Below are 71774 nucleotides of genomic sequence, written 5' to 3' on the forward strand. Positions count from 1 at the left end.
GCGGGTACACGTTCAGGGCATATTTGTGTGGAATTCTGCATTGGTACGTTCCAGTGAGACAGGGAGGTTATGGAGTGTAGCGGTTCAGGGCAAATTTGTGTGGAGTTCTGCATTGGTACGTTCCATTGAGGCAGGGAGGTTATGGTGGGCTACAGGTTCAGGGCATATTTGTGTGGAGTTCTGCGTTGGTACGTTCCAGTGAGACAAGGAGGTTATGGGCGGGTACACGTTCAGGGCATATTTACGTGGTGTTCTGCAGTGGTACGTTCCAGAGAGACTGGGAGGTTATGGAGGGGTACAGGTTCAGGGCATATTTGAGTGTAGTTCTGCATTGGTACGTTCCAGTGAGACAGGGTCGTTATGGAGGGATACAGGTTCAGGGCATATCTGAATGGAGTTCGATATTGGTACGTTCCAGTGAGACAAGGAGATTATGGGCGGGTACACGTAAAGGGCATATTTGTGTGGAATTCTGCATTCGTACGTTCCAATGAGACAGGGAGGTTATGGAGGGGTACATGTTCAGGGCATATTTGCGTGTAGTTCTGCATTGGTACGTTCCAGTGAGACAGGGAGGTTATGAAGGGGTGCAGGTTCAGGGCAAATTTGTGTGGAGATCTGCATTGGTGCGTTCCAGTGAGACAAGGAGATTATGGGCGGGTACACGTAAAGGGCATATTTGTGTGGAATTCTGCATTGGTACGTTCCAGTGAGACAGGGAGGTTATGGAGGGTACCGGTTCAGTGCATATTTGTGTGGAATTCTGCATTGGTACGTTCCAGTGTGACAGGGAGGTTATGGAGAGGTACAGGTTCAGGGCATATTTGTGTGGAGTTCTGCATTGGTACGTTCCAGTGAGACAGGGAGGTTATGGAGGGTTACAGGTTCAGGGCACATTTCTGTGGAGTTCTGCATTCGTACGTTCCAATGAGACAGGGAGGTTATGGAGGGGTACATGTTCAGGGCATATTTGCGTGTAGTTCTGCATTGGTACGTTCCAGTGAGACAGGGAGGTTATGGAGGGTACAGGTTCAGGGCATATTTGTGTGGAGTTCTGCAGTGGTACGGTCCAGTGAGACAGGGAGGTTATGGTCGGGTACAGGTTCAGGGCATATTTGTGTGGAGTTCTGCATTGGTACTTTCCAGTGAGACAGGGAGGTTATGGAGGGGTACAGGTTCAGGGCAAATTTGTGTGGCGTTCTGCATTGGTGCGTTCCAGTGAGACAAGGAGGTTATGGGCGGGTACACGTTCAGGGCATATTTGTGTGGAATTCTGCATTGGTACGTTCCAGTGAGACAGGGAAGTTATGGAGTGTAGCGGTTCAGGGCAAATTTGTGTGGAGTTCTGCATTGGTACTTTCCAGTGAGGCAGGGAGTTTATGGAGGGGTACAGGTTCAGGGCATATTTGTGTGGAGTTCTGCGTTGGTACGTTCCAGTGAGACAAGCAGGATATGGGCGGGTACACGTTCAGGGCATATTTACGTGGTGTTCTGCAGTGGTACGTTCCAGAGAGACTGGGAGGTTATGGACGGGTACAGGTTCAGGGCATATTTGAGTGTAGTTCTGCATTGGTACGTTCCAGTGAGACAGGGACGTTATGGAGGATTACAGATTCAGCGCATATTTGTGTGGAGTTCTGCAGTGGTACGGTCCATTGAGACAGGGAGGTTATGGTCGGGTACAGGTTCAGGGCATATTTGTGTGGTGTTCTGCAATGGTACGTTCCAGTGAGACAGGGAGGTTATGCACGGTACAGGATCAGGGCATATTTGAGTGGAGTTCGGCATTCGTGCTTTCCAGTGAGACAGGGAGGTTATGGAGGGGTACAGGTTCAGGGCATATTTGTCTGGAGTTCTGCATTGGTACGTTCCAGTGAGACAGGGAGGTTATGGAGTGTAGCGGTTCAGGGCAAATTTGTGTGGAGTTCTGCATTGGTGCGTTCCAGTGAGACAAGGAGGTTATGGGCGGGTACACGTTCAGGGCATATTTGTGTGGAATTCTGCATTGGTACGTTCCAGTGAGACAGGGAGATTATGCACGGTACAGGATCAGGGCATATTTGAGTGGAGTTCTGCATTGGTACGTTCCAGTGAGTCAGGGAGGTTACTGAGGTGTACAGGTTCAGGGCAAATTTGTGTGGCGTTCTGCATTGGTGTGTTCCAGTTCGACAAGGAGGTTAGGGGCGGGTACACGTTCAGGGCATATTTGTGTGGAATTCTGCATTGGTACGTTCCAGTGAGACAGGGAGGTTATGGAGTGTAGCGGTTCAGGGCAAATTTGTGTGGAGTTCTGCATTGGTACGTTCCATTGAGGCAGGGAGGTTATGGTGGGCTACAGGTTCAGGGCATATTTGTGTGGAGTTCTGCGTTGGTACGTTCCAGTGAGACAAGGAGGTTATGGGCGGGTACACGTTCAGGGCATATTTACGTGGTGTTCTGCAGTGGTACGTTCCAGAGAGACTGGGAGGTTATGGAGGGGTACAGGTTCAGGGCATATTTGAGTGTAGTTCTGCATTGGTACGTTCCAGTGAGACAGGGTCGTTATGGAGGGATACAGGTTCAGGGCATATCTGAATGGAGTTCGATATTGGTACGTTCCAGTGAGACAAGGAGATTATGGGCGGGTACACGTAAAGGGCATATTTGTGTGGAATTCTGCATTCGTACGTTCCAATGAGACAGGGAGGTTATGGAGGGGTACATGTTCAGGGCATATTTGCGTGTAGTTCTGCATTGGTACGTTCCAGTGAGACAGGGAGGTTATGGAGGGTACAGGTTCAGGGCATATTTGTGTGGAGTTCTGCATTGGTACTTTCCAGTGAGACAGGGAGGTTATGGAGGGGTACAGGTTCAGGGCAAATTTGTGTGGCGTTCTGCATTGGTGCGTTCCAGTGAGACAAGGAGGTTATGGGCGGGTACACGTTCAGGGCATATTTGTGTGGAATTCTGCATTGGTACGTTCCAGTGTGACAGGGAGGTTATGGAGAGGTACAGGTTCAGGGCATATTTGTGTGGAGTTCGGCATTGTACGTTCCAGTGAGACAGGGAGGTTATGGAGGGTTACAGGTTCAGGGCACATTTGTGTGGAGTTCTGCATTGGTACGTTCCAATGAGACAGGGAGGTTATGGAGGGGTACATGTTCAGGGCATATTTGTGTGTAGTTCTGCATTGGTACGTTCCAGTGAGACAGGGAGGTTATGGAGGGTACAGGTTCAGGGCATATTTGTGTGGAGTTCTGCAGTGGTACGGTCCAGTGAGACAGGGAGGTTATGGTCGGGTACAGGTTCAGGGCATATTTGTGTGGAGTTCTGCATTGGTACTTTCCAGTGAGACAAGGAGGTTATGGAGGGTACCGGTTCATGGCATATTTGTGTGGAGTTCTGCAGTGGGACGATCCAATGAGACAGGGAGGTTATGGACGGGTACAGGTTCAGGGCATATTTGTGTGGAGTTCTGCATTGGTACGTTCCAGTGAGACAGGGAGGTTATGGAGGGGTACAGGTTCAGGGCAAATTTGTGTGGAGTTCTGCATTGGTGCGTTCCATTGAGACAAGGAGGTTATGGGCGGGTACACGTTCAGGGCATATTTGTGTGGTATTCTGCATTGGTACGTTCCAGTGAGACAGGGAGGTTATGGAGGGGTATAGGTTCAGGGCATATTTGTGTGTAGTTCTGCATTGGTACGTTCCAGTGTGACAGGGAGCTTATGGAGGGTACAGGTTCAGGGCATATTTGTGTGGAGTTCTGCATTGGTACGTTACAGTGAGACAAGAGGTTATGCACGGTACAGGATCAGGGCATATTTGAGTGGAGTTCTGCATTGGTCCGTTCCATTGAGACAGGGAGGTTATGAAGGGGTACAGTTTCAGGGCAAATTTGTGTGGAGATCTGCATTGGTGCGTTCCAGTGAGACAAGGAGAATATGGGCGGGTACACGTAAAGGGCATATTTGTGTGGAATTCTGCATTGGTACGTTCCAGTGAGACAGGGAGGTTATGGTGGGTACCGGTTCAGTGCATATTTGTGCGGAGTTCTGCATTGGTACGTTCCAGTGTGACAGGGAGGTTATGGAGAGGTACAGGTTCAGGGCATATTTGTGTGGAATTCTGCATTGGTACGTTCCAGTGAGACAGGGAGGTTATGGAGGGTTACAGGTTCAGGGCACATTTCTGTGGAGTTCTGCATTCGTACGTTCCAATGAGACAGGGAGGTTATGGAGGGGTACATGTTCAGGGCATATTTGCGTGTAGTTCTGCATTGGTACGTTCCAGTGAGACAGGGAGGTTATGGAGGGTACAGGTTCAGGGCATATTTGTGTGGAGTTCTGCAGTGGTACGGTCCAGTGAGACAGGGAGGTTATGGTCGGGTACAGGTTCAGGGCATATTTGTGTGGAGTTCTGCATTGGTACTTTCCAGTGAGACAGGGAGGTTATGGAGGGGTACAGGTTCAGGGCAAATTTGTGTGGCGTTCTGCATTGGTGCGTTCCAGTGAGACAAGGAGGTTATGGGCGGGTACACGTTCAGGGCATATTTGTGTGGAATTCTGCATTGGTACGTTCCAGTGAGACAGGGACGTTATGGAGTGTAGCGGTTCAGGGCAAATTTGTGTGGAGTTCTGCATTGGTACTTTACAGTGAGGCACGGAGTTTATGGAGGGGTACAGGTTCAGGGCATATTTGTGTGGATTTCTGCGTTGGTACGTTCCAGTGAGACAAGCAGGATATTGGCGGGTACACGTTCAGGGCATATTTACGTGGTGTTCTGCATTGGTACGTTCCAGAGAGACTGGGAGGTTATGGACGGGTACAGGTTCAGGGCATATTTGAGTGTAGTTCTGCATTGGTACGTTCCAGTGAGACAGGGACGTTATGGAGGTTTACAGATTCAGCGCATATTTGTGTGGAGTTCTGCAGTGGTACGGTCCATTGAGACAGGGAGGTTATGGTCGGGTACAGGTTCAGGGCATATTTGTGTGGTGTTCTGCAATGGTACGTTCCAGTGAGACAGGGAGGTTATGCACGGTACAGGATCAGGGCATATTTGAGTGGAGTTCGGCATTCGTGATTTCCAGTGAGACAGGGAGGTTATGGAGGGGTACAGTTTCAGGGCATATTTGTGTGGAGTTCTGCATTGGTACGTTCCAGTGAGACAGGGAGGTTATGGAGTGTAGCGGTTCAGGGCAAATTTGTGTGGAGTTCTGCATTGGTGCGTTCCAGTGAGACAAGGAGGTTATGGGCGGGTACACGTTCAGGGCATATTTGTGTGGAATTCTGCATTGGTACGTTTCAGTGAGACAGGGAGATTATGCACGGTACAGGATCAGGGCATATTTGAGTGGAGTTCTGCATTGGTACGTTCCAGTGAGACAGGGAGGTTATTGAGGTGTACAGGTTCAGGGCAAATTTGTGTGGCGTTCTGCATTGGTGTGATCCAGTTCGACAAGGAGGTTAGGGGCGGGTACACGTTCAGGGCATATTTGTGTGGAAATCTGCATTGGTACGTTCCAGTGGGACAGGGAGGTTATGGAGTGTAGCGGTTCAGGGCAAATTTGTGTGGAGTTCTGCATTGGTACGTTCCATTGAGGCAGGGAGGTTATGGAGGGCTACAGGTTCAGGGCATATTTGTGTGGAGTTCTGCGTTGGTACGTTCCAGTGAGACAAGGAGGTTATGGGCGGGTACACGTTCAGGGCATATTTACGTGGTGTTCTGCAGTGGTACGTTCCAGAGAGACTGGGAGGTTATGGAGGGGTACAGGTTCAGGGCATATTTGAGTGTAGTTCTGCATTGGTACGTTCCAGTGAGACAGGGTCGTTATGGAGGGATACAGGTTCAGGGCATATCTGAATGGAGTTCGACATTGGTACGTTCCAGTGAGACAGGGAGGTTATGGAGGGGTACAGGTTCAGGGCACATTTGTGTGGAGTTCTGCATTGGTACGTTCCACTGAGACAGGGAGGTTATGGAGGGTACAGGTTCAGCGCATATTTGTGCGGAGTTCTGCATTGGTACGTTCCAGTGTGACAGGGAGGTTATGGAGGGTACAGGTTCAGCGCATATTTGTGCGGAGTTCTGCATTGGTACGTTCCAGTGTGACAGGGAGGTTATGGAGGGGTACATGTTCAGGGCATATTTGCGTGTAGTTCTGCATTGGTACGTTCCAGTGAGACAGGGAGGTTATGGAGGGTACAGGTTCAGGGCATATTTGTGTGGAGTTCTGCAGTGGTACGGTCCAGTGAGACAGGGAGGTTATGGTCGGGTACAGGTTCAGGGCATATTTGTGTGGAGTTCTGCATTGGTACTTTCCAGTGAGACAGGGAGGTTATGGAGGGGTACAGGTTCAGGGCAAATTTGTGTGGCGTTCTGCATTGGTGCGTTCCAGTGAGACAAGGAGGTTATGGGCGGGTACACGTTCAGGGCATATTTGTGTGGAATTCTGCATTGGTACGTTCCAGTGAGACAGGGAAGTTATGGAGTGTAGCGGTTCAGGGCAAATTTGTGTGGAGTTCTGCATTGGTACTTTCCAGTGAGGCAGGGAGTTTATGGAGGGGTACAGGTTCAGGGCATATTTGTGTGGAGTTCTGCGTTGGTACGTTCCAGTGAGACAAGCAGGATATGGGCGGGTACACGTTCAGGGCATATTTACGTGGTGTTCTGCAGTGGTACGTTCCAGAGAGACTGGGAGGTTATGGACGGGTACAGGTTCAGGGCATATTTGAGTGTAGTTCTGCATTGGTACGTTCCAGTGAGACAGGGACGTTATGGAGGATTACAGATTCAGCGCATATTTGTGTGGAGTTCTGCAGTGGTACGGTCCATTGAGACAGGGAGGTTATGGTCGGGTACAGGTTCAGGGCATATTTGTGTGGTGTTCTGCAATGGTACGTTCCAGTGAGACAGGGAGGTTATGCACGGTACAGGATCAGGGCATATTTGAGTGGAGTTCGGCATTCGTGCTTTCCAGTGAGACAGGGAGGTTATGGAGGGGTACAGGTTCAGGGCATATTTGTCTGGAGTTCTGCATTGGTACGTTCCAGTGAGACAGGGAGGTTACTGAGGTGTACAGGTTCAGGGCAAATTTGTGTGGCGTTCTGCATTGGTGTGTTCCAGTTCGACAAGGAGGTTAGGGGCGGGTACACGTTCAGGGCATATTTGTGTGGAATTCTGCATTGGTACGTTCCAGTGAGACAGGGAGGTTATGGAGTGTAGCGGTTCAGGGCAAATTTGTGTGGAGTTCTGCATTGGTACGTTCCATTGAGGCAGGGAGGTTATGGTGGGCTACAGGTTCAGGGCATATTTGTGTGGAGTTCTGCGTTGGTACGTTCCAGTGAGACAAGGAGGTTATGGGCGGGTACACGTTCAGGGCATATTTACGTGGTGTTCTGCAGTGGTACGTTCCAGAGAGACTGGGAGGTTATGGAGGGGTACAGGTTCAGGGCATATTTGAGTGTAGTTCTGCATTGGTACGTTCCAGTGAGACAGGGTCGTTATGGAGGGATACAGGTTCAGGGCATATCTGAATGGAGTTCGATATTGGTACGTTCCAGTGAGACAAGGAGATTATGGGCGGGTACACGTAAAGGGCATATTTGTGTGGAATTCTGCATTCGTACGTTCCAATGAGACAGGGAGGTTATGGAGGGGTACATGTTCAGGGCATATTTGCGTGTAGTTCTGCATTGGTACGTTCCAGTGAGACAGGGAGGTTATGGAGGGTACAGGTTCAGGGCATATTTGTGTGGAGTTCTGCATTGGTACTTTCCAGTGAGACAGGGAGGTTATGGAGGGGTACAGGTTCAGGGCAAATTTGTGTGGCGTTCTGCATTGGTGCGTTCCAGTGAGACAAGGAGGTTATGGGCGGGTACACGTTCAGGGCATATTTGTGTGGAATTCTGCATTGGTACGTTCCAGTGTGACAGGGAGGTTATGGAGAGGTACAGGTTCAGGGCATATTTGTGTGGAGTTCGGCATTGTACGTTCCAGTGAGACAGGGAGGTTATGGAGGGTTACAGGTTCAGGGCACATTTGTGTGGAGTTCTGCATTGGTACGTTCCAATGAGACAGGGAGGTTATGGAGGGGTACATGTTCAGGGCATATTTGTGTGTAGTTCTGCATTGGTACGTTCCAGTGAGACAGGGAGGTTATGGAGGGTACAGGTTCAGGGCATATTTGTGTGGAGTTCTGCAGTGGTACGGTCCAGTGAGACAGGGAGGTTATGGTCGGGTACAGGTTCAGGGCATATTTGTGTGGAGTTCTGCATTGGTACTTTCCAGTGAGACAAGGAGGTTATGGAGGGTACCGGTTCATGGCATATTTGTGTGGAGTTCTGCAGTGGGACGATCCAATGAGACAGGGAGGTTATGGACGGGTACAGGTTCAGGGCATATTTGTGTGGAGTTCTGCATTGGTACGTTCCAGTGAGACAGGGAGGTTATGGAGGGGTACAGGTTCAGGGCAAATTTGTGTGGAGTTCTGCATTGGTGCGTTCCATTGAGACAAGGAGGTTATGGGCGGGTACACGTTCAGGGCATATTTGTGTGGTATTCTGCATTGGTACGTTCCAGTGAGACAGGGAGGTTATGGAGGGGTATAGGTTCAGGGCATATTTGTGTGTAGTTCTGCATTGGTACGTTCCAGTGTGACAGGGAGCTTATGGAGGGTACAGGTTCAGGGCATATTTGTGTGGAGTTCTGCATTGGTACGTTACAGTGAGACAAGAGGTTATGCACGGTACAGGATCAGGGCATATTTGAGTGGAGTTCTGCATTGGTCCGTTCCATTGAGACAGGGAGGTTATGAAGGGGTACAGTTTCAGGGCAAATTTGTGTGGAGATCTGCATTGGTGCGTTCCAGTGAGACAAGGAGAATATGGGCGGGTACACGTAAAGGGCATATTTGTGTGGAATTCTGCATTGGTACGTTCCAGTGAGACAGGGAGGTTATGGTGGGTACCGGTTCAGTGCATATTTGTGCGGAGTTCTGCATTGGTACGTTCCAGTGTGACAGGGAGGTTATGGAGAGGTACAGGTTCAGGGCATATTTGTGTGGAATTCTGCATTGGTACGTTCCAGTGAGACAGGGAGGTTATGGAGGGTTACAGGTTCAGGGCACATTTCTGTGGAGTTCTGCATTCGTACGTTCCAATGAGACAGGGAGGTTATGGAGGGGTACATGTTCAGGGCATATTTGCGTGTAGTTCTGCATTGGTACGTTCCAGTGAGACAGGGAGGTTATGGAGGGTACAGGTTCAGGGCATATTTGTGTGGAGTTCTGCAGTGGTACGGTCCAGTGAGACAGGGAGGTTATGGTCGGGTACAGGTTCAGGGCATATTTGTGTGGAGTTCTGCATTGGTACTTTCCAGTGAGACAGGGAGGTTATGGAGGGGTACAGGTTCAGGGCAAATTTGTGTGGCGTTCTGCATTGGTGCGTTCCAGTGAGACAAGGAGGTTATGGGCGGGTACACGTTCAGGGCATATTTGTGTGGAATTCTGCATTGGTACGTTCCAGTGAGACAGGGACGTTATGGAGTGTAGCGGTTCAGGGCAAATTTGTGTGGAGTTCTGCATTGGTACTTTACAGTGAGGCACGGAGTTTATGGAGGGGTACAGGTTCAGGGCATATTTGTGTGGATTTCTGCGTTGGTACGTTCCAGTGAGACAAGCAGGATATTGGCGGGTACACGTTCAGGGCATATTTACGTGGTGTTCTGCAGTGGTACGTTCCAGAGAGACTGGGAGGTTATGGACGGGTACAGGTTCAGGGCATATTTGAGTGTAGTTCTGCATTGGTACGTTCCAGTGAGACAGGGACGTTATGGAGGTTTACAGATTCAGCGCATATTTGTGTGGAGTTCTGCAGTGGTACGGTCCATTGAGACAGGGAGGTTATGGTCGGGTACAGGTTCAGGGCATATTTGTGTGGTGTTCTGCAATGGTACGTTCCAGTGAGACAGGGAGGTTATGCACGGTACAGGATCAGGGCATATTTGAGTGGAGTTCGGCATTCGTGATTTCCAGTGAGACAGGGAGGTTATGGAGGGGTACAGTTTCAGGGCATATTTGTGTGGAGTTCTGCATTGGTACGTTCCAGTGAGACAGGGAGGTTATGGAGTGTAGCGGTTCAGGGCAAATTTGTGTGGAGTTCTGCATTGGTGCGTTCCAGTGAGACAAGGAGGTTATGGGCGGGTACACGTTCAGGGCATATTTGTGTGGAATTCTGCATTGGTACGTTTCAGTGAGACAGGGAGATTATGCACGGTACAGGATCAGGGCATATTTGAGTGGAGTTCTGCATTGGTACGTTCCAGTGAGACAGGGAGGTTATTGAGGTGTACAGGTTCAGGGCAAATTTGTGTGGCGTTCTGCATTGGTGTGATCCAGTTCGACAAGGAGGTTAGGGGCGGGTACACGTTCAGGGCATATTTGTGTGGAAATCTGCATTGGTACGTTCCAGTGGGACAGGGAGGTTATGGAGTGTAGCGGTTCAGGGCAAATTTGTGTGGAGTTCTGCATTGGTACGTTCCATTGAGGCAGGGAGGTTATGGAGGGCTACAGGTTCAGGGCATATTTGTGTGGAGTTCTGCGTTGGTACGTTCCAGTGAGACAAGGAGGTTATGGGCGGGTACACGTTCAGGGCATATTTACGTGGTGTTCTGCAGTGGTACGTTCCAGAGAGACTGGGAGGTTATGGAGGGGTACAGGTTCAGGGCATATTTGAGTGTAGTTCTGCATTGGTACGTTCCAGTGAGACAGGGTCGTTATGGAGGGATACAGGTTCAGGGCATATCTGAATGGAGTTCGACATTGGTACGTTCCAGTGAGACAGGGAGGTTATGGAGGGGTACAGGTTCAGGGCACATTTGTGTGGAGTTCTGCATTGGTACGTTCCACTGAGACAGGGAGGTTATGGAGGGTACAGGTTCAGCGCATATTTGTGCGGAGTTCTGCATTGGTACGTTCCAGTGTGACAGGGAGGTTATGGAGAGGTACAGGTTCAGGGCATATTTGTGTGGAGTTCGGCATTGTACGTTCCAGTGAGCCAGGGAGGTTATGGAGGGTTACAGGTTCAGGGCACATTTGTGTGGAGTTCTGCATTGGTACGTTCCAATGAGACAGGGAGGTTATGGAGGGGTACATGTTCAGGGCATATTTGTGTGTAGTTCTGCATTGGTACGTTCCAGTGAGACAGGGAGGTTATGGAGGGTACAGGTTCAGGGCATATTTGTGTGGAGTTCTGCAGTGGTACGGTCCAGTGAGACAGGGAGGTTATGGTCGGGTACAGGTTCAGGGCATATTTGTGTGGAGTTCTGCATTGGTACTTTCCAGTGAGACAGGGAGGTTATGGAGGGTACCGGTTCATGGCATATTTGTGTGGAGTTCTGCAGTGGGACGATCCAATGAGACAGGGAGGTTATGGACGGGTACAGGTTCAGGGCATATTTGTGTGGAGTTCTGCATTGGTACGTTCCAGTGAGACAGGGAGTTTATGGAGGGGTACAGGTTCAGGGCAAATTTGTGTGGAGTTCTGCATTGGTGCGTTCCAGTGAGACAAGGAGGTTATGGGCGGGTACACGTTCAGGGCATATTTGTGTGGTATTCTGCATTGGTACGTTCCAGTGAGACAGGGAGGTTATGGAGGGGTATAGGTTCAGGGCATATTTGTGTGTAGTTCTGCATTGGTACGTTCCAGTGCGACAGGGAGCTTATGGAGGGTACAGGTTCAGGGCATATTTGTGTGGAGTTCTGCATTGGTACGTTACAGTGAGACAAGAGGTTATGCACGGTACAGGATCAGGGCATATTTGTGTGGAGTTCTGCATTGGTACGTTCCAGTGAGACAGGGAGGTTATGGAGGAGTACAGGTTCAGAGCAAATTTGTGTGGAGTTCTGCATTGGTGCGCTCCAGTGAGACAAGGAGGTTATGGAGGGGTACAGGTTCAGGGCATATTTGTGTGGAGTTCTGAAGTGGTACGTTCCAGTGAGACAGGGAGGTTATGGTCGGGTACAGGTTCAGTGCATATTTGTGCGGAGTTCTGCATTGGTACTTTCCAGTGAGACAAGGAGGTTATGAGCGGGTACACGTTCAGGGCATTTTTTTGTGGAATTCTGCATTGATACGTTCCAGTGAGACAGGGAGGTTATGGAGGGTACCGGTTCAGGGCAAATTTGTGTGGAGTTCTGCATTGGTACGTTCCAGTGAGACAGGGAGTTTATGGAGGGGTACAGGTTCAGGGCAAATTTGTGTGGAGTTCTACATTGGTGCGTTCCAGTGAGACAAGGAGGTTATGGGCGGGTACACGTTCAGGGCATATTTGTGTGGTATTCTGCATTGGTACGTTCCAGTGAGACAGGGAGGTTATGGAGGGGTATAGGTTCAGGGCATATTTGTGTGTAGTTCTGCATTGGTACGTTCCAGTGTGACAGGGAGCTTATGGAGTGTACAGGTTCAGGGCATATTTGTGTGGAGTTCTGCATTGGTACGTTACAGTGAGACAAGTGGTTATGCACGGTACAGGATCAGGGCATATTTGAGTGGAGTTCTGCATTGGTCCGTTCCATTGAGACAGGGAGGTTATGAAGGGGTACAGTTTCAGGGCAAATTTGTGTGGAGATCTGCATTGGTGCGTTCCAGTGAGACAAGGAGAATATGGGCGGGTACACGTAAAGGGCATATTTGTGTGGAATTCTGCATTGGTACGTTCCAGTGAGACAGGGAGGTTATGGAGGGTACCGGTTCAGTGCATATTTGTGCGGAGTTCTGCATTGGTACGTTCCAGTGTGACAGGGAGGTTATGGAGAGGTACAGGTTCAGGGCATATTTGTGTGGAATTCTGCATTGGTACGTTCCAGTGAGACAGGGAGGTTATGGAGGGTTACAGGTTCAGGGCACATTTCTGTGGAGTTCTGCATTCGTACGTTCCAATGAGACAGGGAGGTTATGGAGGGGTACATGTTCAGGGCATATTTGCGTGTAGTTCTGCATTGGTACGTTCCAGTGAGACAGGGAGGTTATGGAGGGTACAGGTTCAGGGCATATTTGTGTGGAGTTCTGCAGTGGTACGGTCCAGTGAGACAGGGAGGTTATGGTCGGGTACAGGTTCAGGGCATATTTGTGTGGAGTTCTGCATTGGTACTTTCCAGTGAGACAGGGAGGTTATGGAGGGGTACAGGTTCAGGGCAAATTTGTGTGGCGTTCTGCATTGGTGCGTTCCAGTGAGACAAGGAGGTTATGGGCGGGTACACGTTCAGGGCATATTTGTGTGGAATTCTGCATTGGTACGTTCCAGTGAGACAGGGACGTTATGGAGTGTAGCGGTTCAGTGCAAATTTGTGTGGAGTTCTGCATTGGTACTTTCCAGTGAGGCAGGGAGTTTATGGAGGGGTACAGGTTCAGGGCATATTTGTGTGGAGTTCTGCGTTGGTACGTTCCAGTGAGACAAGCAGGATATGGGCGGGTACACGTTCAGGGCATATTTACGTGGTGTTCTGCAGTGGTACGTTCCAGAGAGACTGGGAGGTTATGGACGGGTACAGGTTCAGGGCATATTTGAGTGTAGTTCTGCATTGGTACGTTCCAGTGAGACAGGGACGTTATGGAGGTTTACAGATTCAGCGCATATTTGTGTGGAGTTCTGCAGTGGTACGGTCCATTGAGACACGAGGTTATGGTCGGGTACAGGTTCAGGGCATATTTGTGTGGTGTTCTGCAATGGTACGTTCCAGTGAGACAGGGAGGTTATGCACGGTACAGGATCAGGGCATATTTGAGTGGAGTTCGGCATTCGTGCTTTCCAGTGAGACAGGGAGGTTATGGAGGGGTACAGGTTCAGGGCATATTTGTGTGGAGTTCTGCATTGGTACGTTCCAGTGAGACAGGGAGGTTATGGAGTGTAGCGGTTCAGGGCAAATTTGTGTGGAGTTCTGCATTGGTGCGTTCCAGTGAGACAAGGAGGTTATGGGCGGGTACACGTTCAGGGCATATTTGTGTGGAATTCTGCATTGGTACGTTCCAGTGAGACAGGGAGATTATGCACGGTACAGGATCAGGGCATATTTGAGTGGAGTTCTGCATTGGTACGTTCCAGTGAGACAGGGAGGTTATTGAGGTGTACAGGTTCAGGGCAAATTTGTGTGGCGTTCTGCATTGGTGTGTTCCAGTTCGACAAGGAGGTTAGGGGCGGGTACACGTTCAGGGCATATTTGTGTGGATTTCTGCATTGGTACGTTCCAGTGAGACAGGGAGGTTATGGAGTGTAGCGGTTCAGGGCAAATTTGTGTGGAGTTCTGCATTGGTACGTTCCATTGAGGCAGGGAGGTTATGGAGGGCTACAGGTTCAGGGCATATTTGTGTGGAGTTCTGCGTTGGTACGTTCCAGTGAGACAAGGAGGTTATGGGCGGGTACACGTTCAGGGCATATTTACGTGGTGTTCTGCAGTGGTACGTTCCAGAGAGACTGGGAGGTTATGGAGGGGTACAGGTTCAGGGCATATCTGAATGGAGTTCGACATTGGTACGTTCCAGTGAGACAGGGAGGTTATGGAGGGGTACAGGTTCAGGGCACATTTGTGTGGAGTTCTGCATTGGTACGTTCCACTGAGACAGGGAGGATATGGAGGGTACAGGTTCAGCGCATATTTGTGTGGAGTTCTGCAGTGGTACGGTCCAGTGAGACAGGGAGATTATGGTCGGGTACAGGCTCAGGGCATATATGTGTGGAGTTCTGCATTGGTACGTTCCAGTGAGACTGGGAGGTTATGGAAGGGTACAGTTTCAGGGCATATTTGTGTGGTGTTCTGCAATGGTATGTTCCAGTGAGACAAGGAGGTTATGGGCGGGAACACGTTCAGGGCATATTTGTGTGGCGTTCTGCAATGGTGCGTTCCGGTGTGACATGGAGGTTATGGAGGGGTACAGTTTCATGGCATATTTGAGTGTAGTTCTGCATTTGTACGTTCCAGTGAGACAGGGAGGTTATGGAGGGTACAGGTTCAGGGCATATTTGTGTGATGTTCTGCATTGGCACGTTCCAGTCAGATTGGGAGGTTATGGAGGGGTACAGGTTCAGGGCATATTTGTGTGTAGTTCTGCATTGGTACGTTCCAGTGAGACAGGGAGGTTATGGAGGGTACAGGTTCAGGGCATATTTGTGTGGAGTTCTGCAGTGGTACGTTCCAGTGAGACAGGGAGTTTATGGAGGGGTACAGGTTCAGGGCATATTTGTGTGTAGTTCTGCATTGGTACGTTCCAGTGTGACAGGGAGCTTATGGAGGGTACAGGTTCAGGGCATATTTGTGTGGAGTTCTGCATTGGTGCGTTACAGTGAGACAAGAGGTTATGCACGGTACAGGATCAGGGCATATTTGAGTGGAGTTCTGCATTGCTACGTTCCATTGAGACAGGGAGGTTATGAAGGGGTGCAGGTTCAGGGCAAATTTGTGTGGAGATCTGCATTGGTGCGTTCCAGTGAGACAAGGAGATTATGGGCGGGTACACGTAAAGGGCATATTTGTGAGGAATTCTGCATTGGTACGTTCCAGTGAGACAGGGAGGTTATGGAGGGTACCGGTTCAGTGCATATTTGTGCGGAGTTCTGCATTGGTACGTTCCAGTGTGACAGGGAGGTTATGGAGAGGTACAGGTTCAGGGCATATTTGTGTGGAGTTCTGCATTGGTACGTTCCAGTGAGACAGGGAGGTTATGGAGGGTTACAGGTTCAGGGCACATTTCTGTGGAGTTCTGCATTCGTACGTTCCAATGAGACAGGGAGGTTATGGAGGGGTACATGTTCAGGGCATATTTGCGTGTAGTTCTGCATTGGTACGTTCCAGTGAGACAGGGAGGTTATGGAGGGTACAGGTTCAGGGCATATTTGTGCGGAGTTCTGCAGTGGTACGGTCCAGTGAGACAGGGAGGTTATGGTCGGGTACAGGTTCAGGGCATATTTGTGTGGAGTTCTGCATTGGTACTTTCCAGTGAGACAGGGAGGTTATGGAGGGGTACAGGTTCAGGGCAAATTTGTGTGGCGTTCTGCATTGGTGCGTTCCAGTGAGACAAGGAGGTTATGGGCGGGTACACGTTCAGGGCATATTTGTGTGGAATTCTGCATTGGTACGTTCCAGTGAGACAGGGAAGTTATGGAGTGTAGCGGTTCAGGGCAAATTTGTGTGGAGTTCTGCATTGGTACTTTCCAGTGAGGCAGGGAGTTTATGGAGGGGTACAGGTTCAGGGCATATTTGTGTGGAGTTCTGCGTTGGTACGTTCCAGTGAGACAAGCAGGATATGGGCGGGTACACGTTCAGGGCATATTTACGTGGTGTTCTGCAGTGGTACGTTCCAGAGAGACTGGGAGGTTATGGACGGGTACAGGTTCAGGGCATATTTGAGTGTAGTTCTGCATTGGTACGTTCCAGTGAGACAAGGACGTTATGGAGGATTACAGATTCAGCGCATATTTGTGTGGAGTTCTGCAGTGGTACGGTCCACTGAGACAGGGAGGTTATGGTCGGGTACAGGTTCAGGGCATATTTGTGTGGTGTTCTGCAATGGTACGTTCCAGTGAGACAGGGAGGTTATGCACGGTACAGGATCAGGGCATATTTGAGTGGAGTTCGGCATTCGTGCTTTCCAGTGAGACAGGGAGGTTATGGAGGGGTACAGGTTCAGGGCATATTTGTCTGGAGTTCTGCATTGGTACGTTCCAGTGAGACAGGGAGGTTATGGAGTGTAGCGGTTCAGGGCAAATTTGTGTGGAGTTCTGCATTGGTGCGTTCCAGTGAGACAAGGAGGTTATGGGCGGGTACACGTTCAGGGCATATTTGTGTGGAATTCTGCATTGGTACGTTCCAGTGAGACAGGGAGATTATGCACGGTACAGGATCAGGGCATATTTGAGTGGAGTTCTGCATTGGTACGTTCCAGTGAGACAGGGAGGTTACTGAGGTGTACAGGTTCAGGGCAAATTTGTGTGGCGTTCTGCATTGGTGTGTTCCAGTTCGACAAGGAGGTTAGGGGCGGGTACACGTTCAGGGCATATTTGTGTGGAATTCTGCATTGGTACGTTCCAGTGAGACAGGGAGGTTATGGAGTGTAGCGGTTCAGGGCAAATTTGTGTGGAGTTCTGCATTGGTACGTTCCATTGAGGCAGGGAGGTTATGGAGGGCTACAGGTTCAGGGCATATTTGTGTGGAGTTCTGCGTTGGTACGTTCCAGTGAGACAAGGAGGTTATGGGCGGGTACACTTTCAGGGCATATTTACGTGGTGTTCTGCAGTGGTACGTTCCAGAGAGACTGGGAGGTTATGGAGGGGTACAGGTTCAGGGCATATTTGAGTGTAGTTCTGCATTGGTACGTTCCAGTGAGACAGGGTCGTTATGGAGGGATACAGGTTCAGGGCATATCTGAATGGAGTTCGACATTGGTACGTTCCAGTGAGACAGGGAGGTTATGGAGGGGTACAGGTTCAGGGCACATTTGTGTGGAGTTCTGCATTGGTACGTTCCACTGAGACAGGAAGGATATGGAGGGTACAGGTTCAGCGCATATTTGTGTGGAGTTCTGCAGTGGTACGGTCCAGTGAAGCAGGGAGATTATGGTCGGGTACAGGCTCAGGGCATATATGTGTGGAGTTCTGCATTGGTACGTTCCAGTGAGACTGGGAGGTTATGGAAGGGTACAGATTCAGGGCATATTTGTGTGGTGTTCTGCAATGGTATGTTCCAGTGAGACAAGGAGGTTATGGGCGGGAACACGTTCAGGGCATATTTGTGTGGCGTTCTGCAATGGTGCGTTCCGGTGTGACATGGAGGTTATGGAGGGGTACAGTTTCATGGCATATTTGAGTGTAGTTCTGCATTTGTACGTTCCAGTGAGACAGGGAGGTTATGGAGGGTACAGGTTCAGGGCATATTTGTGTGATGTTCTGCATTGGCACGTTCCAGTCAGATTGGGAGGTTATGGAGGGGTACAGGTTCAGGGCATATTTGTGTGTAGTTCTGCATTGGTACGTTCCAGTGAGACAGGGAGGTTATGGAGGGTACAGGTTCAGGGCATATTTGTGTGGAGTTCTGCAGTGGTACGTTCCAGTGAGACAGGGAGTTTATGGAGGGGTACAGGTTCAGGGCAAATTTGTGTGGAGTTCTGCATTGGTGCGTTCCAGTGAGACAAGGAGGTTATGGGCGGGTACACGTTCAGGGCATATTTGTGTGGTATTCTGCATTGGTACGTTCCAGTGAGACAGGGAGGTTATGGAGGGGTATAGGTTCAGGGCATATTTGTGTGTAGTTCTGCATTGGTACGTTCCAGTGTGACAGGGAGCTTATGGAGGGTACAGGTTCAGGGCATATTTGTGTGGAGTTCTGCATTGGTACGTTACAGTGAGACAAGAGGTTATGCACGGTACAGGATCAGGGCATATTTGAGTGGAGTTCTGCATTGCTACGTTCCATTGAGACAGGGAGGTTATGAAGGGGTGCAGGTTCAGGGCAAATTTGTGTGGAGATCTGCATTGGTGCGTTCCAGTGAGACAAGGAGATTATGGGCGGGTACACGTAAAAGGCATATTTGTGTGGAATTCTGCATTCGTACGTTCCAATGAGACAGGGAGCTTATGGAGGGTACAGGTTCAGGGCATATTTGTGTGGAGTTCTGCAGTGGTACGGTCCAGTGAGACAGGGAGGTTATGGTCGGGTACAGGTTCAGGGCATATTTGTGTGGAGTTCTGCATTGGTACTTTCCAGTGAGACAGGGAGGTTATGGAGGGGTACAGGTTCAGGGCAAATTTGGTGGCGTTCTGCATTGGTGCGTTCCAGTGAGACAAGGAGGTTATGGGCGGGTACACGTTCAGGGCATATTTGTGTGGAATTCTGCATTGGTACGTTCCAGTGAGACAGGGAAGTTATGGAGGGGTACAGGTTCAGGCCATATTTGTGTGGAGTTCTGCGTTGGTACGTTCCAGTGAGACAAGCAGGATATGGGCGGGTACACGTTCAGGGCATATTTGTGTGGTGTTCTGCAATGGTACGTTCCAGTGAGACAGGGAGGTTATGCACGGTACAGGATCAGGGCATATTTGAGTGGAGTTCGGCATTCGTGCTTTCCAGTGAGACAGGGAGGTTATGGAGGGGTCAGGTTCAGGGCATATTTGTCTGGAGTTCTGCATTGGTACGTTCCAGTGAGACAGGGAGGTTATGGAGTGTAGCGGTTCAGGGCAAATTTGTGTGGAGTTCTGCATTGGTGCGTTCCAGTGAGACAAGGATGTTATGGGCGGGTACACGTTCAGGGCATATTTGTGTGGAATTCTGCATTGGTACGTTCCAGTGAGACAGGGAGATTATGCACGGTACAGGATCAGGGCATATTTGAGTGGAGTTCTGCATTGGTACGTTCCAGTGAGACAGGGAGGTTACTGAGGTGTACAGGTTCAGGGCAAATTTGTGTGGCGTTCTGCATTGGTGTGTTCCAGTTCGACAAGGAGGTTAGGGGCGGGTACACGTTCAGGGCATATTTGTGTGGAATTCTGCATTGGTACGTTCCAGTGAGACAGGGAGGTTATGGAGTGTAGCGGTTCAGGGCAAATTTGTGTGGAGTTCTGCATTGGTACGTTCCATTGAGGCAGGGAGGTTATGGAGGGCTACAGGTTCAGGGCATATTTGTGTGGAGTTCTGCGTTGGTACGTTCCAGTGAGACAAGGAGGTTATGGGCGGGTAAACGTTCAGGGCATATTTACGTGGTGTTCTGCAGTGGTACGTTCCAGAGAGACTGGGAGGTTATGGAGGGGTACAGGTTCAGGGCATATTTGAGTGTAGTTCTGCATTGGTACGTTCCAGTGAGACAGGGTCGTTATGGAGGGATACAGGTTCAGGGCATATCTGAATGGAGTTCGACATTGGTACGTTCCAGTGAGACAGGGAGGTTATGGAGGGGTACAGGTTCCGGGCACATTTGTGTGGAGTTCTGCATTGGTACGTTCCACTGAGACAGGGAGGATATGGAGGGTACAGGTTCAGCGCATATTTGTGTGGAGTTCTGCAGTGGTACGGTCCAGTGAAGCAGGGAGATTATGGAAGGGTACAGTTTCAGGGCATATTTGTGTGGTGTTCTGCAATGGTATGTTCCAGTGAGACAAGGAGGTTATGGGCGGGAACACGTTCAGGGCATATTTGTGTGGCGTTCTGCAATGGTGCGTTCCGCTGTGACATGGAGGTTATGGAGGGGTACAGTTTCATGGCATATTTGAGTGTAGTTCTGCATTTGTACGTTCCAGTGAGACAGGGAGGTTATGGAGGGTACAGGTTCAGGGCATATTTGTGTGATGTTCTGCATTGGCACGTTCCAGTCAGATTGGGAGGTTATGGAGGGTACAGGTTCAGGGCATATTTGTGTGGAGTTCTGCAGTGGTACGTTCCAGTGAGACAGGGAGTTTATGGAGGGGTACAGGTTCAGGGCAAATTTGTGTGGAGTTCTGCATTGGTGCGTTCCAGTGAGACAAGGAGGTTATGGGCGGGTACACGTTCAGGGCATATTTGTGTGGTATTCTGCATTGGTACGTTCCAGTGAGACAGGGAGGTTATGGAGGGGTATAGGTTCAGGGCATATTTGTGTGTAGTTCTGCATTGGTACGTTCCAGTGTGACAGGGAGCTTATGGAGGGTACAGGTTCAGGGCATATTTGTGTGGAGTTCTGCATTGGTACGTTACAGTGAGACAAGAGGTTATGCACGGTACAGGATCAGGGCATATTTGAGTGGAGTTCTGCATTGCTACGTTCCATTGAGACAGGGAGGTTATGAAGGGGTGCAGGTTCAGGGCAAATTTGTGTGGAGATCTGCATTGGTGCGTTCCAGTGAGACAAGGAGATTATGGGCGGGTACACGTAAAGGGCATATTTGTGTGGAATTCTGCATTGGTACGTTCCAGTGAGACAGGGAGGTTATGGAGTGTACCGGTTCAGGGCATATTTGTGTGGAGTTCTGCATTGGTACGTTCCAGTGAGACAGGGAGGTTATGGAGGGTTACAGGTTCAGGGCACATTTCTGTGGAGTTCTGCATTCGTACGTTCCAATGAGACAGGGAGGTTATGGAGGGGTACATGTTCAGGGCATATTTGCGTGTAGTTCTGCATTGGTACGTTCCAGTGAGACAGGGAGGTTATGGAGGGTACAGGTTCAGGGCATATTTGTGTGGAGTTCTGCAGTGGTACGGTCCAGTGAGACAGGGAGGTTATGGTCGGGTACAGGTTCAGGGCATATTTGTGTGGAGTTCTGCATTGGTACTTTCCAGTGAGACAGGGAGGTTATGGAGGGGTACAGGTTCAGGGCAAATTTGTGTGGCGTTCTGCATTGGTGCGTTCCAGTGAGACAAGGAGGTTATGGGCGGGTACACGTTCAGGGCATATTTGTGTGGAATTCTGCATTGGTACGTTCCAGTGAGACAGGGAAGTTATGGAGTGTAGCGGTTCAGGGCAAATTTGTGTGGAGTTCTGCATTGGTACTTTCCAGTGAGGCAGGGAGTTTATGGAGGGGTACAGGTTCAGGGCATATTTGTGTGGAGTTCTGCGTTGGTACGTTCCAGTGAGACAAGCAGGATATGGGCGGGTACACGTTCAGGGCATATTTACGTGGTGTTCTGCAGTGGTACGTTCCAGAGAGACTGGGAGGTTATGGACGGGTACAGGTTCTGGGCATATTTGAGTGTAGTTCTGCATTGGTACGTTCCAGTGAGACAGGGACGTTATGGAGGATTACAGATTCAGCGCATATTTGTGTGGAGTTCTGCAGTGGTACGGTCCATTGAGACAGGGAGGTTATGGTCGGGTACAGGTTCAGGGCATATTTGTGTGGTGTTCTGCAATGGTACGTTCCAGTGAGACAGGGAGGTTATGCACGGTACAGGATCAGGGCATATTTGAGTGGAGTTCGGCATTCGTGCTTTCCAGTGAGACAGGGAGGTTATGGAGGGGTACAGGTTCAGGGCATATTTGTCTGGAGTTCTGCATTGGTACGTTCCAGTGAGACAGGGAGGTTATGGAGTGTAGCGGTTCAGGGCAAATTTGTGTGGAGTTCTGCATTGGTGCGTTCCAGTGAGACAAGGAGGTTATGGGCGGGTACACGTTCAGGGCATATTTGTGTGGAATTCTGCATTGGTACGTTCCAGTGAGACAGGGAGATTATGCACGGTACAGGATCAGGGCATATTTGAGTGGAGTTCTGCATTGGTACGTTCCAGTGAGACAGGGAGGTTACTGAGGTGTACAGGTTCAGGGCAAATTTGTGTGGCGTTCTGCATTGGTGCGTTCCAGTTCGACAAGGAGGTTATGGGCGGGTACACGTTCAGGGCATATTTGTGTGGAATTCTGCATTGGTACGTTCCAGTGAGACAGGGAGGTTATGGAGTGTAGCGGTTCAGGGCAAATTTGTGTGGAGTTCTGCATTGGTACGTTCCAGTGAGGCAGGGAGGTTATGGAGGGCTACAGGTTCAGGGCATATTTGTGTGGAGTTCTGCGTTGGTACGTTCCAGTGAGACAAGGAGGTTATGGGCGGGTACACGGTCAGGGCATATTTACGTGGTGTTCTGCAGTGGTACGTTCCAGAGAGACTGGGAATTATGGAGGGGTACAGGTTCAGGGCATATTTGAGTGTAGTTCTGCATTGGTACGTTCCAGTGAGACAGGGACGTTATGGAGGGATACAGGTTCAGGGCATATCTGAATGGAGTTCGACATTGGTACGTTCCAGTGAGACAGGGAGGTTATGGAGGGGTACAGGTTCAGGGCACATTTGTGTGGAGCTCTGCATTGGTACGTTCCAGTGAGACAGGGAGGTTATGGAGGGTACAGGTTCAGCGCATATTTGTGTGGAGTTCTGCAGTGGTACGGTCCAGTGAGACAGGGAGATTATGGTCGGGTACAGGTTCAGGGCATATATGTGTGGAGTTCTGCATTGGTACGTTCCAGTGAGACTGGGAGGTTATGGAAGGGTACAGTTTCAGGGCATATTTGTGTGGTGTTCTGCAATGGTATGTTCCAGTGAGACAAGGAGGTTATGGGCGGGAACACGTTCAGGGCATATTTGTGTGGCGTTCTGCAATGGTGCGTTCCGGTGTGACATGGAGGTTATGGAGGGGTACAGTGTCATGGCATATTTGAGTGTAGTTCTGCATTGGTTCGTTCCAGTGAGACAGGGAGGTTATGGAGGGTACAGGTTCAGGGCATATTTGTGTGATGTTCTGCATTGGCACGTTCCAGTCAGATTGGGAGGTTATGGAGGGGTACAGGTTCAGGGCATATTTGTGTGTAGTTCTGCATTGGTACGTTCCAGTGAGACAGGGAGGTTATGGAGGGTACAGGTTCAGGGCATATTTGTGTGGAGTTCTGCAGTGGTACGTTCCAGTGAGACAGGGAGGTTATGGAGAGGTACAGGTTCAGGGCATATTTGTGTGGAGTTCTGCATTGGTACGTTCCAATGAGACAGGGAGGTTATGGAGGGGTACATGTTCAGGGCATATTTGTGTGTAGTTCTGCATTGGTACGTTCCAGTGAGACAGGGAGGTTATGGAGGGTACAGGTTCAGGGCATATTTGTGTGGAGTTCTGCAGTGGTACGGTCCAGTGAGACAGGGAGGTTATGGTCGTGTACAGGTTCAGGGCATATTTGTGTGGAGTTCTGCATTGGTACTTTCCAGTGAGACAGGGAGGTTATGGAGGGGTACAGGTTCAGGGCATAATTGTGTGGTGTTCTGCATTGGTACGTTCCAGTGAGACAGGGAGGTTATGGAGGGTACAGGTTCAGGGCATATTTGAGTGGAGTTCGGCATTCGTGCTTTCCAGTGAGACAGGGAGGTTATGGAGGGGTACAGGTTCAGGGCATATTTGTGTGGAGTTCTGCATTGGTACGTTCCAGTGAGACAGGGAGGTTATGGAGGGGTACAGGTTCAGGGCAAATTTGTGTGGAGTTCTGCATTGGTACGTTCCAGTGAGACAGGGAGAATATGCACGGTACAGGATCAGGGCATATTTGTGTGTAGTTCTGCATTGGTACGTTCCAGTGAGACAGGGAGGTTATGGAGGGTACAGGTTCAGGGCATATTTGTGTGATGTTCTGCATTGGCACGTTCCAGTCAGATTGGGAGGTTATGGAGGGGTACAGGTTCAGGGCATATTTGTGTGGAGTTCTGCATTGGTACGTTCCAGTGAGACAGGGAGGTTATGGAGGGGTGCAGGTTCAGGGCAAATTTGTGTGGAGTTCTGCATTGGTGCGTTCAAGTGAGACAAGGAGGTTATGGGCGGGTACACGGTCAGGGCATATTTGTGTGGAATTCTGCATTGGTACGTTCCAGTGAGACAGGGAGAATATGCACGGTACAGGATCAGGGCATATTTGTGTGTAGTTCTGCATTGGTACGTTCCAGTGAGACAGGGAGGTTATGGAGGGTACAGGTTCAGGGCATATTTGTGTGATGTTCTGCATTGGCACGTTCCAGTCAGATTGGGAGGTTATGGAGGGGTACAGGTTCAGGGCATATTTGTGTGGAGTTCTGCATTGGTACGTTCCAGTGAGACAGGGAGAATATGCACGGTACAGGATCAGGGCATATTTGAGTGGAGTTCTGGATTGGTACGTTCCAGTGAGACAAGGACGTTATGGAGGGTACAGGTTCAGGGCATATTTGTGTGGTGTTCTGCATTGGTACGTTCCAGTGAGACAGGGAGGTTATGCACGGTACAGGATCAGGGCATATTTGAGTGGAGTTCTGCATTGGTACGTTCCATTGAGACAGGGAGGTTATGGAGGGGTACAGGTTCAGGGCAAATTTGTGTGGAGATCTGCATTGGTGCGTTCCAGTGAGACAAGGAGATTATGGGCGGGTGCACGTAAAGGGCATATTTGTGTGGAATTCTGCATTGGTACGTTCCAGTGAGACAGGGAGGTTATGGAGGGTACCGGTTCAGTGCATATTTGTGCGGAGTTCTGCATTGGTACGTTCCAGTGTAACAGGGAGGTTATGGAGAGGTACAGGTTCAGGGCCTATTTGTGTGGAGTTCGGCATTTTACGTTCCAGTGAGACAGGGAGGTTATGGAGGGGTACAGGTTCAGGGCACATTTGTGTGGAGTTCTACATTGGTACGTTCCAGTGAGACAGGGAGGTTATGGAGGGTACAGATTCAGCGCATATTTGTGTGGAGTTCTGCAGTGGTACGGTCCATTGAGACAGGGAGGTTATGGTCGGGTACAGGTTCAGGGCATATTTGTGTGGTGTTCTGCAATGGTACGTTCCAGTGAGACAGGGAGGTTATGCACGGTACAGGATCAGGGCATATTTGAGTGGAGTTCGGCATTCGTGCTTTCCAGTGAGACAGGGAGGTTATGGAGGGGTACAGGTTCAGGGCATATTTGTGTGGAGTTCTGCATTGGTACGTTCCAGTGAGACAGGGAGGTTATGGGCGGGTACACGTTCAGGGCATATTTGTGTGGAATTCTGCATTGGTACGTTCCAGTGAGACAGGGAGATTATGCACGGTACAGGATCAGGGCATATTTGAGTGGAGTTCTGCATTGGTACGTTCCAGTGAGACAGGGAGGTTATTGAGGGGTACAGGTTCAGGGCAAATTTGTGTGGCGTTCTGCATTGGTGCGTTCCAGTTCGACAAGGAGGTTATGGGCGGGTACACGTTCAGGGCATATTTGTGTGGAATTCTGCATTGGTACGTTCCAGTGAGACAGGGAGGTTATGGAGTGTAGCGGTTCAGGGCAAATTTGTGTGGAGTTCTGCATTGGTACGTTCCAGTGAGGCGGAGGTTATGGAGGGCTACAGGTTCAGGGCATATTTGTGTGGAGTTCTGCGTTGGTACGTTCCAGTGAGACAAGGAGGTTATGGGCGGGTACACGTTCAGGGCATATTTACGTGGTGTTCTGCAGTGGTACGTTCCAGAGAGACTGGGAGGTTATGGAGGGGTACAGGTTCAGGGCATATTTGAGTGTAGTTCTGCATTGGTACGTTCCAGTGAGACAGGGACGTTATGGAGGGATACATGTTCAGGGCATATTTGAATGGAGTTCGACATTGGTACGTTCCAGTGAGACAGGGATGTTATGGAGGGGTACAGGTTCAGGGCACATTTGTGTGGAGTTCTGCATTGGTACGTTCCAGTGAGACAGGGAGGTTATGGAGGGTACAGGTTCAGCGCATATTTGTGTGGAGTTCTGCAGTGGTACGGTCCAGTGAGACAGGGAGATTATGGTCGGGTACAGGTTTAGGGCATATTTGTGTGGAGTTCTGCAATTCTTACGTTCCAGTGAGACAAGGAGGTTATGGGCGGGAACACGTTCCGGGCATATTTGTGTGGCGTTCTGCAATGGTGCGTTCCGGTGTGACATGGAGGTTATGGACGGGTACAGTTTCATGGCATATTTGAGTGTAGTTCTGCATTGGTACGTTCCAGTGAGACAGGGAGGTTATGGAGGGTACAGGTTCAGGGCATATTTGTGTGATGTTCTGCATTGGCACGTTCCAGTCAGATTGGGAGGTTATGGAGGGGTACAGGTTCAGGGCATATTTGTGTGTAGTTCTGCATTGGTACGTTCCAGTGAGACAGGGAGGTTATGGAGGGTACAGGTTCAGGGCATATTTGTGTGGAGTTCTGCAGTGGTACGTTCCAGTGAGACAGGGAGGTTATGGTCGGGCACAGGTTCAGTGCATATTTGTGTGGAGTTCTGCATTGGTACTTTCCAGTGAGACAGGGAGGTTATGGAGGGTACAGGTTCATGGCATATTTGTGTGGAGTTCTGCAGTGGGACGATCCAATGAGACAGGGAGGCTATGGACCGGTACAGGTTCAGGGCAAATTGTGTAGAGTTCTGCATGAGTGCGTTCCAGTGAGACAAGGAGGTTATGGGCGGGTACACGTTCAGGGCATATTTGTGTGGAATTCTGCATTGGTACGTTCCAGTGAGACAGGGAGGTTATGGAGGGGTACAGGTTCAGGTCATATTTTTTGTAGTTCTGCATTGGTATGTTCCAGTGAGACAGGCAGGTTATGCAGGGGTACAGGTTCAGGGCATATTTGTTTGTAGTTCTGCATTGGTACGTTCCAGTGAGACAGGGAGGTTATGGAGGGTACAGATTCAGGGCATATTTGTGTGGAGTTCTGCAGTGGTACGTTCCAGTGAGACAGGGAGGTTATGGAGGGGTACAGGTTCAGGGCATATTTGTGTGGTGTTCTGCAATGGTACGTTCCAGTGAGACAGGGAGGTTATGCACGGTACAGGATCAGGGCATATTTGAGTGGAGTTCGGCATTCGTGCTTTCCAGTGAGACAGGGAGGTTATTGATGGGTACAGGTTCAGGGCAAATTTGTGTGGCGTTCTGCATTGGTGCGTTCCAGTTCGACAAGGAGGTTATGGGCGGGTACACGTTCAGGGCATATTTGTGTGGAATTCTGCATTGGTACGTTCCAGTGAGACAAGGAGGTTATGGGCGGGTACACGTTCAGGGCATATTTGTGTGGAATTCTGCATTGGTACGTTCCAGTGAGACAGGGAGATTATGCACGGTACAGGATCAGGGCATATTTGTGTGGAGTTCTGCATTGGTACTTTCCAGTGAGACAGGGAGGTTATGGAGGGGTACAGGTTCAGGGCATATTTGTGTGGTGTTCTGCAATGGTACGTTCCAGTGAGACAAGGAGGTTATGCACGGTACAGGATCAGGGCATATTTGAGTGGAGTTCGGCAATCGTGCTTTCCAGTGAGACAGGGAGGTTATGGAGGGGTACAGGTTCAGGGCATATTTGTGTGGAGTTCTGCATTGGTACGTTCCAGTGAGACAGGGAGGTTATGGAGGGGTACAGGTTCAGGGCAAATTTGTGTGGAGTTCTGCATTGGTGCGTTCCAGTGAGACAAGGAGGTTATGGGCGGGTACACGTTCAGGGCATATTTGTGTGGAATTCTGCATTGGTACGTTCCAGTGAGACAGGGAGAATATGCACGGTACAGGATCAGGGCATATTTGTGTGTAGTTCTGCATTGGTACGTTCCAGTGAGACAGGGAGTTTATGGAGGGTACAGGTTCAGGGCATATTTGTGTGATGTTCTGCATTGGCACGTTCCAGTCAGATTGGGAGGTTATGGAGGGGTACAGGTTCAGGGCATATTTGTGTGGAGTTCTGCATTGGTACGTTCCAGTGAGACAGGGAGGTTATGGAGGGGTACAGGTTCAGGGCAAATTTGTGTGGAGTTCTGCATTGGTGCGTTCAAGTGAGACAAGGAGGTTATGGGCGGGTACACGGTCAGGGCATATTTGTGTGGAATTCTGCATTGGTACGTTCCAGTGAGACAGGGACGTTATGGAGGGTACAGGTTCAGGGCATATTTGTGTGGTGTTCTGCATTGGTACGTTCCAGTGAAACAGGGAGGTTATGCACGGTACTGGATCAGGGCATATTTGAGTGGAGTTCTGCATTGGTACGTTCCATTGAGACAAGGAGGTTATGGAGGGGTACAGGTTCAGGGCAAATTTGTGTGGAGATCTGCATCGGTGCGTTCCAGTGAGACAAGGAGATTATGGGCGGGTGCACGTAAAGGGCATATTTGTGTGGAATTCTGCATTGGTACGTTCCAGTGAGACAGGGAGGTTATGGAGGGTACCGGTTCAGTGCATATTTGTGCGGAGTTCTGCATTGGTACGTTCCAGAGTGACAGGGAGGTTATGGAGAGGTACAGGTTCAGGGCCTATTTGTGTGGAGTTCGGCATTGTTACGTTCCAGTGAGACAGGGAGGTTATGGGGGTTTACAGGTTCAGGGCATATTTGTGTGGAGTTCTGCATTGGTACGTTCCAGTGAGACAGGGAGGTTATGGAGGGGTACAGGTTCAGGGCACATTTGTGTGGAGTTCTACATTGGTACGTTCCAGTGAGACAGGGAGGTTATGGAGGTTACAGATTCAGCGCATATTTGTGTGGAGTTCTGCAGTGGTACGGTCCATTGAGACAGGGAGGTTATGGTCGGGTACAGGTTCAGGGCATATTTGTGTGGTGTTCTGCAATGGTACGTTCCAGTGAGACAGGGAGGTTATGCACGGTACAGGATCAGGGCATATTTGAGTGGAGTTCGGCATTCGTGCTTTCCAGTGAGACAGGGAGGTTATGGAGGGGTACAGGTTCAGGGCATATTTGTGTGGAGTTCTGCATTGGTACGTTCCAGTGAGACAGGGAGGTTATGGAGTGTAGCGGTTCAGGGCAAATTTGTGTGGAGTTCTGCATTGGTGCGTTCCAGTGAGACAAGGAGGTTATGGGCGGGTACACGTTCAGGGCATATTTGTGTGGAATTCTGCATTGGTACGTTCCAGTGAGACAGGGAGATCATGCACGGTACAGGATCAGGGCATATTTGAGTGGAGTTCTGCATTGGTACGTTCCAGTGAGACAGGGAGGTTATTGAGGGGTACAGGTTCATGGCAAATTTGTGTGGCGTTCTGCATTGGTGCGTTCCAGTTCGACAAGGAGGTTATGGGCGGGTACACGTTCAGGGCATATTTGTGTGGAATTCTGCATTGGTACGTTCCAGTGAGACAGGGAGGTTATGGAGTGTAGCGGTTCAGGGCAAATTTGTGTGGAGTTCTGCATTGGTACGTTCCAGTGAGACAGGGACGTTATGGAGGGATAGAGGTTCAGGGCATATTTGTGTGGAGTTCTGCGTTGGTACGTTCCAGTGAGACAGGGAGGTTATGGAGGGGTACAGGTTCAGGGCACATTTGTGTGGAGTTCTGCATTGGTACGTTCCAGTGAGACAGGGAGGTTATGGAGGGTACAGGTTCAGCGCATATTTGTGTGGAGTTCTGCAGTGGTACGGTCCAGTGAGACAGGGAGATTATGGTCGGGTACAGGTTTAGGGCATATATGTGTGGTGTTCTGCAATGGTACGTTCCAGTGAGACAAGGAGGTTATGGGCGGGAACACGTTCAGGGCATATTTGTGTGGCGTTCTGCAATGGTGCGTTCCGGTGTGACATGGAGGTTATGGAGGGGTACAGTTTCATGGCATATTTGAGTGTAGTTCTGCATTGGTACGTTCCAGTGAGACAGGGAGGTTATGGAGGGTACAGGTTCAGGGCATATTTGTGTGATGTTCTGCATTGGCACGTTCCAGTCAGATTGGGAGGTTATGGAGGGGTACAGGTTCAGGGCATATTTGTGTGTAGTTCTGCATTGGTACGTTGCAGTGAGACAGGGAGCTTATGGAGGGTACAGGTTCAGGGCATATTTGTGTGGAGTTCTGCAGTGGTACGTTCCAGTGAGACAGGGAGGTTATGGTCGGGCACAGGTTCAGTGCATATTTGTGTGGAGTTCTGCATTGGTACTTTCCAGTGAGACAGGGAGGTTATGGAGGGTACAGGTTCATGGCATATTTGTGTGGAGTTCTGCAGTGGGACGATCCAATGAGACAGGGAGGCTATGGACCGGTACAGGTTCAGGGCAAATTGTGTAGAGTTCTGCATGGGTGCGTTCCAGTGAGACAAGGAGGTTTTGGGCGGGTACACGTTCAGGGCATATTTGTGTGGAATTCTGCATTGGTACGTTCCAGTGAGACAGGGAGGTTATGGAGGGGTACAGGTTCAGGGCATATTTTTTGTAGTTCTGCATTGGTACGTTCCAGTGAGACAGGCAGGTTATGCAGGGGTACAGGTTCAGGGCATATTTGTTTGTAGTTCTGCATTGGTACGTTCCAGTGAGACAGGGAGGTTATGGAGGGTACAGATTCAGGGCAAATTTGTGTGGAGTTCTGCAGTGGTACGTTCCAGTGAGACAGGGAGGTTATGGTCGGGTACAGGTTCAGGGCATATTTGTGTGGAGTTCTGCATTGGTACTTTCCAGTGAGACAGGGAGGATATGGAGGGGTACAGGTTCAGGGCATATTTGTGTGGTGTTCTGCAATGGTACGTTCCAGTGAGACAGGGAGGTTATGCACGGTTCAGGATCAGGGCATATTTGAGTGGAGTTCGGCATTCGTGCTTTCCAGTGAGACAGGGAGGTTATGGAGGGGTACAGGTTCAGGGCAAATTTGTGTTGAGTTCTGCATTGGTGCGTTCCAGTGAGACAAGGAGGTTATGGGCGGGTACATGTTCAGGGCATATTTGTGTGGAATTTTGAATTGGTACGTTCCCGTGAGACAGGGACATTATTGAGGGGTACAGGTTCAGGGCAAATTTGTGTGGCGTTCTGCATTGGTGCGTTACAGTGAGACAAGGAGGTTATGGGCGGGTACACGTTCAGGGCATATTTGTGTGGAATTCTGCATTGGTACGTTCCAGTGAGACAGGGAGGTTATGGAGGGTACCGGTTCAGGGCAATTTTGTGTGGAGTTCTGCATTGGTACGTTCCAGTGAGACAGGGAGTTTATGGAGCGGTACAGGTTCAGGGCAAATTTGTGTGGAGTTCTGCATTGGTGCGTTCCAGTGAGACAAGGAGGTTATGGGCGGGTACACGTTCAGGGCATATTTGTGTGGTATTCTGCATTGGTACGTTCCAGTGAGACAGGGAGGTTATGGAGGGGTACAGGTTCAGTGCATATTTGTGTGAAGTTCTGCATTGGTACGTTCCAGTGAGACAGGGAGGTTATGGAGGGTACCGGTTCATGGCATATTTGTGTGGAGTTCTGCAGTGGGACGATCCAATGAGACAGGGAGGTTATGGACGGGTACAGGTTCAGGGCATATTTGTGTGGAGTTCTGCATTGGTACGTTCCAGAGAGACAGGGAGGTTATGGAGGAGTACAGGTTCAGGGCAAATTTGTGTGGAGTTCTGCATTGGTGCGCTCCAGTGAGACAAGGAGGTTATGGAGGGGTACAGGTTCAGGGCATATTTGTGTGGAGTTCTGCAGTGGTACGTTCCAGTGAGACAGGGAGGTTTTGCTCGGGGACAGGTTCAGTGCATATTTGTGTGTAGTTCTGCATTGGTACGTTCCAGTGAGACAGGGAGGTTATGGAGAGTACAGGTTCAGGGCATATTTGTTTGGAGTTCTGCATTGGTACGTTACAGTGAGACAAGAGGTTATGCACGGTACAGGATCGGGGCATATTTGAGTGGAGTTCTGCATTGGTACGTTCCATTGAGACAGGGAGGTTATGGAGGGTTACAGGTTCAGGGCAAATTTATGTGGAGATCTGCATTGGTGCGTTCCAGTGAGACAATGAGATTATGGGCGGGTACACGTAAAGGGCATATTTGTGTGGAATTCTGCATTGGTACGTTCCAGTGAGACAGGGAGGTTATGGAGGGTACCGGTTCAGTGCATATTTGTGCGGAGTTCTGCATTGGTACGTTCCAGTGTGACAGGGAGGTTATGGAGAGGTACAGGTTCAGGGCATATTTGTGTGGAGTTCTGCATTGGTGCGTTCCAGTGAGACAGGGAGGTTATGCAGGGGTACATGTTCAGGGCATATTTGTGTGTAGCTCTGCATTGGTACGTTCCAGTGAGACAGGGAAGTTATGGAGGGTACAGGTTCAGGGCATATTTGTGTGGAGTTCTGCAGTGGTACGGTCCAGTGAGACAGGGAGGTTATGGTCGTGCACAGGTTCAGGGCATATTTGTGTGGAGTTCTGCATTGGTACTTTCCAGTGAGACAGGGAGGTTATGGAGCGGTACAGGTTCAGGGCATATTTGTGTGGTGTTCTGCAATGGTACGTTCCAGTGAGACAGGGAGGTTATGCACGGTACAGGATCAGGGCATATTTGAGTGGAGTTCGGCATTCGTGCTTTCCAGTGAGACAGGGAGGTTATGGAGGGGTACAGGTTCAGGGCATATTTGTGTGGAGTTCTGCATTGGTACGTTCCAGTGAGACAGGGAGGTTATGAAGGGGTACAGGTTCAGGGCAAATTTGTGTGGAGTTCTGCATTGGGGCGTTCCAGTGAGACAAGGAGGTTATGGGCGGGTACACGTTCAGGGCATATTTGTGTGGAATTCTGCATTGGTACGTTCCAGTGAGACAGGGAGAATATGCACGGTACGGGATCAGGGCATATTTGAGTGGAGTTCTGCATTGGTACGTTCCAGTGAGACAGGGACGTTATTGAGGGGTACAGGTTCAGGGTAAATTTGTGTGGCGTTCTGCATTGGTGCGTTCCAGTGAGACAAGGAGGTTATGGGCGGGTACACGTTCAGGGCATATTTGTGTGGAATTCTGCATTGGTACGTTCCAGTGAGACAGGGAAGTTATGGAGTGTAGCGGTTCAGGGCAAATTTGTGTGGAGTTCTGCATTGGTACTTTCCAGTGAGGCAGGGAGGTTATGGAGGGGTACAGGTTCAGGGCATATTTGTGTGGAGTTCTGCGTTGGTACGTTCCAGTGAGACAAGGAGGATTTGGGCGGGTACACGTTCAGGGCATATTTACGTGGTGTTCTGCAGTGGTACGTTCCAGAGAGACTGGGAGGTTATGGACGGGTACAGGTTCAGGGCATATTTGAGTGTAGTTCTGCATTGGTACGTTCCAGTGAGACAGGGACGTTATGGAGGTGTACAGGTTCAGGGCATATTTGTGTGGAGTTCTGCATTGGTACGTTCCAGTGAGACAGGGAGGTTATGGAGGGGTACAGGTTCAGGGCACATTTGTGTGGAGTTCTGCATTGGTACGTTCCAGTGAGACAGGGAGGTTATGGAGGGTACAGATTCAGCGCATATTTGTGTGGAGTTCTGCAGTGGTACGGTCCATTGAGACAGGGAGGTTATGGTCGGGTACAGGTTCAGGGCATATTTGCGTGGTGTTCTGCAATGGTACGTTCCAGTGAGACAGGGAGGTTATGCACGGTACAGGATCAGGGCTTATTTGAGTGGAGTTCGGCATTCGTGCTTTCCAGTGAGACAGGGAGGTTATTGAGGGGTACAGGTTCAGGGCAAATTTGTGTGGCGTTCTGCATTGGTGCGTTCCAGTTCGACAGGAGGTTATGGGCGGGTACACGTTCAGGGCATATTTGTGTGGAATTCTGCATTGGTACGTTTCAGTGAGACAGGGAGGTTATGGAGTGTAGCGGTTCAGGGCAAATTTGTGTGGAGTTCTGCATTGGTACGTTCCAGTGAGGCAGTGAGGTTATGGAGGGCTACAGGTTCAGGGCGTATTTGTGTGGAGTTCTGCGTTGGTACGTTCCAGTGAGACAAGGAGGTTATGGGCGGGTACACGTTCAGGGCATATTTACGTGGTGTTCTGCAGTGGTACGTTCCAGAGAGACTGGGAGGTTATGGAGGGGTACAGGTTCAGGGCATATTTGAGTGTAGTTCTGCATTGGTACGTTCCAGTGAGACAGGGACGTTATGGAGGGATACAGGTTCAGGGCATATTTGAATGGAGTTCGACATTGGTACGTTCCAGTGAGACAGGGAGGTTATGGAGGGGTACAGGTTCAGGGCACATTTGTGTGGAGTTCTGCATTGGTACGTTCCAGTGAGACAGGGAGGTTATGGAGGGTACAGGTTCAGCGCATATTTGTGTGGAGTTCTGCAGTGGTACGGTCCAGTGACACAGGGAGATTATGGTCGGGTACAGGTTCAGGGCATATATGTGTGGAGTTCTGCATTGGTACGTTCCAGTGAGACTGGGAGGTTATGGAAGGGTACAGTTTCAGGGCATATTTGTGTGGAGTTCTGCATTGGTACGTTCCAATGAGACAGGGAGGTTATGGAGGGGCACATGTTCAGGGCATATTTGTGTGTAGTTCTGCATTGGTACGTTCCAGTGAGACAGGGAGGTTATGGAGGGTACAGGTTCAGGGCATATTTGTGTGGAGTTCTGCAGTGGTACGGTCCAGTGAGACAGGGAGGTTATGGTCGTGTACAGGTTCAGGGCATATTTGTGTGGAGTTCTGCATTGGTACTTTCCAGTGAGACAGGGAGGTTATGGAGGGGTACAGGTTCAGGGCATATTTGTGTGGTGTTCTGCAATGGTACGTTCCAGTGAGACAGGGAGGTTATGCACGGTACAGGATCAGGGCATATTTGAGTGGAGTTCGGCATTCGTGCTTTCCAGTGAGACAGGGAGGTTATGGAGGGGTACAGGTTCAGGGCATATTTGTGTGGAGTTCTGCATTGGTACGTTCCAGTGAGACAGGGAGTTTATGGAGGGGTACAGGTTCAGGGCAAATTTGTGTGGAGTTCTGCATTGGTGCGTTCCAGTGAGACAAGGAGGTTATGGGCGGGTACACGTTCAGGGCATATTTGTGTGGAATTCTGCATTGGTACGTTCCAGTGAGACAGGGAGAATATGCACGGTACAGGATCAGGACATATTTGAGTGGAGTTCTGCATTGGTACGTTCCAGTGAGACAGGGACGTTATTGAGGGGTACAGGTTCAGGGCAAATTTGTGTGGCGTTCTGCATTGGTGCGTTCCAGTGAGACAAGGAGGTTATGGGCGGGTACACGTTCAGGGCATATTTGTGTGGAATTCTGCATTGGTACGTTCCAGTGAGACAGGGAAGTTATGGAGTTTAGCGGTTCAGGGCAAATTTGTGTGGAGTTCTGCATTGGTACTTTCCAGTGAGGCAGGGAGGTTATGGAGGGGTACAGTTTCAGGGCATATTTGTGTGGAGTTCTGCATTGGTACGTTCCAGTGAGACAAGGAGGATATGGGCGGGTACACGTTCAGGGCATATTTACGTGGTGTTCTGCAGTGGTACGTTCCAGAGAGACTGGGAGGTTATGGACGGGTACAGGTTCAGGGCATATTTGAGTGTAGTTCTGCATTGGTACGTTCCAGTGAGCCAGGGACGTTATGGAGGTTTACAGGTTCAGGGCATATTTGTGTGGAGTTCTGCATTGGTACGTTCCAGTGAGACAGGGAGGTTATGGAGGGGTACAGGTTCAGGGCACATTTGTGTGGAGTTCTGCATTGGTACGTTCCAGTGAGACAGGGAGGTTATGGAGGGTACAGATTCAGCGCATATTTGTGTGGAGTTCTGCAGTGGTACGGTCCATTGAGACAGGGAGGTTATGGTCGGTACAGGTTCAGGGCATATTTGTGTGGTGTTCTGCAATGGTACGTTCCAGTGAGACAGGGAGGTTATGCACGGTACAGGATCAGGGCATATTTGAGTGGAGTTCGGCATTCGTGCTTTCCAGTGAGACAGGGAGGTTATGGAGGGGTACAGGTTCAGGGCATATTTGTGTGGAGTTCTGCATTGGTACGTTCCAGTGAGACAGGGAGGTTATGGAGTGTAGCGGTTCAGGGCAAATTTGTGTGGAGTTCTGCATTGGTGCGTTCCAGTGAGACAAGGAGGTTATGGGCGGGTACACGTTCAGGGCATATTTGTGTGGAATTCTGCATTGGTACGTTCCAGTGAGACAGGGAGGTTATGGAGGGTACAGGTTCAGGGCATATTTGTGTGGAGTTCTGCAGTGGTACGTTCCAGTGAGACAGGGAGGTTATGGAGGGTACAGGTTCAGGGCATATTTGTGTGGAGTTCTGCAGTGGTACGTTCCAGTGAGACAGGGAGGTTATGGTCGGGCACAGGTTCAGTGCATATTTGTGTGGAGTTCTGCATTGGTACTTTCCAGTGAGACAGGGAGGTTATGGAGGGTACGGGTTCATGGCATATTTGTGTGGAGTTCTGCAGTGGGACGATCCAATGAGACAGGGAGGCTATGGACCGGTACAGGTTCAGGGCTAATTGTGTAGAGTTCTGCATGGGTGCGTTCCAGTGAGACAAGGGGGTTATGGGCGGGTACACGTTCAGGGCATATTTGTGTGGAATTCTGCATTGGTACGTTCCAGTGAGACAGGGATGTTATGGAGTGTAGCGGTTCAGGGCAAATTTGTGTGGAGTTCTGCATTGGTACGTTCCAGTGAGGCAGGGAGGTTATGGAGGGCTACAGGTTCATGGCATATTTGTGTGGAGTTCTGCGTTGGTACGTTCCAGTGAGACAAGGAGGTTATGGGCGGGTACACGTTCAGGGCATATTTACGAGGTGTTCTGCAGTGGTACGTTCCAGAGAGACTGGGAGGTTATGGAGCGGTACAGGTTCAGGGCATATTTGAGTGTAGTTCTGCATTGGTACGTTCCAGTGAGACAGGGACGTTATGGAGCGATACAGGTTCAGGGCATATTTGAATGGAGTTCGGCATTGGTACGTTCCAGTGAGACAGGGAGGTTATGGAGGGGTACAGGTTCAGGGCACATTTGTGTGGAGTTCTGCATTGGTACGTTCCAGTGAGACAGGGAGGTTATGGAGGGTACAGATTCAGCGCATATTTGTGTGGAGTTCTGCAGTGGTACGGTCCAGTGAGACAGGGAGATTATGGTCGGGTACAGGTTTAGGGCATATATGTGTGGTGTTCTGCAATGGTACGTTCCAGTGAGACAAGGAGGTTATGGGCGGGAACACGTTCAGGGCATATTTGTGTGGCGTTCTGCAATGGTGCGTTCCAATGAGACAGGGAGGTTATGGAGGGGCACATGTTCAGGGCATATTTGTGTGGTGTTCTGCAATGGTACGTTCCAGTGAGACAGGGAGGTTATGCACGGTACAGGATCAGGGCATATTTGAGTGGAGTTCGGCATTCGTGCTTTCCAGTGAGACAGGGAGGTTATTGAGGGGTACAGGTTCAGGGCAAATTTGTGTGGCGTTCTGCATTGGTACGTTCCAGTGAGACAGGGAGGTTATGGAGGGGTACAGGTTCAGGGCAAATTTGTGTGGAGTTCTGCATTGGTGCGTTCCAGTGAGACAAGGAGGTTATGGGCGGGTACACGTACAGGGCATATTTGTGTGGAATTCTGCATTGGTACGTTCCAGTGAGACAGGGAGAATATGCACGGTACAGGATCAGGACATATTTGAGTGGAGTTCTGCATTGGTACGTTCCAGTGAGACAGGGACGTTATTGAGGGGTACAGGTTCAGGGCAAATTTGTGTGGCGTTCTGCATTGGTGCGTTCCAGTGAGACAAGGAGGTTATGGGCGGGTACACGTTCAGGGTATATTTGTGTGGAATTCTGCATTGGTACGTTCCAGTGAGACAGGGAAGTTATGGAGTTTAGCGGTTCAGGGCAAATTTGTGTGGAGTTCTGCATTGGTACGTTCCAGTGAGACAGGGAGGTTATGGAGGGTACAGATTCAGCGCATATTTGTGTGGAGTTCTGCAGTGGTACGGTCCATTGAGACAGGGAGGTTATGGTCGGGTACAGGTTCAGGGCATATTTGTGTGGTGTTCTGCAATGGTACGTTCCAGTGAGACAGGGAGGTTATGCACGGTACAGGATCACGGCATATTTGTGTGGAGTTCTGCATTGGTACGTTCCAGTGAGACAGGGAGGTTATGGAGTGTAGCGGTTCAGGGCAAATTTGTGTGGAGTTCTGCATTGGTGCGTTCCAGTGAGACAAGGAGGTTATGGGCGGGTACACGTTCAGGGCATATTTGTGTGGAATTCTGCATTGGTACGTTCCAGTGAGACAGGGAGATTATGCACGGTACTGGATCAGGGCATATTTGAGTGGAGTTCTGCATTGGTACGTTCCAGTGAGACAGGGAGTTTATTGAGGGGTACAGGTTCAGGGCAAATTTGTGTGGCGTTCTGCATTGGTGCGTTCCAGTTCGACAAGGAGGTTATGGGCGGGTAGACGTTCAGGGCATATTTACGTGGTGTTCTGCAGTGGTACGTTCCAGAGAGACTGGGAGGTTATGGAGGGGTACAGGTTCAGGGCATATTTGAGTGTAGTTCTGCATTGGTACGTTCCAGTGAGACAGGGAGGTTATGGAGGGTACATGTTCAGGGCATATTTGTGTGATGTTCTGCATTGGCACGTTCCAGTCAGATTGGGAGGTTATGGAGGGGTACAGGTTCAGGGCATATTTGTGTGTAGTTCTGCATTGGTACGTTCCAGTGAGACAGGGAGGTTATGGAGGGTACAGGTTCAGGGCATATTTGTGTGGAGTTCTGCAGTGGTACGTTCCAGTGAGACAGGGAGGTTATGGTCGGGCACAGGTTCAGTGCATATTTGTGTGGAGTTCTGCATTGGTACTTTCCAGTGAGACAGGGAGGTTATGGAGGGTACGGGTTCATGGCATATTTGTGTGGAGTTCTGCAGTGGGACGATCCAATGAGACAGGGAGGCTATGGACCGGTACAGGTTCAGGGCTAATTGTGTAGAGTTCTGCATGGGTGCGTTCCAGTGAGACAAGGAGGTTATGGGCGGGTACACGTTCAGGGCATATTTGTGTGGAATTCTGCATTGGTACGTTCCAGTGAGACAGGGATGTTATGGAGTGTAGCGGTTCAGGGCAAATTTGTGTGGAGTTCTGCATTGGTACGTTCCAGTGAGGCAGGGAGGTTATGGAGGGCTACAGGTTCAGGGCATATTTGTGTGGAGTTCTGCGTTGGTACGTTCCAGTGAGACAAGGAGGTTATGGGCGGGTACACGTTCAGGGCATATTTACGAGGTGTTCTGCAGTGGTACGTTCCAGAGAGACTGGGAGGTTATGGAGGGGTACAGGTTCAGGGCATATTTGAGTGTAGTTCTGCATTGGTACGTTCCAGTGAGACAGGGACGTTATGGAGCGATACAGGTTCAGGGCATATTTGAATGGAGTTCGGCATTGGTACGTTCCAGTGAGACAGGGAGGTTATGGAGGGGTACAGGTTCAGGGCACATTTGTGTGGAGTTCTGCATTGGTACGTTCCAGTGAGACAGGGAGGTTATGGAGGGTACAGGTTCAGGGCATATTTGTGTGATGTTCTGCATTGGCACGTTCCAGTCAGAATGTGGAGGTTATGGAGGGGTACAGGTTCAGGGCATATTTGTGTGGAGTTCTGCATTGGTACGTTCCAGTGAGACAGGGAGGTTATGGAGGGTACAGATTCAGCGCATATTTGTGTGGAGTTCTGCAGTGGTACGGTCCATTGAGACAGGGAGGTTATGGTCGGGTACAGGTTCAGGGCATATTTGTGTGGTGTTCTGCAATGGTACGTTCCAGTGAGACAGGGAGGTTATGCACGGTACAGGATCAGGGCATATTTGAGTGGAGTTCGGCATTCGTACTTTCCAGTGAGACAGGGAGGTTATGGAGGGGTACAGGTTCAGGGCATATTTGTGTGGAGTTCTGCATTGGTACGTTCCAGTGAGACAGGGAGGTTATGGAGTGTAGCGGTTCAGGGCAAATTTGTGTGGAGTTCTGCATTGGTGCGTTCCAGTGAGACAAGGAGGTTATGGGCGGGTACACGTTCAGGGCATATTTGTGTGGAATTCTGCATTGGTACGTTCCAGTGAGACAGGGAGATTATGCACGGTACTGGATCAGGGCATATTTGAGTGGAGTTCTGCATTGGTACGTTCCAGTGAGACAGGGAGGTTATGGAGGGTACAGGTTCAGGGCATATTTGTGTGGAGTTCTGCAGTGGTACGTTCCAGTGAGACAGGGAGGTTATGGTCGGGCACAGGTTCAGTGCATATTTGTGTGGAGTTCTGCATTGGTACTTTCCAGTGAGACAGGGAGGTTATGGAGGGTACGGGTTCATGGCATATTTGTGTGGAGTTCTGCAGTGGGACGATCCAATGAGACAGGGAGGCTATGGACCGGTACAGGTTCAGGGCTAATTGTGTAGAGTTCTGCATGGGTGCGTTCCAGTGAGACAAGGAGGTTATGGGCGGGTACACGTTCAGGGCATATTTGTGTGGAATTCTGCATTGGTACGTTCCAGTGAGACAGGGATGTTATGGAGTGTAGCGGTTCAGGGCAAATTTGTGTGGAGTTCTGCATTGGTACGTTCCAGTGAGGCAGGGAGGTTATGGAGGGCTACAGGTTCATGGCATATTTGTGTGGAGTTCTGCGTTGGTACGTTCCAGTGAGACAAGGAGGTTATGGGCGGGTACACGTTCAGGGCATATTTACGAGGTGTTCTGCAGTGGTACGTTCCAGAGAGACTGGGAGGTTATGGAGCGGTACAGGTTCAGGGCATATTTGAGTGTAGTTCTGCATTGGTACGTTCCAGTGAGACAGGGACGTTATGGAGCGATACAGGTTCAGGGCATATTTGAATGGAGTTCGGCATTGGTACGTTCCAGTGAGACAGGGAGGTTATGGAGGGGTACAGGTTCAGGGCACATTTGTGTGGAGTTCTGCATTGGTACGTTCCAGTGAGACAGGGAGGTTATGGATGGTACAGGTTCAGCGCATATTTGTGTGGAGTTCTGCAGTGGTACGGTCCAGTGAGACAGGGAGATTATGGTCGGGTACAGGTTTAGGGCATATATGTGTGGTGTTCTGCAATGGTACGTTCCAGTGAGACAAGGAGGTTATAGGCGGGAACACGTTCAGGGCATATTTGTGTGGCGTTCTGCAATGGTGCGTTCCAATGAGACAGGGAGGTTATGGAGGGGCACATGTTCAGGGCATATTTGTGTGGTGTTCTGCAATGGTACGTTCCAGTGTGACAGGGAGGTTATGCACGGTACAGGATCAGGGCATATTTGAGTGGAGTTCGGCATTCGTGCTTTCCAGTGAGACAGGGAGGTTATGGAGGGGTACAGGTTCAGGGCATATTTGTGTGGAGTTCTGCATTGGTACGTTCCAGTGAGACAGGGAGGTTATGGAGGGGTACAGCTTTAGGGCAAATTTGTGTGGAGTTCTGCATTGGTGCGTTCCAGTGAGACAAGGAGGTTCTGGGCGGGTACACGTTCAGGGCATATTTGTGTGGAATTCTGCATTGGTACGTTCCAGTGAGACAGGGAAGTTATGGAGTTTAGCGGTTCAGGGCAAATTTGTGTGGAGTTCTGCATTGGTACGTTCCAGTGAGACAGGGAGGTTATGGAGGGTACAGATTCAGCGCATATTTGTGTGGAGTTCTGCAGTGGTACGGTCCATTGAGACAGGGAGGTTATGGTCGGGTACAGGTTCAGGGCATATTTGTGTGGTGTTCTGCAATGGTACGTTCCAGTGAGACAGGGAGGTTATGCACGGTACAGGATCAGGGCATATTTGTGTGGAGTTCTGCATTGGTACGTTCCAGTGAGACAGGGAGGTTATGGAGTGTAGCGGTTCAGGGCAAATTTGTGTGGAGTTCTGCATTGGTGCGTTCCAGTGAGACAAGGAGGTTATGGGCGGGTACACGTTCAGGGCATATTTGTGTGGAATTCTGCATTGGTACGTTCCAGTGAGACAGGGAGATTATGCACGGTACTGGATCAGGGCATATTTGAGTGGAGTTCTGCATTGGTACGTTCCAGTGAGACAGGGAGTTTATTGAGGGGTACAGGTTCAGGGCAAATTTGTGTGGCGTTCTGCATTGGTGCGTTCCAGTTCGACAAGGAGGTTATGGGCGGGTACACGTTCAGGGCATATTTACGTGGTGTTCTGCAGTGGTACGTTCCAGAGAGACTGGGAGGTTATGGACGGGTACAGGTTCAGGGCATATTTGAGTGTAGTTCTGCATTGGTACGTTCCAGTGAGCCAGGGACGTTATGGAGGTTTACAGGTTCAGGGCATATTTGTGTGGAGTTCTGCATTGGTACGTTCCAGTGAGACAGGGAGGTTATGGAGGGGTACAGGTTCAGGGCACATTTGTGTGGAGTTCTGCAATGGTACGTTCCAGTGAGACAGGGAGGTTATGGAGGGTACAGATTCAGCGCATATTTGTGTGGAGTTCTGCAGTGGTACGGTCCATTGAGACAGGGAGGTTATGGTCGGTACAGGTTCAGGGCATATTTGTGTGGTGTTCTGCAATGGTACGTTCCAGTGAGACAGGGAGGTTATGCACGGTACAGGATCAGGGCATATTTGAGTGGAGTTCGGCATTCGTGCTTTCCAGTGAGACAGGGAGGTTATGGAGGGGTACAGGTTCAGGGCACATTTGTGTGGAGTTCTGCATTGGTACGTTCCAGTGAGACAGGGAGGTTATGGAGTGTAGCGGTTCAGGGCAAATTTGTGTGGAGTTCTGCATTGGTGCGTTCCAGTGAGACAAGGAGGTTATGGGCGGGTACACGTTCAGGGCATATTTGTGTGGAATTCTGCATTGGTACGTTCCAGTGAGACAGGGAGATTATGCACGGTACTGGATCAGGGCATATTTGAGTGGAGTTCTGCATTGGTACGTTCCAGTGAGACAGGGAGGTTATGGAGGGTACAGGTTCAGGGCATATTTGTGTGGAGTTCTGCAGTGGTACGTTCCAGTGAGACAGGGAGGTTATGGTCGGGCACAGGTTCAGTGCATATTTGTGTGGAGTTCTGCATTGGTACTTTCCAGTGAGACAGGGAGGTTATGGAGGGTACGGGTTCATGGCATATTTGTGTGGAGTTCTGCAGTGGGACGATCCAATGAGACAGGGAGGCTATGGACCGGTACAGGTTCAGGGCTAATTGTGTAGAGTTCTGCATGGGTGCGTTCCAGTGAGACAAGGGGGTTATGGGCGGGTACACGTTCAGGGCATATTTGTGTGGAATTCTGCATTGGTACGTTCCAGTGAGACAGGGATGTTATGGAGTGTAGCGGTTCAGGGCAAATTTGTGTGGAGTTCTGCATTGGTACGTTCCAGTGAGGCAGGGAGGTTATGGAGGGCTACAGGTTCATGGCATATTTGTGTGGAGTTCTGCGTTGGTACGTTCCAGTGAGACAAGGAGGTTATGGGCGGGTACACGTTCAGGGCATATTTACGAGGTGTTCTGCAGTGGTACGTTCCAGAGAGACTGGGAGGTTATGGAGCGGTACAGGTTCAGGGCATATTTGAGTGTAGTTCTGCATTGGTACGTTCCAGTGAGACAGGGACGTTATGGAGCGATACAGGTTCAGGGCATATTTGAATGGAGTTCGGCATTGGTACGTTCCAGTGAGACAGGGAGGTTATGGAGGGGTACAGGTTCAGGGCACATTTGTGTGGAGTTCTGCATTGGTACGTTCCAGTGAGACAGGGAGGTTATGGAGGGTACAGATTCAGCGCATATTTGTGTGGAGTTCTGCAGTGGTACGGTCCAGTGAGACAGGGAGATTATGGTCGGGTACAGGTTTAGGGCATATATGTGTGGTGTTCTGCAATGGTACGTTCCAGTGAGACAAGGAGGTTATGGGCGGGAACACGTTCAGGGCATATTTGTGTGGCATTCTGCAATGGTGCGTTCCAATGAGACAGGGAGGTTATGGAGGGGCACATGTTCAGGGCATATTTGTGTGGTGTTCTGCAATGGTACGTTCCAGTGAGACAGGGAGGTTATGCACGGTACAGGATCAGGGCATATTTGAGTGGAGTTCGGCATTCGTGCTTTCCAGTGAGACAGGGAGGTTATTGAGGGGTACAGGTTCAGGGCAAATTTGTGTGGCGTTCTGCATTGGTACGTTCCAGTGAGACAGGGAGGTTATGGAGGGGTACAGGTTCAGGGCAAATTTGTGTGGAGTTCTGCATTGGTGCGTTCCAGTGAGACAAGGAGGTTATGGGCGGGTACACGTACAGGGCATATTTGTGTGGAATTCTGCATTGGTACGTTCCAGTGAGACAGGGAGAATATGCACGGTACAGGATCAGGACATATTTGAGTGGAGTTCTGCATTGGTACGTTCCAGTGAGACAGGGACGTTATTGAGGGGTACAGGTTCAGGGCAAATTTGTGTGGCGTTCTGCATTGGTGCGTTCCAGTGAGACAAGGAGGTTATGGGCGGGTACACGTTCAGGGTATATTTGTGTGGAATTCTGCATTGGTACGTTCCAGTGAGACAGGGAAGTTATGGAGTTTAGCGGTTCAGGGCAAATTTGTGTGGAGTTCTGCATTGGTACGTTCCAGTGAGACAGGGAGGTTATGGAGGGTACAGATTCAGCGCATATTTGTGTGGAGTTCTGCAGTGGTACGGTCCATTGAGACAGGGAGGTTATGGTCGGGTACAGGTTCAGGGCATATTTGTGTGGTGTTCTGCAATGGTACGTTCCAGTGAGACAGGGAGGTTATGCACGGTACAGGATCACGGCATATTTGTGTGGAGTTCTGCATTGGTACGTTCCAGTGAGACAGGGAGGTTATGGAGTGTAGCGGTTCAGGGCAAATTTGTGTGGAGTTCTGCATTGGTGCGTTCCAGTGAGACAAGGAGGTTATGGGCGGGTACACGTTCAGGGCATATTTGTGTGGAATTCTGCATTGGTACGTTCCAGTGAGACAGGGAGATTATGCACGGTACTGGATCAGGGCATATTTGAGTGGAGTTCTGCATTGGTACGTTCCAGTGAGACAGGGAGTTTATTGAGGGGTACAGGTTCAGGGCATATTTGTGTGGAGTTCTGCGTTGGTACGTTCCAGTGAGACAAGGAGGTTATGGGCGGGTACACGTTCAGGGCATATTTACGAGGTGTTCTGCAGTGGTACGTTCCAGAGAGACTGGGAGGTTATGGAGCGGTACAGGTTCAGGGCATATTTGAGTGTAGTTCTGCATTGGTACGTTCCAGTGAGACAGGGACGTTATGGAGCGATACAGGTTCAGGGCATATTTGAATGGAGTTCGGCATTGGTACGTTCCAGTGAGACAGGGAGGTTATGGAGGGGTACAGGTTCAGGGCACATTTGTGTGGAGTTCTGCATTGGTACGTTCCAGTGAGACAGGGAGGTTATGGATGGTACAGGTTCAGCGCATATTTGTGTGGAGTTCTGCAGTGGTACGGTCCAGTGAGACAGGGAGATTATGGTCGGGTACAGGTTTAGGGCATATATGTGTGGTGTTCTGCAATGGTACGTTCCAGTGAGACAAGGAGGTTATAGGCGGGAACACGTTCAGGGCATATTTGTGTGGCGTTCTGCAATGGTGCGTTCCAATGAGACAGGGAGGTTATGGAGGGGCACATGTTCAGGGCATATTTGTGTGGTGTTCTGCAATGGTACGTTCCAGTGTGACAGGGAGGTTATGCACGGTACAGGATCAGGGCATATTTGAGTGGAGTTCGGCATTCGTGCTTTCCAGTGAGACAGGGAGGTTATGGAGGGGTACAGGTTCAGGGCATATTTGTGTGGAGTTCTGCATTGGTACGTTCCAGTGAGACAGGGAGGTTATGGAGGGGTACAGCTTTAGGGCAAATTTGTGTGGAGTTCTGCATTGGTGCGTTCCAGTGAGACAAGGAGGTTCTGGGCGGGTACACGTTCAGGGCATATTTGTGTGGAATTCTGCATTGGTACGTTCCAGTGAGACAGGGAAGTTATGGAGTTTAGCGGTTCAGGGCAAATTTGTGTGGAGTTCTGCATTGGTACGTTCCAGTGAGACAGGGAGGTTATGGAGGGTACAGATTCAGCGCATATTTGTGTGGAGTTCTGCAGTGGTACGGTCCATTGAGACAGGGAGGTTATGGTCGGGTACAGGTTCAGGGCATATTTGTGTGGTGTTCTGCAATGGTACGTTCCAGTGAGACAGGGAGGTTATGCACGGTACAGGATCAGGGCATATTTGTGTGGAGTTCTGCATTGGTACGTTCCAGTGAGACAGGGAGGTTATGGAGTGTAGCGGTTCAGGGCAAATTTGTGTGGAGTTCTGCATTGGTGCGTTCCAGTGAGACAAGGAGGTTATGGGCGGGTACACGTTCAGGGCATATTTGTGTGGAATTCTGCATTGGTACGTTCCAGTGAGACAGGGAGATTATGCACGGTACTGGATCAGGGCATATTTGAGTGGAGTTCTGCATTGGTACGTTCCAGTGAGACAGGGAGTTTATTGAGGGGTACAGGTTCAGGGCAAATTTGTGTGGCGTTCTGCATTGGTGCGTTCCAGTTCGACAAGGAGGTTATGGGCGGGTACACGTTCAGGGCATATTTACGTGGTGTTCTGCAGTGGTACGTTCCAGACAGACTGGGAGGTTATGGAGGGGTACAGGTTCAGGGCATATTTGAGTGTAGTTCTGCATTGGTACGTTCCAGTGAGACAGGGAGGTTATGGAGGGTACATGTTCAGGGCATATTTGTGTGATGTTCTGCATTGGCACGTTCCAGTCAGATTGGGAGGTTATGGAGGGGTACAGGTTCAGGGCATATTTGTGTGTAGTTCTGCATTGGTACGTTCCAGTGAGACAGGGAGGTTATGGAGGGTACAGGTTCAGGGCATATTTGTGTGGAGTTCTGCAGTGGTACGTTCCAGTGAGACAGGGAGGTTATGGTCGGGCACAGGTTCAGTGCATATTTGTGTGGAGTTCTGCATTGGTACTTTCCAGTGAGACAGGGAGGTTATGGAGGGTACGGGTTCATGGCATATTTGTGTGGAGTTCTGCAGTGGGACGATCCAATGAGACAGGAAGGCTATGGACCGGTACAGGTTCAGGGCTAATTGTGTAGAGTTCTGCATGGGTGCGTTCCAGTGAGACAAGGAGGTTATGGGCGGGTACACGTTCAGGGCATAGTTGTGTGGAATTCTGCATTGGTACGTTCAAGTGAGACAGGGATGTTATGGAGTGTAGCGGTTCAGGGCAAATTTGTGTGGAGTTCTGCATTGGTACGTTCCAGTGAGGCAGGGAGGTTATGGAGGGCTACAGGTTCAGGGCATATTTGTGTGGAGTTCTGCGTTGGTACGTTCCAGTGAGACAAGGAGGTTATGGGCGGGTACACGTTCAGGGCATATTTACGAGGTGTTCTGCAGTGGTACGTTCCAGAGAGACTGGGAGGTTATGGAGGGGTACAGGTTCAGGGCATATTTGAGTGTAGTTCTGCATTGGTACGTTCCAGTGAGACAGGGACGTTATGGAGCGATACAGGTTCAGGGCATATTTGAATGGAGTTCGGCATTGGTACGTTCCAGTGAGACAGGGAGGTTATGGAGGGGTACAGGTTCAGGGCACATTTGTGTGGAGTTCTGCATTGGTACGTTCCAGTGAGACAGGGAGGTTATGGAGGGTAGAGGTTCAGCGCATATTTGTGTGGAGTTCTGCAGTGGTACGGTCCAGTGAGACAGGGAGATTATGGTCGGGTACAGGTTTAGGGCGTATATGTGTGGTGTTCTGCAATGTTACGTTCCAGTGAGACAAGGAGGTTATGGGCGGGAACACGTTCAGGGCATATTTGTGTGGCGTTCTGCAATGGTGCTTTCCGGTGTGACATGGAGGTTATGGAGGGGTACAGGTTCATGGCATATTTGAGTGTAGTTCTGCATTGGTACGTTCCAGTGAGACAGGGAGGTTATGGAGGGTACAGGTTCAGGGCATATTTGTGTGGAGTTCTGCAGTGGTACGTTCCAGTGAGACAGGGAGGTTATGGTCGGGCACAGGTTCAGTGCATATTTGTGTGGAGTTCTGCATTGGTACTTTCCAGTGAGACAGGGAGGTTATGGAGGGTACAGGTTCATGGCATATTTGTGTGGAGTTCTGCAGTGGGACGATCCAATGAGACAGGGAGGCTATGGACCGGTAAAGGTTCAGGGCAAATTGTGTAGAGTTCTGCATGGGTGCGTTCCAGTGAGACAAGGAGGTTATGGGCGGGTACACGTTCAGGGCAGATTTGTGTGGAATTCTGCATTGGTACGTTCCAGTGAGACAGGCAGGTTATGCAGGGGTACAGGTTCAGGGCATATTTGTTTGTAGTTCTGCATTGGTACGTTCCAGTGAGACAGGGAGGTTATGGAGGGTACAGATTCAGGGCATATTTGTGTGGAGTTCTGCAGTGGTACGTTCCAGTGAGACAGGGAGGTTATGGTCGGGTACAGGTTCAGGGCATATTTGTGTGGAGTTCTGCATTGGTACTTTGCAGTGAGACAGGGAGGTTATGGAGGGGTACAGGTTCAGGGCATATTTGTGTGGTGTTCTGCAATGGTACGTTCCAGTGAGACAGGGAGGTTATGCACGGTACAGGATCAGGGCATATTTGAGTGGAGTTCGGCATTCGTGCTTTCCAGTGAGACAGGGAGGTTATTGAGGGGTACAGGTTCAGGGCAAATTTGTGTGGCGTTCTGCATTGGTACTTTCCAGTGAGGCAGGGAGGTTATGGAGGGGTACAGTTTCAGGGCATATTTGTGTGGAGTTCTGCGTTGGTACGTTCCAGTGAGACAAGGAGGATATGGGCGGGTACACGTTCAGGGCATATTTACGTGGTGTTCTGCAGTGGTACGTTCCAGAGAGACTGGGAGGTTATGGACGGGTACAGGTTCAGGGCATATTTGAGTGTAGTTCTGCATTGGTACGTTCCAGTGAGCCAGGGACGTTATGGAGGTTTACAGGTTCAGGGCATATTTGTGTGGAGTTCTGCATTGGTACGTTCCAGTGAGACAGGGAGGTTATGGAGGGGTACAGGTTCAGGGCACATTTGTGTGGAGTTCTGCATTGGTACGTTCCAGTGAGACAGGGAGGTTATGGAGGGTACAGATTCAGCGCATATTTGTGTGGAGTTCTGCAGTGGTACGGTCCATTGAGACAGGGAGGTTATGGTCGGGTACAGGTTCAGGGCATATTTGTGTGGTGTTCTGCAATGGTACGTTCCAGTGAGACAGGGAGGTTATGCACGGTACAGGATCAGGGCATATTTGAGTGGAGTTCGGCATTCGTGCTTTCCAGTGAGACAGGGAGGTTATGGAGGGGTAAAGGTTCAGGGCATATTTGTGTGGAGTTCTGCATTGGTACGTTCCAGTGAGACAGGGAGGTTATGGAGTGTAGCGGTTCAGGGCAAATTTGTGTGTAGTTCTGCATTGGTGCGTTCCAGTGAGACAAGGAGGTTATGGGCGGGTACACGTTCAGGGCATATTTGTGTGGAATTCTGCATTGGTACGTTCCAGTGAGACAGGGAGATTATGCACGGTACTGGATCAGGGCATATTTGAGTGGAGTTCTGCATTGGTACGTTCCAGTGAGACAGGGAGTTTATTGAGGGGTACAGGTTCAGGGCAAATTTGTGTGGCGTTCTGCATTGGTGCGTTCCAGTTCGACAAGGAGGTTATGGGCGGGTAGACGTTCAGGGCATATTTACGTGGTGTTCTGCAGTGGTACGTTCCAGAGAGACTGGGAGGTTATGGAGGGGTACAGGTTCAGGGCATATTTGAGTGTAGTTCTGCATTGGTACGTTCCAGTGAGACAGGGAGGTTATGGAGGGTACATGTTCAGGGCATATTTGTGTGATGTTCTGCATTGGCACGTTCCAGTCAGATTGGGAGGTTATGGAGGGGTACAGGTTCAGGGCATATTTGTGTGTAGTTCTGCATTGGTACGTTCCAGTGAGACAGGGAGGTTATGGAGGGTACAGGTTCAGGGCATATTTGTGTGGAGTTCTGCAGTGGTACGTTCCAGTGAGACAAGGAGGTTATGGTCGGGCACAGGTTCAGTGCATATTTGTGTGGAGTTCTGCATTGGTACTTTCCAGTGAGACAGGGAGGTTATGGAGGGTACGGGTTCATGGCATATTTGTGTGGAGTTCTGCAGTGGGACGATCCAATGAGACAGGGAGGCTATGGACCGGTACAGGTTCAGGGCTAATTGTGTAGAGTTCTGCATGGGTGCGTTCCAGTGAGACAAGGAGGTTATGGGCGGGTACACGTTCAGGGCATATTTGTGTGGAATTCTGCATTGGTACGTTCCAGTGAGACAGGGATGTTATGGAGTGTAGCGGTTCAGGGCAAATTTGTGTGGAGTTCTGCATTGGTACGTTCCAGTGAGGCAGGGAGGTTATGGAGGGCTACAGGTTCAGGGCATATTTGTGTGGAGTTCTGCGTTGGTACGTTCCAGTGAGACAAGGAGGTTATGGGCGGGTACACGTTCAGGGCATATTTACGAGGTGTTCTGCAGTGGTACGTTCCAGAGAGACTGGGAGGTTATGGAGGGGTACAGGTTCTGGGCATATTTGTGTGGAGTTCTGCAGTGGTACGGTCCAGTGAGACAGGGAGATTATGGTCGGGTACAGGTTTAGGGCATATATGTGTGGTGTTCTGCAATGGTACGTTCCAGTGAGACAAGGAGGTTATGGGCGGGAACACGTTCAGGGCATATTTGTGTGGCGTTCTGCAATGGTGCGTTCCGGTGTGACATGGAGGTTATGGAGGGGTACAGGTTCATGGCATATTTGAGTGTAGTTCTGCATTGGTACGTTCCAGTGAGACAGGGAGGTTATGGAGGGTACAGGTTCAGGGCATATTTGTGTGATGTTCTGCATTGGCACGTTCCAGTCAGATTGGGAGGTTATGGAGGGGTACAGGTTCAGGGCATATTAGTGTGTAGTTCTGCATTGGTACGTTCCAGTGAGACAGGGAGGTTATGGAGGGTACAGGTTCTGGGCATATTTGTGTGGAGTTCTGCAGTGGTACGTTCCAGTGAGACAGGGAGGTTATGGTCGGGCACAGGTTCAGTGCATATTTGTGTGGAGTTCTGCATTGGTACTTTCCAGTGAGACAGGGAGGTTATGGAGGGTACAGGTTCATGGCATATTTGTGTGGAGTTCTGCAGTGGGACGATCCAATGAGACAGGGAGGCTATGGACCGGTAAAGGTTCAGGGCAAATTGTGTAGAGTTCTGCATGGGTGCGTTCCAGTGAGACAAGGAGGTTATGGGCGGGTACACGTTCAGGGCATATTTGTGTGGAATTCTGCATTGGTACGTTCCAGTGAGACAGGGAGGTTATGGAGGGGTACAGGTTCAGGGCATATTTTTTGTAGTTCTGCATTGGTACGTTCCAGTGAGACAGGCAGGTTATGCAGGGGTACAGGTTCAGGGCATATTTGTTTGTAGTTCTGCATTGGTACGTTCCAGTGAGACAGGGAGGTTATGGAGGGTACAGATTCAGGGCATATTTGTGTGGAGTTCTGCAGTGGTACGTTCCAGTGAGACAGGGAGGTTATGGTCGGGTACAGGTTCAGGGCATATTTGTGTGGAGTTCTGCATTGGTACTTTGCAGTGAGACAGGGATGTTATGGAGGGGTACAGGTTCAGGGCATATTTGTGTGGTGTTCTGCAATGGTACTTTCCAGTGAGACAGGGAGGTTATTGAGGGGTACACGTTCAGGGCATATTTGTGTGGAATTCTGCATTGGTACGTTCCAGTGAGACAGGGAGGTTATGGAGTGTAGCGGTTCAGGGCAAATTTGTGTGGAGTTCTGCATTGGTACGTTCCAGTGAGGCAGGGAGGTTATGGAGGGCTACAGGTTCAGGGCATATTTGTGTGGAGTTCTGCGTTGGTACGTTCCAGTGAGACAAGGAGTGTATGGGCGTGTACACGTTCAGGGCATATTTACGTGGTGCTCTGCAGTGGTACGTTCCAGAGAGACTGGGAGGTTATGCAGGGGTACAGGTTCAGGGCATATTTGAGTGTAGTTCTGCATTGGTACGTTCCAGTGAGACAGGGACGTTATGGAGGGATACAGGTTCAGGGCATATTTGAATGGAGTTCGACATTGGCACGTTCCAGTCAGATTGGGAGGTTATGGAGGGGTACAGGTTCAGGGCATATTTGTGTGTAGTTCTGCATTGGTACGTTCCAGTGAGACAGGGAGGTTATGGAGGTACAGGTTCTGGGCATATTTGTGTGGAGTTCTGCAGTGGTACGTTCCAGTGAGACAGGGAGGTTATGGTCGGGCACAGGTTCAGTGCATATTTGTGTGGAGTTCTGCATTGGTACTTTCCAGTGAGACAGGGAGGTTATGGAGGGTACAGGTTCATGGCATATTTGTGTGGAGTTCTGCAGTGGGACGATCCAATGAGACAGGGAGGCTATGGACCGGTAAAGGTTCAGGGCAAATTGTGTAGAGTTCTGCATGGGTGCGTTCCAGTGAGACAAGGAGGTTATGGGCGGTTACACGTTCAGGGCATATTTGTGTGGAATTCTGCATTGGTACGTTCCAGTGAGACAGGGAGGTTATGGAGGGGAACAGGTTCAGGGCATATTTTTTGTAGTTCTGCATTGGTACGTTCCAGTGAGACAGGGAGGTTATGGAGGGTACAGGTTCAGGGCATATTTGTGTGATGTTCTGCATTGGCACGTTCCAGTCAGATTGGGAGGTTATGGAGGGGTACAGGTTCAGGGCATATTTGTGTGTAGTTCTGCATTGGTACGTTCCAGTGAGACAGGGAGGTTATGGAGGGTACAGGTTCTGGGCATATTTGTGTGGAGTTCTGCAGTGGTACGTTCCAGTGAGACAGGGAGGTTATGGTCGGGCACAGGTTCAGTGCATATTTGTGTGGAGTTCTGCATTGGTACTTTCCAGTGAGACAGGGAGGTTATGGAGGGTACAGGTTCATGGCATATTTGTGTGGAGTTCTGCAGTGGGACGATCCAATGAGACAGGGAGGCTATGGACCGGTAAAGGTTCAGGGCAAATTGTGTAGAGTTCTGCATGGGTGCGCTCCAGTGAGACAAGGAGGTTATGGGCGGGTACACGTTCAGGGCATATTTGTGTGGAATTCTGCATTGGTACGTTCCAGTGAGACAGGGAGGTTATGGAGGGGTACAGGTTCAGGGCATATTTTTTGTAGTTCTGCATTGGTACGTTCCAGTGAGACAGGCAGGTTATGCAGGGGTACAGGTTCAGGGCATATTTGTTTGTAGTTCTGCATTGGTACGTTCCAGTGAGACAGGAAGGTTATGGAGGGTACAGATTCAGGGCATATTTGTGTGGAGTTCTGCAGTGGTACGTTCCAGTGAGACAGGGAGGTTATGGTCGGGTACAGGTTCAGGGCATATTTGTGTGGAGTTCTGCATTGGTACTTTGCAGTGAGACAGGGAGGTTATGGAGGGGTACAGGTTCAGGGCATATTTGTGTGGTGTTCTGCAATGGTACTTTCCAGTGAGACAGGGAGGTTATTGAGGGGTACAGGTTCAGGGCAAATTTGTGTGGCGTTCTGCATTGGTGCGTTCCAGTTCGACAAGGAGGTTATGGGCGGGTACACGTTCAGGGCATATTTGTGTGGAATTCTGCATTGGTACGTTCCAGTGAGACAGGGAGGTTATGGAGTGTAGCGGTTCAGGGCAAATTTGTGTGGAGTTCTGCATTGGTACGTTCCAGTGAGGCAGGGAGGTTATGGAGGGCTACAGGTTCAGGGCATATTTGTGTGGAGTTCTGCGTTGGTACGTTCCAGTGAGACAAGGAGTGTATGGGCGGGTACACGTTCAGGGCATATTTACGTGGTGCTCTGCAGTGGTACTTTCCAGAGAGACTGGGAGGTTATGCAGGGGTACAGGTTCAGGGCATATTTGAGTGTAGTTCTGCATTGGTACGTTCCAGTGAGACAGGGAGGTTATGGAGGGTACATGTTCAGGGCATATTTGTGTGATGTTCTGCATTGGCACGTTCCAGTCAGATTGGGAGGTTATGGAGGGGTACAGGTTCAGGGCATATTTGTGTGTAGTTCTGCATTGGTACGTTCCAGTGAGACAGGGAGGTTATGGAGGGTACAGGTTCAGGGCATATTTGTGTGGAGTTCTGCAGTGGTACGTTCCAGTGAGACAAGGAGGTTATGGTCGGGCACAGGTTCAGTGCATATTTGTGTGGAGTTCTGCATTGGTACTTTCCAGTGAGACAGGGAGGTTATGGAGGGTACGGGTTCATGGCATATTTGTGTGGAGTTCTGCAGTGGGACGATCCAATGAGACAGGGAGGCTATGGACCGGTACAGGTTCAGGGCTAATTGTGTAGAGTTCTGCATGGGTGCGTTCCAGTGAGACAAGGAGGTTATGGGCGGGTACACGTTCAGGGCATATTTGTGTGGAATTCTGCATTGGTACGTTCCAGTGAGACAGGGATGTTATGGAGTGTAGCGGTTCAGGGCAAATTTGTGTGGAGTTCTGCATTGGTACGTTCCAGTGAGGCAGGGAGGTTATGGAGGGCTACAGGTTCAGGGCATATTTGTGTGGCGTTCTGCAATGGTGCGTTCCGGTGTGACATGGAGGTTATGGAGGGGTACAGGTTCATGGCATATTTGAGTGTAGTTCTGCATTGGTACGTTCCAGTGAGACAGGGAGGTTATGGAGGGTACAGGTTCAGGGCATATTTGTGTGATGTTCTGCATTGGCACGTTCCAGTCAGATTGGGAGGTTATGGAGGGGTACAGGTTCAGGGCATATTAGTGTGTAGTTCTGCATTGGTACGTTCCAGTGAGACAGGGAGGTTATGGAGGGTACAGGTTCTGGGCATATTTGTGTGGAGTTCTGCAGTGGTACGTTCCAGTGAGACAGGGAGGTTATGGTCGGGCACAGGTTCAGTGCATATTTGTGTGGAGTTCTGCATTGGTACTTTCCAGTGAGACAGGGAGGTTATGGAGGGTACAGGTTCATGGCATATTTGTGTGGAGTTCTGCAGTGGGACGATCCAATGAGACAGGGAGGCTATGGACCGGTAAAGGTTCAGGGCAAATTGTGTAGAGTTCTGCATGGGTGCGTTCCAGTGAGACAAGGAGGTTATGGGCGGGTACACGTTCAGGGCATATTTGTGTGGAATTCTGCATTGGTACGTTCCAGTGAGACAGGGAGGTTATGGAGGGGTACAGGTTCAGGGCATATTTTTTGTAGTTCTGCATTGGTACGTTCCAGTGAGACAGGCAGGTTATGCAGGGGTACAGGTTCAGGGCATATTTGTTTGTAGTTCTGCATTGGTACGTTCCAGTGAGACAGGGAGGTTATGGAGGGTACAGATTCAGGGCATATTTGTGTGGAGTTCTGCAGTGGTACGTTCCAGTGAGACAGGGAGGTTATGGTCGGGTACAGGTTCAGGGCATATTTGTGTGGAGTTCTGCATTGGTACTTTGCAGTGAGACAGGGATGTTATGGAGGGGTACAGGTTCAGGGCATATTTGTGTGGTGTTCTGCAATGGTACTTTCCAGTGAGACAGGGAGGTTATTGAGGGGTACACGTTCAGGGCATATTTGTGTGGAATTCTGCATTGGTACGTTCCAGTGAGACAGGGAGGTTATGGAGTGTAGCGGTTCAGGGCAAATTTGTGTGGAGTTCTGCATTGGTACGTTCCAGTGAGGCAGGGAGGTTATGGAGGGCTACAGGTTCAGGGCATATTTGTGTGGAGTTCTGCGTTGGTACGTTCCAGTGAGACAAGGAGTGTATGGGCGTGTACACGTTCAGGGCATATTTACGTGGTGCTCTGCAGTGGTACGTTCCAGAGAGACTGGGAGGTTATGCAGGGGTACAGGTTCAGGGCATATTTGAGTGTAGTTCTGCATTGGTACGTTCCAGTGAGACAGGGACGTTATGGAGGGATACAGGTTCAGGGCATATTTGAATGGAGTTCGACATTGGCACGTTCCAGTCAGATTGGGAGGTTATGGAGGGGTACAGGTTCAGGGCATATTTGTGTGTAGTTCTGCATTGGTACGTTCCAGTGAGACAGGGAGGTTATGGAGGTACAGGTTCTGGGCATATTTGTGTGGAGTTCTGCAGTGGTACGTTCCAGTGAGACAGGGAGGTTATGGTCGGGCACAGGTTCAGTGCATATTTGTGTGGAGTTCTGCATTGGTACTTTCCAGTGAGACAGGGAGGTTATGGAGGGTACAGGTTCATGGCATATTTGTGTGGAGTTCTGCAGTGGGACGATCCAATGAGACAGGGAGGCTATGGACCGGTAAAGGTTCAGGGCAAATTGTGTAGAGTTCTGCATGGGTGCGTTCCAGTGAGACAAGGAGGTTATGGGCGGGTACACGTTCAGGGCATATTTGTGTGGAATTCTGCATTGGTACGTTCCAGTGAGACAGGGAGGTTATGGAGGGGAACAGGTTCAGGGCATATTTTTTGTAGTTCTGCATTGGTACGTTCCAGTGAGACAGGGAGGTTATGGAGGGTACAGGTTCAGGGCATATTTGTGTGATGTTCTGCATTGGCACGTTCCAGTCAGATTGGGAGGTTATGGAGGGGTACAGGTTCAGGGCATATTTGTGTGTAGTTCTGCATTGGTACGTTCCAGTGAGACAGGGAGGTTATGGAGGGTACAGGTTCTGGGCATATTTGTGTGGAGTTCTGCAGTGGTACGTTCCAGTGAGACAGGGAGGTTATGGTCGGGCACAGGTTCAGTGCATATTTGTGTGGAGTTCTGCATTGGTACTTTCCAGTGAGACAGGGAGGTTATGGAGGGTACAGGTTCATGGCATATTTGTGTGGAGTTCTGCAGTGGGACGATCCAATGAGACAGGGAGGCTATGGACCGGTAAAGGTTCAGGGCAAATTGTGTAGAGTTCTGCATGGGTGCGCTCCAGTGAGACAAGGAGGTTATGGGCGGGTACACGTTCAGGGCATATTTGTGTGGAATTCTGCATTGGTACGTTCCAGTGAGACAGGGAGCTTATGGAGGGGTACAGGTTCAGGGCATATTTTTTGTAGTTCTGCATTGGTACGTTCCAGTGAGACAGGCAGGTTATGCAGGGGTACAGGTTCAGGGCATATTTGTTTGTAGTTCTGCATTGGTACGTTCCAGTGAGACAGGGAGGTTATGGAGGGTACAGATTCAGGGCATATTTGTGTGGAGTTCTGCAGTGGTCCGTTCCAGTGAGACAGGGAGGTTATGGTCGGGTACAGGTTCAGGGCATATTTGTGTGGAGTTCTGCATTGGTACTTTGCAGTGAGACAGGGAGGTTATGGAGGGGTACAGGTTCAGGGCATATTTGTGTGGTGTTCTGCAATGGTACTTTCCAGTGAGACAGGGAGGTTATTGAGGGGTACAGGTTCAGGGCAAATTTGTGTGGCGTTCTGCATTGGTGCGTTCCAGTTCGACAAGGAGGTTATGGGCGGGTACACGTTCAGGGCATATTTGTGTGGAATTCTGCATTGGTACGTTCCAGTGAGACAGGGAGGTTATGGAGTGTAGCGGTTCAGGGCAAATTTGTGTGGAGTTCTGCATTGGTACGTTCCAGTGAGGCAGGGAGGTTATGGAGGGCTACAGGTTCAGGGCATATTTGTGTGGAGTTCTGCGTTGGTACGTTCCAGTGAGACAAGGAGTGTATGGGCGGGTACACGTTCAGGGCATATTTACGTGGTGCTCTGCAGTGGTACTTTCCAGAGAGACTGGGAGGTTATGCAGGGGTACAGGTTCAGGGCATATTTGAGTGTAGTTCTGCATTGGTACGTTCCAGTGAGACAGGGAGGTTATGGAGGGTACATGTTCAGGGCATATTTGTGTGATGTTCTGCATTGGCACGTTCCAGTCAGATTGGGAGGTTATGGAGGGGTACAGGTTCAGGGCATATTTGTGTGTAGTTCTGCATTGGTACGTTCCAGTGAGACAGGGAGGTTATGGAGGGTACAGGTTCAGGGCATATTTGTGTGGAGTTCTGCAGTGGTACGTTCCAGTGAGACAAGGAGGTTATGGTCGGGCACAGGTTCAGTGCATATTTGTGTGGAGTTCTGCATTGGTACTTTCCAGTGAGACAGGGAGGTTATGGAGGGTACGGGTTCATGGCATATTTGTGTGGAGTTCTGCAGTGGGACGATCCAATGAGACAGGGAGGCTATGGACCGGTACAGGTTCAGGGCTAATTGTGTAGAGTTCTGCATGGGTGCGTTCCAGTGAGACAAGGAGGTTATGGGCGGGTACACGTTCAGGGCATATTTGTGTGGAATTCTGCATTGGTACGTTCCAGTGAGACAGGGATGTTATGGAGTGTAGCGGTTCAGGGCAAATTTGTGTGGAGTTCTGCATTGGTACGTTCCAGTGAGGCAGGGAGGTTATGGAGGGCTACAGGTTCAGGGCATATTTGTGTGGAGTTCTGCGTTGGTACGTTCCAGTGAGACAAGGAGGTTATGGGCGGGTACACGTTCAGGGCATATTTACGAGGTGTTCTGCAGTGGTACGTTCCAGAGAGACTGGGAGGTTATGGAGGGGTACAGGTTCAGGGCATATTTGAGTGTAGTTCTGCATTGGTACGTTCCAGTGAGACAGGGACGTTATGGAGCGATACAGGTTCAGGGCATATTTGAATGGAGTTCGGCATTGGTACGTTCCAGTGAGACAGGGAGGTTATGGAGGGGTACAGGTTCAGGGCACATTTGTGTGGAGTTCTGCATTGGTACGTTCCAGTGAGACAGGGAGGTTATGGAGGGTACAGGTTCAGGGCATATTTGTGTGATGTTCTGCATTGGCACGTTCCAGTCAGATTGGGAGGTTATGGAGGGGTACAGGTTCAGGGCATATTTGTGTGTAGTTCTGCATTGGTACGTTCCAGTGAGACAGGGAGGTTATGGAGGGTACAGGTTCTGGGCATATTTGTGTGGAGTTCTGCAGTGGTACGGTCCAGTGAGACAGGGAGATTATGGTCGGGTACAGGTTTAGGGCATATATGTGTGGTGTTCTGCAATGGTACGTTCCAGTGAGACAAGGAGGTTATGGGCGGGAACACGTTCAGGGCATATTTGTGTGGCGTTCTGCAATGGTGCGTTCCGGTGTGACATGGAGGTTATGGAGGGGTACAGGTTCATGGCATATTTGAGTGTAGTTCTGCATTGGTACGTTCCAGTGAGACAGGGAGGTTATGGAGGGTACAGGTTCAGGGCATATTTGTGTGATGTTCTGCATTGGCACGTTCCAGTCAGATTGGGAGGTTATGGAGGGGTACAGGTTCAGGGCATATTTGTGTGTAGTTCTGCATTGGTACGTTCCAGTGAGACAGGGAGGTTATGGAGGGTACAGGTTCTGGGCATATTTGTGTGGAGTTCTGCAGTGGTACGTTCCAGTGAGACAGGGAGGTTATGGTCGGGCACAGGTTCAGTGCATATTTGTGTGGAGTTCTGCATTGGTACTTTCCAGTGAGACAGGGAGGTTATGGAGGGTACAGGTTCATGGCATATTTGTGTGGAGTTCTGCAGTGGGACGATCCAATGAGACAGGGAGGCTATGGACCGGTAAAGGTTCAGGGCAAATTGTGTAGAGTTCTGCATGGGTGCGTTCCAGTGAGACAAGGAGGTTATGGGCGGGTACACGTTCAGGGCATATTTGTGTGGAATTCTGCATTGGTACGTTCCAGTGAGACAGGGAGGTTATGGAGGGGTACAGGTTCAGGGCATATTTTTTGTAGTTCTGCATTGGTACGTTCCAGTGAGACAGGCAGGTTATGCAGGGGTACAGGTTCAGGGCATATTTGTTTGTAGTTCTGCATTGGTACGTTCCAGTGAGACAGGGAGGTTATGGAGGGTACAGATTCAGGGCATATTTGTGTGGAGTTCTGCAGTGGGTCGTTCCAGTGAGACAGGGAGGTTATGGTCGGGTACAGGTTCAGGGCATATTTGTGTGGAGTTCTGCATTGGTACTTTGCAGTGAGACAGGGATGTTATGGAGGGGTACAGGTTCAGGGCATATTTGTGTGGTGTTCTGCAATGGTACTTTCCAGTGAGACAGGGAGGTTATTGAGGGGTACACGTTCAGGGCATATTTGTGTGGAATTCTGCATTGGTACGTTCCAGTGAGACAGGGAGGTTATGGAGTGTAGCGGTTCAGGGCAAATTTGTGTGGAGTTCTGCATTGGTACGTTCCAGTGAGGCAGGGAGGTTATGGAGGGCTACAGGTTCAGGGCATATTTGTGTGGAGTTCTGCGTTGGTACGTTCCAGTGAGACAAGGAGTGTATGGGCGGGTACACGTTCAGGGCATATTTACGTGGTGCTCTGCAGTGGTACGTTCCAGAGAGACTGGGAGGTTATGCAGGGGTACAGGTTCAGGGCATATTTGAGTGTAGTTCTGCATTGGTACGTTCCAGTGAGACAGGGACGTTATGGAGGGATACAGGTTCAGGGCATATTTGAATGGAGTTCGACATTGGCACGTTCCAGTCAGATTGGGAGGTTATGGAGGGGTACAGGTTCAGGGCATATTTGTGTGTAGTTCTGCATTGGTACGTTCCAGTGAGACAGGGAGGTTATGGAGGGTACAGGTTCTGGGCATATTTGTGTGGAGTTCTGCAGTGGTACGTTCCAGTGAGACAGGGAGGTTATGGTCGGGCACAGGTTCAGTGCATATTTGTGTGGAGTTCTGCATTGGTACTTTCCAGTGAGACAGGGAGGTTATGGAGGGTACAGGTTCATGGCATATTTGTGTGGAGTTCTGCAGTGGGACGATCCAATGAGACAGGGAGGCTATGGACCGGTAAAGGTTCAGGGCAAATTGTGTAGAGTTCTGCATGGGTGCGTTCCAGTGAGACAAGGAGGTTATGGGCGGGTACACGTTCAGGGCATATTTGTGTGGAATTCTGCATTGGTACGTTCCAGTGAGACAGGGAGGTTATGGAGGGGTACAGGTTCAGGGCATATTTTTTGTAGTTCTGCATTGGTACGTTCCAGTGAGACAGGGAGGTTATGGAGGGTACAGGTTCAGGGCATATTTGTGTGATGTTCTGCATTGGCACGTTCCAGTCAGATTGGGAGGTTATGGAGGGGTACAGGTTCAGGGCATATTTGTGTGTAGTTCTGCATTGGTACGTTCCAGTGAGACAGGGAGGTTATGGAGGGTACAGGTTCTGGGCATATTTGTGTGGAGTTCTGCAGTGGTACGTTCCAGTGAGACAGGGAGGTTATGGTCGGGCACAGGTTCAGTGCATATTTGTGTGGAGTTCTGCATTGGTACTTTCCAGTGAGACAGGGATGTTATGGAGGGTACAGGTTCATGGCATATTTGTGTGGAGTTCTGCAGTGGGACGATCCAATGAGACAGGGAGGCTATGGACCGGTAAAGGTTCAGGGCAAATTGTGTAGAGTTCTGCATGGGTGCGTTCCAGTGAGACAAGGAGGTTATGGGCGGGTACACGTTCAGGGCATATTTGTGTGGAATTCTGCATTGGTACGTTCCAGTGAGACAGGGAGGTTATGGAGGGGTACAGGTTCAGGGCATATTTTTTGTAGTTCTGCATTGGTACGTTCCAGTGAGACAGGCAGGTTATGCAGGGGTACAGGTTCAGGGCATATTTGTTTGTAGTTCTGCATTGGTACGTTCCAGTGAGACAGGGAGGTTATGGAGGGTACAGATTCAGGGCATATTTGTGTGGAGTTCTGCAGTGGTACGTTCCAGTGAGACAGGGAGGTTATGGTCGGGTACAGGTTCAGGGCATATTTGTGTGGAGTTCTGCATTGGTACTTTGCAGTGAGACAGGGAGGTTATGGAGGGGTACAGGTTCAGGGCATATTTGTGTGGTGTTCTGCAATGGTACTTTCCAGTGAGACAGGGAGGTTATTGAGGGGTACAGGTTCAGGGCAAATTTGTGTGGCGTTCTGCATTGGTGCGTTCCAGTTCGACAAGGAGGTTATGGGCGGGTACACGTTCAGGGCATATTTGTGTGGAATTCTGCATTGGTACGTTCCAGTGAGACAGGGAGGTTATGGAGTGTAGCGGTTCAGGGCAAATTTGTGTGGAGTTCTGCATTGGTACGTTCCAGTGAGGCAGGGAGGTTATGGAGGGCTACAGGTTCAGGGCATATTTGTGTGGAGTTCTGCGTTGGTACGTTCCAGTGAGACAAGGAGTGTATGGGCGGGTACACGTTCAGGGCATATTTACGTGGTGCTCTGCAGTGGTACGTTCCAGAGAGACTGGGAGGTTATGCAGGGGTACAGGTTCAGGGCATATTTGAGTGTAGTTCTGCATTGGTACGTTCCACTGAGACAGGGACGTTATGGAGGGATACAGGTTCAGGGCATATTTGAATGGAGTTCGACATTGGTACGTTCCAGTGAGACAGGGAGGTTATGGAGGGGTACAGGTTCAGGGCACATTTGTGTGGAGTTCTGCATTGGTACGTTCCAGTGAGACAGGGAGGTTATGGAGGGTACAGGTTCAGCGCATATATGTGTGGTGTTCTGCAATGGTACGTTCCAGTGAGACAACGAGGTTATGGGCGGGAACACGTTCAGGGCATATTTGTGTGGCGTTCTGCAATGGTGCGTTCCGGTGTGACATGGAGGTTATGGAGGGGTACAGTTTCATGGCATATTTAAGTGTAGTTCTGCATTGGTACGTTCCAGTGAGACAGGGAGGTTATGGAGGGTACAGGTTCAGGGCATATTTGTGTGATGTTCTGCATTGGCACGTTCCAGTCAGATTGGGAGGTTATGGAGGGGTACAGGTTCAGGGCATATTTGTGTGTAGTTCTGCATTGGTACGTTCCAGTGAGACAGGGAGGTTATGGAGGGTACAGGTTCAGGGCATATTTGTGTGGAGTTCTGCATTGGTACTTTCCAGTGAGACAGGGAGGTTATGGAGGGTACAGGTTCATCGCATATTTGTGTGGAGTTCTGCAGTGGGACGATCCAATGAGACAGGGAGGCTATGGACCGGTACAGGTTCAGGGCAAATTGTGTAGAGTTCTGCATGGGTGCGTTCCAGTGAGACAAGGAGGTTATGGGCGGGTACACGTTCAGGGCATATTTGTGTGGAATTCTGCGTTGGTACGTTCCAGTGAGGCAGGGAGGTTATGGAGGGCTACAGGTTCAGGGGATATTTGTGTGGAGTTCTGCGTTGGTACGTTCCAGTGAGACAAGGAGGTTATGTGCGGGTACACGTTCAGGGCATATTTACGTTGTGTTCTGCAGTGGTACGTTCCAGAGAGACTGGGAGGTTATGGAGGGGTGCAGGTTCAGGGCATATTTGAGTGTAGTTCTGCATTGGTACGTTCCAGTGAGACAGGGACGTTATGGAGCGATACAGGTTCAGGGCATATTTGAATGGAGTTCGACATTGGTACGTTCCAGTGAGACAGGGAGGTTATGGAGGGGTACAGGTTCAGGGCATATTTGTGTGTAGTTCTGCATTGGTACGTTCCAGTGAGACAGGGAGGTTATGGAGGGTACAGGTTCAGGGCATATTTGTGTGGCGTTCTGCAATGGTACGTTCCAGTGAGACAAGGAGGTTATGGGCGGGAACACGTTCAGGGCATATTTGTGTTGCGTTCTGCAATGGTGCGTTCCGGTGTGACATGGCCGTTATGGAGGGGTACAGGTTCATGGCATATTTGAGTGTAGTTCTGCATTGGTACGTTCCAGTGAGACAGGGAGGTTATGGAGGTTACAGGTTCAGGGCATATTTGTCTGATGTTATGCATTGGCACGTTCCAGTCAGATTGGGAGGTTATGGAGGGGTACAGGTTCAGGGCATATTTGTGTGTAGTTCTGCATTGGTACGTTCCAGTGAGACAGGGAGGTTATGGAGGGTACAGGTTCAGGGCATATTTGTGTGGAGTTCTGCAGTGGGACGATCCAATGAGACAGGGAGGCTATGGACCGGTACAGGTTCAGGGCAAATTGTGTAGAGTTCTGCATGGGTGCGTTCCAGTGAGACAAGGAGGTTATGGGCGGGTACACGTTCAGGGCATATTTGTGTGGAATTCTGCATTGGTACGTTCCAGTGAGACAGGGAGGTTATGGAGGGGTACAGGTTCAGGGCATATTTTTTGTAGTTCTGCATTGGTACGTTCCAGTGAGACAGGCAGGTTATGCAGGGGTACAGGTTCAGGGCATATTTGTTTGTAGTTCTGCATTGGTACGTTCCAGTGAGACAGGGAGGTTATGGAGGGTACAGATTCAGGGCATATTTGTGTGGAGTTCTGCAGTGGTACTTTCCAGTGAGACAGGGAGGTTATGGAGGGGTACAGGTTCAGGGCATATTTGTGTGGTGTTCTGCAATGGTACGTTCCAGTGAGACAGGGAGGTTATGCACGGTACAGGATCAGGGCATATTTGAGTGGAGTTCGGCATTCGTGCTTTCCAGTGAGACAGGGAGGTTATTGAGGGGTACAGGTTCAGGGCAAATTTGTGTGGCGTTCTGCATTGGTGCGTTCCAGTTCGACAAGGAGGTTATGGGCGGGTACACGTTCAGGGCATATTTGTGTGGAATTCTGCATTGGTACGTTCCAGTGAGACAGGGAGGTTATGGAGTGTAGCGGTTCAGGGCAAATTTGTGTGGAGTTCTGCATTGGTACGTTCCAGTGAGGCAGGGAGGTTATGTAGGGCTACAGGTTCAGGGAATATTTGTGTGGAGTTCTGCGTTGGTACGTTCCAGTGAGACAAGGAGGTTATGGGCGGGTACACGTTCAGGGCATATTTACGTGATGTTCTGCAGTGGTACGTTCCAGAGAGACTGGGAGGTTATGGAGGGGTACAGGTTCAGGGCATATTTGAGTGTAGTTCTGCATTGGTACGTACCAGTGAGACAGGGACGTTATGGAGGGATACAGGTTCAGGGAATATTTGAATGGAGTTCTACATTGGTACGTTCCAGTGAGACAGGGAGGTTATGGAGGGGTACAGGTTCAGGGCACATTTGTGTGGAGTTCTGCATTGGTACGTTCCAGTGAGACAGGGAGGTTATGGAGGGTACAGGTTCAGCGCATATTTGTGTGGAGTTCTGCAGTGGTACGGTCCAGTGAGACAGGGAGGTTATGGTCGGGTACAGGTTCAGGGCATATTAGTGTGGAGTTCTGCATTGGTACGTTCCAGTGAGACTAGGAGGTTATGGGCGGGAACACGTTCAGGGCATATTTGTGTGGCGTTCTGCAATGGTGCGTTCCGGTGTGACATGGAGGCTATGGAGGGGTACAGTTTCATGGCATATTTGAGTGTAGTTCTGCATTGGTACGTTCCAGTGAGACAGGGAGGTTATGGAGGGTACAGGCTCAGGGCATATTTGTGTGATGTTCTGCATTGGCACGTTCCAGTCAGATTGGGAGGTTATGGAGGGGTACAGGTTCAGGGCATATTTGTGTGTAGTTCTGCATTGGTACGTTCCAGTGAGACAGGGAGGTTATGGAGGGTACAGGTTCAGGGCATATTTGTGTGGAGTTCTGCAGTGGTACGTTCCAGTGAGACAGGGAGGTTATGGTCGGGCACAGGTTCAGTGCATATTTGTGTGGAGTTCTGCATTGGTACTTTCCAGTGAGACAGGGAGGTTATGGAGGGTACAGGTTCATGGCATATTTGTGTGGAGTTCTGCAGTGGGACGATCCAATGAGACAGGGAGGCTATGGACCGGTACAGGTTCAGGGCAAATTGTGTAGAGTTCTGCATGGGTACGTTCCAGTGAGACAAGGAGGTTATGGGCGGGTACACGTTCAGGGCATATTTGTGTGGAATTCTGCATTGGTACGTTCCAGTGAGACAGGGAGGTTATGGAGGGGTACAGGTTCAGGGCATATTTTTTGTAGTTCTGCATTGGTACGTTCCAGTGAGCCAGGCAGGTTATGCAGGGGTACAGGTTCAGGGCATATTTGTTTGTAGTTCTGCATTGGTACGTTCCAGTGAGATAGGGAGGTTATGGAGGGTACAGATTCAGGGCATATTTGTGTGGAGTTCTGCAGTGGTACGTTCCAGTGAGACAGGGAGGTTATGGTCGGGCACAGGTTCAGTGCATATTTGTGTGGAATTCTGCATTGGTACTTTCCAGTGAGACAGGGAGGTTATGGAGGGTACAGGTTCATCGCATATTTGTGTGGAGTTCTGCAGTGGGACGATCCAATGAGACAGGGAGGCTATGGACCGGTACAGGTTCAGGGCAAATTGTGTAGAGTTCTGCATGGGTGCGTTCCAGTGAGACAAGGAGGTTATGGGCGGGTACACGTTCAGGGCATATTTGTGTGGAATTCTGCATTGGTACGTTCCAGTGAGACAGGGAGGTTATGGAGTGTAGCGGTTCAGGGCAAATTTGTGTGGAGTTCTGCATTGGTACGGTCCAGTGAGGCAGGGAGGTTATGGAGGGCTACAGGTTCAGGGGATATTTCTGTGGAGTTCTGCGTTGGTACGTTCCAGTGAGACAAGGAGGTTATGGGCGTGTACACGTTCAGGGCATATTTACGTTGTGTTCTGCAGTGGTACGTTCCAGAGAGACTGGGAGGTTATGGAGGGGTACAGGTTCAGGGCATATTTGAGTGTAGTTCTGCATTGGTACGTTCCAGTGAGACAGGGACGTTATGGAGCGATACAGGTTCAGGGCATATTTGAATGGAGTTCGACATTGGTACGTTCCAGTGAGACAGGGAGGTTATGGAGGGGTACAGGTTCAGGGCATATTTGTGTGTAGTTCTGCATTGGTACGTTCCAGTGAGACAGGGAGGTTATGGAGGGTACAGGTTCAGGGCATATTTGTGTGGCGTTCTGCAATGGTACGTTCCAGTGAGACAAGGAGGTTATGGGCGGGAACACGTTCAGGGCATATTTGAGTGGCGTTCTGCAATGGTGCGTTCCGGTGTGACATGAAGGTTATGGAGGGGTACAGGTTCATGGCATATTTGAGTGTAGTTCTGCATTGGTACGTTCCAGTGAGACAGGGAGGTTATGGAGGGTACAGGTTCAGGGCATATTTGTGTGATGTTATGCATTGGCACGTTCCAGTCAGATTGGGAGGTTATGGAGGGGTACAGGTTCAGGGCATATTTGTGTGTAGTTCTGCATTGGTACGTTCCAGTGAGACAGGGAGGTTATGGAGGGTACAGGTTCAGGGCATATTTGTGTGGAGTTCTGCAGTGGTACGTTCCAGTGAGACAGGGAGGTTATGGTCGGGCACAGGTTCAGTGCATATTTGTGTGGAGTTCTGCATTGGTACTTTGCAGTGAGACAGGGAGGTTATGGAGGGGTACAGGTTCAGGGCATATTTGTGTGGTGTTCTGCAATGGTACTTTCCAGTGAGACAGGGAGGTTATTGAGGGGTACAGGTTCAGGGCAAATTTGTGTGGCGTTCTGCATTGGTGCGTTCCAGTTCGACAAGGAGGTTATGGGCGGGTACACGTTCAGGGCATATTTGTGTGGAATTCTGCATTGGTACGTTCCAGTGAGACAGGGAGGTTATGGAGTGTAGCGGTTCAGGGCAAATTTGTGTGGAGTTCTGCATTGGTACGTTCCAGTGAGGCAGGGAGGTTATGGAGGGCTACAGGTTCAGGGCATATTTGTGTGGAGTTCTGCGTTGGTACGTTCCAGTGAGACAAGGAGTGTATGGGCGGGTACACGTTCAGGGCATATTTACGTGGTGCTCTGCAGTGGTACGTTCCAGAGAGACTGGGAGGTTATGCAGGGGTACAGGTTCAGGGCATATTTGAGTGTAGTTCTGCATTGGTACGTTCCAGTGAGACAGGGACGTTATGGAGGGATACAGGTTCAGGGCATATTTGAATGGAGTTCGACATTGGTACGTTCCAGTGAGACAGGGAGGTTATGGAGGGGTACAGGTTCAGGGCACATTTGTGTGGAGTTCTGCATTGGTACGTTCCAGTGAGACAGGGAGGTTATGGAGGGTACAGGTTCAGCGCATATATGTGTGGTGTTCTGCAATGGTACGTTCCAGTGAGACAACGAGGTTATGGGCGGGAACACGTTCAGGGCATATTTGTGTGGCGTTCTGCAATGGTGCGTTCCGGTGTGACATGGAGGTTATGGAGGGGTACAGTTTCATGGCATATTTAAGTGTAGTTCTGCATTGGTACGTTCCAGTGAGACAGGGAGGTTATGGAGGGTACAGGTTCAGGGCATATTTGTGTGATGTTCTGCATTGGCACGTTCCAGTCAGATTGGGAGGTTATGGAGGGGTACAGGTTCAGGGCATATTTTTGTGTAGTTCTGCATTGGTACGTTCCAGTGAGACAGGGAGGTTATGGAGGGTACAGGTTCAGGGCATATTTGTGTGGAGTTCTGCAGTGGTACGTTCCAGTGAGACAGGGAGGTTATGGTCGGGCACAGGTTCAGTGCATATTTGTGTGGAGTTCTGCATTGATACTTTCCAGTGAGACAGGGAGGTTATGGAGGGTACAGGTTCATCGCATATTTGTGTGGAGTTCTGCAGTGGGACGATCCAATGAGACAGGGAGGCTATGGACCGGTACAGGTTCAGGGCAAATTGTGTAGAGTTCTGCATGGGTGCGTTCCAGTGAGACAAGGAGGTTATGGGCGGGTACACGTTCAGGGCATATTTGTGTGGAATTCTGCATTGGTACGTTCCAGTGAGACAGGGAGGTTATGGAGTGTAGCGGTTCAGGGCAAATTTGTGTGGAGTTCTGCATTGGTACGTTCCAGTGAGGCAGGGAGGTTATGGAGGGCTACAGGTTCAGGGCATATTTGTGTGGAGTTCTGCGTTGGTACGTTCCAGTGAGACAAGGAGGTTATGGGCGGGTACACGTTCAGGGCATATTTACGTGATGTTCTGCAGTGGTACGTTCCAGAGAGACTGGGAGGTTATGGAGGGGTACAGGTTCAGGGCATATTTGAGTGTAGTTCTGCATTGGTACGTACCAGTGAGACAGGGACGTTATGGAGGGATACAGGTTCAGGGAATATTTGAATGGAGTTCTACATTGGTACGTTCCAGTGAGACAGGGAGGTTATGGAGGGGTACAGGTTCAGGGCACATTTGTGTGGAGTTCTGCATTGGTACGTTCCAGTGAGACAGGGAGGTTATGGAGGGTACAGGTTCAGCGCATATTTGTGTGGAGTTCTGCAGTGGTACGGTCCAGTGAGACAGGGAGGTTATGGTCGGGTACAGGTTCAGGGCATATTTGTGTGGAGTTCTGCATTGGTACGTTCCAGTGAGACTAGGAGGTTATGGGCGGGAACACGTTCAGGGCATATTTCTGTGGCGTTCTGCAATGGTGCGTTCCGGTGTGACATGGAGGCTATGGAGGGGTACAGTTTCATGGCATATTTGAGTGTAGTTCTGCATTGGTACGTTCCAGTGAGACAGGGAGGTTATGGAGGGTACAGGCTCAGGGCATATTTGTGTGATGTTCTGCATTGGCACGTTCCAGTCAGATTGGGAGGTTATGGAGGGGTACAGGTTCAGGGCATATTTGTGTGTAGTTCTGCATTGGTACGTTCCAGTGAGACAGGGAGGTTATGGAGGGTACAGGTTCAGGGCATATTTGTGTGGAGTTCTGCAGTGGTACGTTCCAGTGAGACAGGGAGGTTATGGTCGGGCACAGGTTCAGTGCATATTTGTGTGGAGTTCTGCATTGGTACTTTCCAGTGAGACAGGGAGGTTATGGAGGGTACAGGTTCATGGCATATTTGTGTGGAGTTCTGCTGTGGGACGATCCAATGAGACAGGGAGGCTATGGACCGGTACAGGTTCAGGGCAAATTGTGTACAGTTCTGCATGGGTACGTTCCAGTGAGACAAGGAGGTTATGGGCGGGTACACGTTCAGGGCATATTTGTGTGGAATTCTGCATTGGTACGTTCCAGTGAGACAGGGAGGTTATGGAGGGGTACAGGTTCAGGGCATATTTTTTGTAGTTCTGCATTGGTACGTTCCAGTGAGACAGGCAGGTTATGCAGGGGTACAGGTTCAGGGCATATTTGTTTGTAGTTCTGCATTGGTACGTTCCAGTGAGACAGGGAGGTTATGGAGGGTACAGATTCAGGGCATATTTGTGTGGAGTTCTGCAGTGGTACGTTCCAGTGAGACAGGGAGGTTATGGTCGGGCACAGGTTCAGTGCATATTTGTGTGGAGTTCTGCATTGGTACTTTCCAGTGAGACAGGGAGGTTATGGAGGGTACAGGTTCATCGCATATTTGTGTGGAGTTCTGCAGTGGGACGATCCAATGAGACAGGGAGGCTATGGACCGGTACAGGTTCAGGGCAAATTGTGTAGAGTTCTGCATGGGTGCGTTCCAGTGAGACAAGGAGGTTATGGGCGTGTACACGTTCAGGGCATATTTGTGTGGAATTCTGCATTGGTACGTTCCAGTGAGACAGGGAGGTTATGGAGTGTAGCGGTTCAGGGCAAATTTGTGTGGAGTTCTGCATTGGTACGGTCCAGTGAGGCAGGGAGGTTATGGAGGGCTACAGGTTCAGGGGATATTTGTGTGGAGTTCTGCGTTGGTACGTTCCAGTGAGACAAGGAGGTTATGGGCGGGTACACGTTCAGGGCATATTTACGTTGTGTTCTGCAGTGGTACGTTCCAGAGAGACTGGGAGGTTATGGAGGGGTACAGGTTCAGGGCATATTTGAGTGTAGTTCTGCATTGGTACGTTCCAGTGAGACAGGGACGTTATGGAGCGATACAGGTTCAGGGCATATTTGAATGGAGTTCGACATTGGTACGTTCCAGTGAGACAGGGTGGGTATGGAGGGGTACAAGTTCAGGGCATATTTGTGTGTAGTTCTGCATTGGTACGTTCCAGTGAGACAGGGAGGTTATGGAGGGTACAGGTTCAGGGCATATTTGTGTGGCGTTCTGCAATGGTACGTTCCAGTGAGACAAGGAGGTTATGGGCGGGAACACGTTCAGGGCATATTTGTGTGGCGTTCTGCAATGGTGCGTTCCGGTGTGACATGAAGGTTATGGAGGGGTACAGGTTCATGGCATATTTGAGTGTAGTTCTGCATTGGTACGTTCCAGTGAGACAGGGAGGTTATGGAGGGCACAGGTTCAGGGCATATTTGTGTGATGTTATGCATTGGCACGTTCCAGTCAGATTGGGAGGTTATGGAGGGGTACAGGTTCAGGGCATATTTGTGTGTAGTTCTGCATTGGTACGTTCCAGTGAGACAGGGAGGTTATGGAGGGTACAGGTTCAGGGCATATTTGTGTGGAGTTCTGCAGTGGTACGTTCCAGTGAGACAGGGAGGTTATGGTCGGGCACAGGTTCAGTGCATATTTGTGTGGAGTTCTGCATTGGTACTTTCCAGTGAGACAGGGAGGTTATGGAGGGTACAGGTTCATGGCATATTTGTGTGGAGTTCTGCAGTGGGACGATCCAATGAGACAGGGAGGCTATGGACCGGTACAGGTTCAGGGCAAATTGTGTAGAGTTCTGCATTGGTACGTTCCAGTGAGACAGGGAGGTTATGGAGGGGTACAGGTTCAGGGCATATTTGTGTGGAATTCTGCATTGGTACGTTCCAGTGAGACAGGGAGGTTATGGAGGGGTACAGGTTCAGGGCATATTTTTTGTAGTTCTGCATTGGTACGTTCCAGTGAGACAGGCAGGTTATGCAGGGGTACAGGTTCA

Source organism: Hemitrygon akajei, unplaced genomic scaffold (assembly GCF_048418815.1).
Source record: "Hemitrygon akajei unplaced genomic scaffold, sHemAka1.3 Scf000066, whole genome shotgun sequence".
Taxonomy (NCBI): domain Eukaryota; kingdom Metazoa; phylum Chordata; class Chondrichthyes; order Myliobatiformes; family Dasyatidae; genus Hemitrygon; species Hemitrygon akajei.